The following is a 59761-nucleotide window of genomic DNA, read 5'->3' on the forward strand; positions in this document are numbered from 1 at the left end:
CAGGGTTTTGAGGGTGAAACGTACAGGGGTGAAACATCCAGGAGATGTAAAGTCCAAACACATAGAAGAACTAAACACAGTGTCCATTTATTATTTAATCTTATTCTGACAAACACTTACTGTGACAACAGATAACAGTTTAATACAACAGTAAATTAAATATGACTAAAGTGTAACAACATAAAAGGTAGTTGTACCAAATAAAGGATATCATTACACAAATACAACATAAAGGCAGCTAGCAACCGTTGAATATTTTTTAAAAATTTATTTTAAAGTTTTCACATATTACTTTGCAAATTACAGCTAACAAAGCAGCAGAGATAAATTAATTTTCAATAAAATTACAATGTCTATTATTTACTTTTAAAAAATCTTTCATTTAAGATATTACATACAGGTTCTGTACACTTGACTAGTGATAGAAAACCATGTTAATTTTAGCAGAAACTCAGTATTTTTGCCTGCATGTTATTGTTTGATCAAGTGTTAATTTCCATATAATATAATATATATCTATCTATCTGCTGTATAACTGGTTTACTTAATACCTAAACAATTAGAAACAAGAACTGTAGGTAGGGAAGCAATGCTGGACTATTATTAGTGCTTGACAGTAAAAAGGCCTCGATAATGTAAAATTTTCTTAGTTAACAAGGGAATAATTTTCCTTTAAAACCATGTTACAGTACGCCTTGAAGAGAGTCCTATTATGCTCTCAAAGAAGAGTATAAAATTTCAACTTGTTTCAAAGCTAAATGTCAATAGAATTTGAAAATATCTGAGGTAATATGCAAAGTTAAATGTAAATTCTAAGTCGAAAAAAGGGGCATAATTCTGTCAAAATGCTTAGTACAGTTACCTGCTCCTGTCTACAGGTAAGGGTCATGCTGGTGAATAAGTGCACAAAGTTTCAAAGCCATATGTGAATGGACTTTGAAAATATTTGAGGTATTACAAAAACTTTATAACGTAAATACTAAGTAAAAAAATTATTCTAAAATGCTTGATACAGTCACCTCCTCCTGTCTACAGGTTGGAATCATGATGGCGAACAATTGTGGAAATTTTCAAAGCCATATGGCAATGGACTTTGAAAATATTTGAGGTATATCGTAAAAACTTCGACATAAGTTGTTACGTATACACCGACGTTTGGGTGACTACAAAAGCTCTACTTATTTTAATCGAACAGTCAAGCTAAAATCAATCAGTGTTGCCAAGCAGCCACAATATATTCCATAATTTTGTTTTAAATTTAACAAATTTTAAGTGCACAACTGGCTATTTGAATGAACCAGAACTTCACGAGTCGGATATGTCGCCTTGTGAACAATGTAGTTAAGGAGAAATGGCCAGAACAAGAAAAATAACAAAGGGCAATAACTCAAAAAATAAGAAGTGCAGAGCAGCATTTTCTTTGCACTATACTTCTTATCAATAAGATATATCATCCTATGAAGTTTCAAGTCCATAGCTCTTATAATTTATGAAAAATTAATAAAGGGCAATAACTCAAAAATAAGAAATGCAGATTATTGGTTCTTGTACAATGCACATTTTTTATTGAGATCTATCATCCTATGAAGTTTCATGTCCATAGCTTTTGTACTTTAGGAGTAACTAGAACTATCGCTGAATGCGATTCATACCCCCACCAATGTCCTTGACAGAAGACAACTTGGAAAGGTGGTTAAGGGAATAACTTAAGTGGCACAAATACATAAAAAGAAATTATCTCTGGTGAAAAAAAGACTAATTGTACAGGTAATAGTAAAAATATCTATTATCAAATCATGTTCGAAACAGTTACAAATAACCTTTCATTTTCCCAATATACTAAACTTTTATAAGTCAATTTTTGACCTTCAAGTGTGGCCTTGACCTTCAGCTGGCACAAGGGTATGATGGGTTCTGCACATCGCCCAATTGGAGAGAACATTTGAGTAAAGTTTGAAGAAAATCCTTCCATTAGTATAGAATTTATAGAGCGGACACAACATATTGTCTAGTATTGATTGTATGTAAATTTAAAGACTTAAAAAGGGGGATAACTTTGTCAAAATGCAATACAGAGTTATGAAACTTGACCTGCATATCGTAATTGTGACACCTCATATATCTTTTAAGTTTCAAGCAAATACCTATGCTAGTTTCCGAAATAATTTCAAGAACATGTTTTAATCTAAGAACATTTTCTAAGTCAATTTTTGACCTTCAAGTCTGACCTTGACCTTTAGCCTGCACAAAGGTGACATGGATTCTGCACATAACCTTGTTTAGGTGAACATTTGAGAAAAGTTTGAAGAAAATTCTTCCATTAGTAAAGGATTTATAGAGCGGACACAACATATTGTCTAATATGATTGTATGTAAATTTGAAGATTAAAAAGGGGCACAACTTTGTTAAAATGCAATACAGAGTTATGAAACTTGACCAGCATATCTTAATTGTGACACTTCATTTATATTTTAAGTTTCAAGCAAATACCTTTTCTAGATTCAGAAATATTCAGATATATGTTAAAATTAAAGAACATTTTCTAAGTTAATTTTTGACCTTCAAGTGTGACCTTGACCTTAAGCCGGCAAAAGAGTGACATAGGTTCTGCACATAACCTTGTTGAGGTGAACATTTGAGCCAAGTTTGAAGAAAATCTTTCAATAAGTGTAGGACTTACAGAGCGGACACGACATACTGTGTAATATTTGATTGTTTGATATTTGACCTTCAATTGTGACCTTGACCTTGAGCTGACACATGGGCAACATGGGTTCTGCACATCCCATTGTTGAAATGAACATTTGAGCCAAGTTTGAAGAAAATCTTTCAATTAGTGTAGGACTTACAGAGCGGACACGACATATTGTGTAATATTTGATTGTTTGATATTTGACCTTCAATTGTGACCTTGACCTTAAAATGACACATGGGCAACATGAGTTCTGCACATTCCCTTGTTGAGGTGAACATTTTAGCCAAGTTTGAAGAAAATCTTTCAATTATTGTAGGATCTACAGAGCGGACACGACATACTGTCTAATATATGATTGTGTTTGATATTTGACCTTCAATTGTGACCTTGACCTTGAGCTGACACATGGGCAACATGGGTTCTGCACATCCCCTTGCTGAGGTGAACATTTGAGCCAAGTTTGAAGAAAATCCTTCAAGTGGTATAGGAGTTATAGAGCGGACACGAAAATGGAGACGGACGGACCGACCGACCGACGCGACAAAGCGAATCCATTATAGCCCCCCCCCACATTTTGTGGTGGGGGTATAATGACCTGGACAAAAGTAAAATATGAAAATTAACAAAGGACCATAACTCAAAAATTATGAAGTTCAAAGTACCAGTCCTTGTGCAATGCACTTTTTCTAAATGAGATCTATCATTCTATGAAGTTTAAGTCCATAGGTTTTATAGTTGAAGAGAAATGGCCCAGACAAAATTTGAAGTATGAAAATTAACAAACGGCAATTACTCAAAAAATAAGAAGTTCACAGTACCAATTCTTTTGCACTGCACTGCACTTCGAGTTATCATATATTATTTTGTTATAAATTTCTAAATTTCCAAATTTTCAGGCATGCAGGAGATTAAGTTCTGAAAGAGTTACAATGATATCAAACATACAGAGTCTTTTTAATATTAATATGTTCTTCCTGTTAAAAATCCTTTTTAACTGAAGGAAATTTTAGTTGCCTAGCTACCATGCAAATTTCTTTGATTTTGATGCTTCTGTTCAGGATTAATGCAAATTTTACCAAGTCATTCTACACTAATATCAACATAAAAAATTCACTCATCTATCATTGTCATAGATAAAATAGTTTTCATATCCTAAAAGTATAAAATATTTAAAACTTGACAGCAAGTACTGAAGCTTATCACTTCACATTTAATGCAGTCATTTTCAATGAGATATAGTCACACAAACAACTAAAACTGTTTATTTATCTTGAAATCAAGACTTTAAAAACTTATAAAGACAGGATTACAGTTGATCAATTCATGAAATGCATATGTTCAATGCAATTCTATACTTAAAGTGACATGACAAATGTTGTATTACACAAAACACAATCACATGAAAAGTTTTAACATTATGGAAGTAAGTTACTGGTAAGCTGACATAGGCAACCATTAATTAATATGATCCACACACTAGTCAATATAGCATTAGTCCTTATAGCAGCAGGCCTCAGGGGTTTTACTATTAAAATGACTTTCAATGGCTTTTTAGATCATCTATAAGCAGTGGGATATTGTGACCATGTCTTGATGTCTGCAGGACAATACTGGCAACCTGTTGCATTGTTTCTCCCCTTTCCAGAGCATGTTGAGACTGACACTTCCATTAAGTCCTAAAATACATATAAATTAGAAGTTTAAAAAAATTGTATAGGATATAAATAGCACTTAAAATGAAACTTAAAACAAAAATGTCGAACGACACATATGCCCCCTTTTCTAGCCCTTGACACACATTTTGTTTGTTTGTTTGTCTCATTTTACGCCTTTTTCAACAGTATTTCAGTCATATAGGCGGGTAGTTCCCTAACCATCATTCCTGGAGAGTTACACCAGTACTAGACAACCTTCCTCCGCGCTAAACTACCAAAGCATCTCCCGGGGATCGAACCCACGCCAGAGAGGTACCTGGATTAGAAGTCATCGACTCTAACCCCTCGACCACGGAGGCGGTAATTGGTAGTTTTGTTACAGAAACTTGCCATAAATGGGTACATGGAAGTGTTCAATTATGGAAAAAAGAAAAATAATGGAGACTTTGTGATAAATAGTTTTCAAATGATAATCAGATATTAGAAAACTACAGACCAAAAATCAATAGAGGCCACCAATCAAAATCAGAAATATGATGACCCTGTGACCTTGACCTTTGACCCAAAAATTACTTTGGTTCATCCACTAATTATGATTAATCAATATGTGAAATATGACAACTTTGTGTTGAATACTTTTCAAGATAATCAGCTAAAACCGTTCTGACATTTAAGACCCCTGTGAGCTTGACCTTTAACATAGTGACCCAAAAATCAATAGGAGCCATCTACTAGCTATGACCAATCAATATGTGAAATATGACTTCTTTGTGCTTAATACTTTTCAAGATAATCAGCGGAAACCATCTTGACATTTGAAGCCTCTGTGACCCTGACCTTTAACATAGTGACCCAAAAATCAATAGGGACCATCTACTAGTTATGGCCAACCATCTACTAGTTATGGCCAATCACTATGTGAAAAATTAAAGAGTTTGTGATAAATAGTTTTCAAGATAATCAGCGGAAACCATGTGGTCTACTGACGGACAGATCAACATTTGCAAAACAATATACCCCCTTTTCTTCGTAGGGGGCATAATTAAGATTATTTTTAACTGAATATTCTTTTCACAACTGAAAAATACCATGGCATAAAAGAATATTTATACAAGAGGGCCATGATGGCCCTAAGGTCGCTCACCTGTATGTAGGCCCTCGGAGCTGGGCCAGTTTGAACCCCAGGGCTTTTATTTGAACAAACTTGGAAGACACCTATAAGAAGATGATTCATGATATACACACTTATAATGAAAAACAATGATCTGCCGTCCCCTACCCCCGGCAGGGCCAATTTTAACAAAGGGCTTTTATTCGAACAAACTTTGTAGACACTCACTAGAAGATGTTTCGTGCTAAATATTATTAGCTCTAGGTCTTTGAGTTCTTTAAAAGAAGATTTTTTTAGTTTTTACTATATACATATGGGGAAAATAAATGACCCCCTGGGGCGGGGCCAATTTTGAATCCAGGGCTTTTATTTTAACAAACTTGGTAGACACCCATTGGAACATGTTTCATGCTAAATATCTCAGCTCTAGCTCTTTGAGTTATTTAAAAGAAGATTTTTTAAGTTTTTACTATATACATATAGGGAAAATCAATGACCCCTGGGACAGGACCAATTTTGACCCCCAGGGCTTTTATTTGAACAAACTTGGTAGACACTCTTTAGATGTTTCATGCTACATATCTTAGCTCTAGCTCTTTTGGTTCTTTAAAAGAAGATTTTTTTAAGTTTTTACTATATGCATATTTGGAAAATCAATGACCCCCTGGGGCAGGGCCAATTTTGACTCCAGGGCATTTGTTTTTGAACAAACTTGGTAGACACTCACTAGAAGATGTTTCATGCCAAATATCTAAGCTCTAGCTCTTTGGGTTTTTGTAAAAGAAGATAATTAAAGTTTCTTCTTTCGGTTGCCATGGCAACCAGAGTTCTGCATGGAATTAAATTCTTTGAACAATTTTTAAAGGTGACCACCAAAGGAACATTCCTGAGAAGTTTGGATGAAATTGGCTTAATGGTTTATGAGGAGATGTCATTTAAAGTAAAAGTTCACAGACGGACGGCCGGACGCTGGACGAAAAGCGATCACAAAAGCTCAACCTGTCATTTTGTGACAGGTGAGCTAAAAATGTATGGCAAAGGAACACATTTTATATCAGAAAATTACAAAAAAATACCTTTATATTTATAATATTCTTAAATATTTTTTACAACATGCTCATGATAAAATATGTCAAAAAATATTATGGCAAACTAACCTGATCCCTCTGCACAAACACAAATCTCATGGAACTTTCTTGGTGTCCTAATACATATTGAACCAACATATTGAGAATAGGGAATTGGGATAGTGCACTTGCTGGGCATAATCCAAAGGGTAGGAGTACTCTACATCAAGAGTGCATGGTGGAGTGCCTGAAATGTACAGTAGTAAATTTATAAATTATGTATTACTGATATACAGCTTTTACAATTTATATAACAGATTTTGCTAAAGTCCCAAAGTTTTGCTGCCAATGTAATTCCTTTAATATACAGTCGAACTTCGTTCGCTCAAAGTCCGAGGGCATGTGCAAATTTGTTCAAGAGATCGGTAGTTCGAGCCAACCGAGGTCGAACTATTATTACATAGAACAAAGGCCTCTAGGTTTTCAAACCTACATCGGTCAAATGATAAATACGTCAATAAAATTGTTTACAGTACATTCATTTGTTGAATTTTCCTAGTTAGAATTATTATCCTATTGAAAACATATTTAACGGTCACTGTGTTAATCTATATTCATGCATATTGTAATTGGTTGGGTTCGATGGGGCAATCATTATCCAAACTGTGAACAATGTTCAAAATATATTTATATGTTTATTATGGGATGAATTTTATTTTAAACAATGCATTAATTAAATATCAACAAAAGAACATCTTACAGCAGCATCTATTTGTAGTCATTTACTAAAATAAACACACGTACAAGTACCATATATAAATAGATTACACTGTTACAATTCACATTGCATGAAGCACGGTTGTAATTAAAGCCATCCAGGTAATCGTCATTCATTTATTGACTTTTGGCATTTCAGGGGTTATTTTCTTTTTATTATTACTAAAGACGGCAAATATACAATTTTATCATAACAAACAAATCGGTATCAACACCTTTTAATTTGTATCAGTTAACCTTAATTGCCCTTGTCACCATCACATGGTGTTAAAAACATGTGTCGCGCCTGTCAATTATTTAGAACCTGTCGACATGCAACTTTTGTTGCCTGTTTGTGTTCGACCAAAAAGGTGTGACTTACACTATATTTCTTCTGAAGGGACCGGAGATCAGGTTCGAGCCATGGGTGTTCGAGCGATCCGAGGTAGAACAATATATATTATATAGGAATTTGCCGGGACTTGGCGATGAGTTCGAGCGGAGGGAGGTATTCGAGCCATCCAAGCTCGAGCGAACGAAGTTGAACTGTATGTCCTTTCTAGAAAGCTTGTCATAGGTCTATGACTTTTTTTATTAAAATATTAGCTAAAATTCAGGCTTATAAAATTCATGAATGTGGTTCTAAGTGTCAACAAACATTTTGATATTTTGACGTGGCATTATATGTTTATACAAACATAGTGCAAATACACAGTGTAACACTATAGATGTGTCAATGAAAAATTATTCTTTTCTGCTTGAACAGTCTGAATGCAGGATATGTGATTTATAGAATATTATGTTAGTGTAGGTTATCATAACCTTTTACCCCATTAGCATATTGCAAAAATTTGCCGTTTTCATTGAAAAGTCCCTGTAACAAGTTCAAACTGCTGTGTCTATGAAAAATGCTTCAAATTTACATAGTTAGGACATCCTTTAAAAAAATGTTTGTTTGCAGTAACGCGACCGACTCACAAAATTTACCCCTACTCAAAAAATTCTTTCATGGTCTGGTTTTTGAATCAGAAAATTATGCCTTGCGCTTTGTTTTCGTTCTTTTAAAGGTTAATAGAAGATACAAAATGTAGGTCTTATTAAATTAGAATTCAGTTATCAATTAATTAATTGTTACCAGATTATCAAACCATATATTGTCCAGCATTTTGAAATTCCATGTTTATTTATTTATTAATGAATGTTCATAAGCAGTAGATGACCCCTATTATTAATTTCGAAAACTATTTATCACAAAGTCTTCATATTTCAAATACTGATTGGTGATACCTATAAGAGAACCCCTACTGATTTTGGGTCACTAGTTAGTTCTCTAATATCTCATTATCTTGAAAACTATTTATCACAAAGTCTTCATTATTTTTCAGTTTTCCATAATTGAACACTTCCATGTACCCATTTATGGCAAGTTTCTATAATAAAAACCTACCAATTATGTTAGTCAAGGGCTAGAAAGGGGGGAATCAACATACCTGCACAATGCACTATAACCTTATCTTCCTATGTTCTACATTTGCCAATAACACGCACACTTTTCTATATCCCAATCTACCAATGTTCCAAATTTGCCAATATCGACTCTTCAACTCCACAAAGCCAAACCTAAAAAGGGGGAAAAGAACAATAATGAAGGCAAACAATGATAAATAAAGGGACTGTCACAGGAACACAACACTACACATGCCTACTACCAGTTTTTGATGCAATTACTTTTCAACCTAAAAAGATAAGCATATACCTTGCTTTAAGGCTTTTGTGTTTCCAGACATGCTTATTTACAATAAACTTTGCTGCCCAAAATTTGTAAAAAATAGAAACTTAAGATTTTACATTTATTGTTTCGAGCAACCATCAACTATATCTTTAACAGACCGTTGGATGTTTTTTATGCACACCAAATTTTCTTTCTTCAACTTTAAATTTTTTTAGAAAAACAAATGCACATAAAAAATTCAGTAACAATTTCTTGCCAAATATTAAGGCAAATGCATAATTTCTTTTTTTTTTAATAAGAAAAAGTATTCATCAACAACAAAAGCACACACTTGCACAAGCACTACAAATGTTGATAGCAGCTCCAACCAAACCCATGATTTCCACAAAGAAAACAAATAACTTACATGAACACTTCGCTATATCTGTGCCTCCCAACGCCTTAGTTGTGCCAATACCAATACTTGAACTCCATAAACACATCTACACTTAACTTTTAAACTTCACAAGCACATAATGCCTAAAAAAGGATAAAACAATCTATTAAATCTTAATCACTCAAACGTCCTTTATATAAAATAACATGTGTCTATTTTCAACCCAACTTTTGTAACATTTTCCTTTAATCAAGGAAAAAGCATTTCCCCACAATAGTATGCATGGCAAATCAAATTGAAATAATTTCTTCTTCCACAAATATGAAGGTAAATACCATTTTCACATGTTTAAATCTGATTTCAGGTTCCCCCCTTTTCTAATCTATTGCCCTATCTTTTCCCCTACAAAAAGTCACAGGCACTCCATGCGCCGATGTCACTGACTATACTGCTACCGACTGAAGATAATTGTTTATTTTTCCAAAAAAAATCTGCTCCCTCTAGCATTAGTTCTTAAATAAATTCTTAACCAAAATGTCAAATGTTTAACAAATAGTTTTGTTCTTTTCATTAAATAGGAACAAAAAAATATACCCAAAAACTAATAAGGACATGCAACTCTAGCATAAAAGGGAAGTAATTTGGGCTTCTCATTAGGAATTTGTCATGACAGTTCATAGTGTGCACAATTCTGTTGCAATGGTTTTCCCCTATACAACTGATACTGGTAAAAAGGCAACGCTCCCAATAGAAAATAGACAAGTAATTCCCAATCCATGACAGATAAATCCCCAGTACAACACTGAAAGATTCCCTCAAAAGAATCATCAAATTTGAAGGTGGACATAAACAGAAATACCATTGTTAAGCGATACTGTATGCAATAAAAACCAAGTATATATAACCACATGAGTGATATTTCCTGAAACATTAATTTTTCCTATTGAACTAAATCAAATAAAATATTATTATGGTTTAAAATATTAACTTTCTGAGTTTTATCAAGGATAACCCACCAATTGCAGCCAAAAATAACCAAAAAAAATGCCGGAAACTGCAAGCAAAATCTCAACAATGAGGTTGCCATTTTTTTCTTAGCTATATCCTGTACTGAACGGTACTATTTCTGCAAATCAGTTGCTAACAAAATATTGCCATTTTCTTGGTTATTTTTATGAAAGTAATATATTTTGCATTGAAAATGACTTGTATGGAGTTGAAGTGTGTCACAGATACACTATTACACCTATAGTATGCCGCATTAAATTTCATACAATAATGGAAGTATAAAAACCATTCACCACCATACATAATAAGATGTTACACCACAAAGTTTTTTTTGCATGATGATAAAGTTTTTCAGGGGAAAAAAGATATATTATAGAATTATTAACCTCATAATTTTCCCCAAATCGACATTTTTCACATATCTTTCCCCTCCCTACCAGCACCCAGCATCTTCCCCTTTCCGTAAAAAAAACCCCTGAATTGTAAAAGAAATAAATTTGTACTGTGCATCAAAACAAGTTTGTTGACATTGATTTCCCATGTGCATAATTAGATCAAATGTGTATTAACTGTGAAGAAAGCAATGCATTCCTTGCATATATTTATAGCAAACAGGGTTACATTTGTCGTAAATTCAGAATTATTTCCTTATAGAATGCCAATTTCCTTAGCCCACTTCATCTGCTCTTTGCAGAACGTACTGTTCAAACTGCATTGGCCGCCAAGGAACAAACAGTGTAAACAACAATTACATTTATTTCCATAAAGATTCAATTTAAAGATAACTATTCAACATCTATTGTCTCAACTTGAACATCTCTTCTTAACAAAGATAATTTCAAGGAACAGTGCAAAAAACAAGTACCATTATTGTCATAAAAATTCTAGACCAATATTCAACATTTATTGTCGCAACATCTCTTCCTAACAAAGATTATTTCAAACAACACGTACGTGTTCACTGCCAACTTTTTCAATTTCTGTTGGCCATGCGATTATACCTTTGAATACTTCTATAGTAATACACTCCTAAATTTTTTTCATAACAATGTTAACAATCCATACCGAAATAGGTTTCTAATAGAAGGCCGAGTTGACTGGTCCGAGTCAGTATAAGTCCAAGTTGATCCTTTGCGGCAAAAAAAAAACCACAAAGGCCATGAAAATCACAGGCGAATAAACCTTGAATATTTATAATGACCATGTCAACATTTAGGCACCTTACCATGTCCGCCACACATGCCAGTACTTAGAGTAGAGAAAATTACTAAATCGACAAAAAACCACCGTTCCAACAAAAATTAGGCCTGAGAGAAAGTGCTACCATGGATTTATATGAATTTTGGTGGTTTCGTCAAACTACTGTTTCGGCGGACTAACATTATGAAAAGGTGCGAAAGAGGTTTCGTCAATCTTATTTTATAATTAAAGGCATAGTAGGCATGGTTCATGTATATAAAGTGGTTTTATCATCAATATGTTTGTTGTAATCAAATTATGACACAAAATTTCATTAATGAATAGAATACATTGAAGAAGTATGTCTATTTATTATACCTATTTTGATAATGATTTGTTCGTTATTGGATTAATTCAGTAAGTTTTGAGAAAAAAAATATTTAAAAAAAAACAACATTAAAGCTTCATTTGACGCCTGGTTGATGTAATGACTACTTCCCAACTACTGAGATTATGCACCCACAATCCAATAACTTCAACGACAGGATTTATGAGGACAGTTTTTAGGTTTTATATTGAGTGATGAATAAAGAATGAAAGAAGATTGTTGTTGTTTATGCCTGTATCAATTGTTTATATAGACTCTATATAAACAATTGATACAGGCATAGCTTAAGGTCTTCAGCGTACCAGTTTATATACTATGACATGCCGCATCAGATGAAAAAACAAAAATGTTAAAGAGCTGCTTATAAAGTTTTGGAAGCCAGAACTAATACAGGCATAGTATTAAAGAGAATCTACTATGTTTTTTTTTACACTCTATATAAACAATTGATACAGGCATAGTATGAAAGAGAATCTACTATGGTTTTTTTTACATAATAAACAACAACAATCTTTTTATCAAGTGACAGTAACCAATTATTTTCCTTTCTGTTTATGTCATATAACAAAGAGTCCAAGTTCAAAAGAAATATCTTTATATTTTCCCTGGTATTGTGATTTCCTATGCCATAAGCCTGATAGGCATTTTCACCAGCCACATGACCGTCAAACATTCCAGAAGAAAAGAAAAAATTACAAAATCGACTAAAAACCAACGTTCAAACAACCATATGACCGATAGAAGGCGATACCACGGATTTATATTGGCAATTATTGCCCGTGGCGCTACGTAGGCTAAATGCACAAACTATTTACTACTTTTAATCACTTTATGAAAAATATACAACCTTCACAGCAGACAACAATATAAAACATAAGCAAATAGAACAAAGACAGATATATACAAACAATAACAAACCAACCATTTCTTCCCGCCAAAAAGTCATTTGTTCTCCAAGCCAGCTTGTAATTAGGTCACCTAGACATTCTAAATCATAGCTAACACGAACTGACAATGGGAAATCAAGCAGATCATTAAATAAACACTAATCTACAATATAAATAAAGCATAAAAAATCAATACTTACAGTTTAAACTTGCTAGTACATTTAAATTATCGCTCTGAAATAAACCCTCTCTCTTCCTTAATGGCTGCCTGTTTGTTGATGTTTTTTCATTGGCTTACATTGTCACGTGATCAAATCAACATAGGTGTGGACTAAGTTATTTCCATTGCAGTTCTGACTTTAATTGTTTTAATCACAATTTAATCCCCGAAAAAATATGTTGAAACAATTCCAGAATTAACACAAATCTTAAAATTACCGAAAACATTAAATGTTATATAAATTGTAAATAAAGGTTTTACATTTCACCCCTAAATAAAACATAATGGACTCAACCAAAAACAAGCGTCTCTCTCTTTATTTAATGATGTATTTACATGACCATGATCAACACATAAATCCCAGACCAATTGTAAGACGAAACTATTGTAAAAATAATACTATGACCACAGCAGATTTCGTACAGAAAAGTTGAGCAGCCGACAGTGCTTGCACTAGAAAGACTGTATAAACTTGAGCAGCCGACAGCGTTGGTACTGGAAAGACTGTGCAAATTTAAGCAGACGACAGTGCTGACACTAGAAAGACTGTAAATAGTTGAGCAGCCGACAGTGCTTGCACTTGAAAGATGTACAACATTGAGCAGCCGACAGTGCGGGCACTGGAAAGACTGTACAAACGTGAGCAGCTGACAGTGCTTGCGCTGGAAGGACTGTAAAAACTTGTACACCCGAAAGTGCTCGCACTTGAAAGACTGTACAGACTTTAGCGCCGACAGTGCTTTGCCTCGGAACCTTAAAAATGCAGCATTTGGACACACAAACAAATTCTTCTGCTGACACTAAGAGCTGTTACAACGATTTAAACATTGGATGTGACGGTGAATTAAAGATTGGATGTGACGGTGATTTAAACATTGGTCTGCAGCCGAAATGATGGAAGGCATATTTATAATGGCCCAGCGAGAGAGCCAATCAAAATTCTCAATCTCAAATCTCAAAATTTCCGAGTTTTCTCATAAAGGCCGTACATTTTTCACAATTGTTTTATGTTCATAATGTCGTGGTGAACTTCATTTAAGCCTTACATTTGAAGTGAGAACGTGCCTAATATTTAAAAGTTAAATAATAGTAACGATTAATGCACATTATGTCGTTCAATATGAAAAGGCTAATACACGGCAATGTTGGGCCAGAATGTGATGATCGGCTCGCAAAATAAATAATAACATTCAAGTGTTTTTATTCACTAAGGGCCGTGTACCTAAATGGACATGGCACTAGCCCAATCTAATATTATATTGCAACTGTGTACGATTTCGAAAGTTTCAGTATTGTTCTTAACATTCTATAATGACCTCTTTGTTCAACTTCTTTTACATTTGACAGGACTTTAACTTGATGAAATAATGCATTTTTACCTTGTTTATGCAAAGTGCAACATTTAAAATGAATCCTTGCACCTGTTTACGTCTTTAAATCAAATGTCTTTGGAAATATTTATTCAAAAAGATCAGGTGGATAAAACTAACACATCGAAGATGGCGTATTTTCTTCGACTAAAAAAAGCTTGACTGCATTGAGCTAAAAATCTTGAAGTCTTAGAAAAAATGAAGATCCCTCGAAAATACCGTCATTTAAAATAAACTGCTATTCATAAAGCGAAAGTTCAATGAAGAATGTAACGTCTAACGTGTACAACGTCTTGAAAAATAATAAAGGAAACTCAATTATAAAATAAAAAGATAAATAAATGAAATCTAAGAACACAGTAAAAACAACAGAATGATGTCATGCATGTAACATTTATAGAGCACGTAATATAAACTAGATTGCGCATCATATAAGTCAACAGTCAGTTAGCGAGTCCTTCAATAAAAAGTGAATCTTTACCCTCCCCCGAAAAAAGAGAGGCTGATTGCATAATGTAATCTCAGTCATAAACGAAAATTACTGAAAATACTTTATATTTAGACTCAAGTCGCATAGAGTATACATTTTACAGCAGTTTCGCGTAGCAGATATTTCGGTGTTAACAAGGTGGTTGTGTCAGCATTACGTTTCAATAAAAGTAGTGCAGTTAAAATGGCTAAAAAACTAACACATTGGGCGGATTTACTTACAACTATACTTCATTTTGCCTTTGTTTTAGCTGTTGGACCCTGGGTAAGATAAATTAACCAATATTATGCAAAATAGCCACGATACTATCTTTTGGAAAAATGTCTTAAATAAATTGGCGCGCTAAGATGTTTATCTCTTATTCTCCTGAGAATTACGAAAACGAGGAAAAATTACTGGCGCGTGGAAACAACCTGTAAAGAGCTACATCTTAAAATATCCAGTTTTTGATTTCGAATAAATCAATTTTTTGCAAAACAATAATACGTTTACCAAGAAAACAAAGCCGACCGAGTGTAAGAATGTATTCAGAGTATTAGTTTCGTGATTTAACAATGTAAAAAGAATTTTTAATAATTTGCGTTTTCATTATTTTAAGTCCTTAAATAAACTTTGTATTGATAAGTCAATATTATGAAATATCGTATACAATAAAACCTCTCTATTAACACCACAAACGGGACTGCACCAAAGTGGTCTTAATTGCGAGGTGGTTTCATTTGTGGTTATCATTATATGTTATTATCAGATTGTACATATACACATATTAAATAATAACTAGAATGGAACACGACTTCTAACGCTCTTCTTCCTTGCAGTTGTTTTCAGTATATGTTTTCAGTATATACTTTTACATAGCTATTCTGAAAAAATACGTTTGCCTCGAGTGCATTACATTGTAGTGAAATCTATGATAAAATTTTGCATTTGATAATGCAGTAAATATAGTAAAATGCTAGTTAGAATCTGATTATTTATATCAACGGTAAACATTGATTTTACATAGCGACAATTTGATCTGTGTGTATAGAAGTTCTTTTCCTAAATTTTTAATAAACGTTATGACCAATCCTTTTGATTGTACTGCATGGCCGTCAAAACATTTGTCCTGTCGGTATTCATTTTATTCTGTTTAGGACAATTTTGTAAGCTTGATCCATTCTATGTACTGTTAAGATAATTACGTTCAATGTTAACCGAGTGATATATGTGCAGAACATTGTATTTAAAGCGAATACTGTAGACATCTAATCAGGATATTTATTCTAAAATAGAGAATAATAGAATCCCTAAAGAAAGTCCAACACAACAAAATTGAAAATGTTGCAGCTAAAGTCACAGTTTGTCTTTCTTATTATCATTCCGAATGAAAATAAAAATAACATATTATATAAGCGTAAAAGTATAATATTAATTATAATACAAAACATTTTGGGGCACTATGTTATGTCGGGTAACATTCGCATTAACGAATCAGCCTGATAGTGAATCGTTCAGTGTATATTCCTTCATCAGCTATCGTAGTCCAAGTTTCTTTACCGTTTACATCTATAACGCAAAACTACACTTATTATTTCATCAGTTTTATAACGATGACAATGAATAATCATAGTTTAACAAGTCAACGGAATTTCATTTCTACTTTTTTCAAATTGTAGTATTTTTTCTTCCAAAGATACCAATTAATTAAAGTACCGTCTAAATTACCAGGCTGGTTATGATACTGTCCATTGAGATTGGCATGGAAGCAACCATTATACCACCACGCACCATGCCAACGTTCCGCACAATTTGACGACCATTTATCATGGTCTCTGTCATACGTTGTGAACATCATTCCATTATGATAGTCAAGAGAATCTTCTGCAGTTCCATTGTATCCGCTCACTTCCAGTTTGTAATTGTTTTCTTCAGGATATATCTTAAACTGACTGTACTTAGCATATGCACTGTTTCCCTCAAAATCTTCAATCTCTATCCGAAGTTCGTGTACGCCATTTGATGTCAGTAGACTCAAATATTCATTGCCGAGCCAGAACTCACCATTTAGATCACCAAAGCCGTTTTTATATTCAGCCCAGGTACGATAAAAATCTGTTTTACCATTCAGTCTTCTTTGAAATACTATCCAGCCACCACCAGTTGTTGTTTGGTCACAGTAAATTTCGAAACCTTGTCGTAATTTGTTTACTCCATTGACTGCTGCAAACGAACGACAGGAGGTAGGATATAATAAATCTTCCATATGCGAATATAAATTAGTTATGAGAGTTTCAAGGTTTTCAATTTGTTTCGTGTTCTGCTGAACCTGTTTAGCGATACTTTGTAACACTTTACGGTCATTTTCAGACGTTATTAAATTGTCTTCAGAAACATATTTGACCGTCTCAAAGTTGGTTAATAATTGATCAGTATTATTGACAGCGATTTTGCAATAACTTTCAACGTCTTTGTTAAGGGATATCAAATTCTTTTCAATCTTTGGAATTTCCCGTCGGAACCTTACAGCCTCAGACTTTTCCTCTGTGAAAGCAGTCCTGAGTCTCGTGAAATCCTCTTTCAATGTATCCACTGTTTCAAAATCAATCTTACTAGCTTTTGTGGTTGCTAAAGTTACGGGCTGTTTTTTCCTGATTGTCGCATTTAACACTTTATCGATGCCATCTAGTCGAATTGTTATTTCAGCAATATCTTCGTCTCTAAACTCACCTTCGGTATTAAGTCTATTTTCTAAATGCTTGACCATTGACTTTAGACGATCAAATTCCTTTGTTGAACTCGTCAAATGAATTACATGTACGATGAAAAGAAGAACTTTTACTATTCCAAACAGCTGCATATTCATGTGTAACTATGAAAATGAAGTAAAGTTTATCCTATTTGTTATCAAACGTTCTTAAAGCTAGCATGAACGATTTTCCTCCATCAATTCAATTTCAAAACAACATAAAATTCACCAATCCTTAATATTTTAGAACAAATAATTATCCCGTTCGTACACTATTCTATCAAAACATGACGTTAAGTTTTCTCTCTTAAGAATGTCTATTGCTGATGTATTTTTCTTAGAACAAATCAACACCTGAATATTCTCATTCAAAAGTACTTGAATATAAAGATAAAACTACAAATTTGAGAAGGAGCCAATTCTATTTTTTGTATCTTACATCAAGTGTTTTAAGGAGAAGTACTTTATATGCGTAGTTTATACTATTATACATGTATCATGATATTAGACTTGTTATATGATTCCATGTGTACATAGAATTAGATATTATAAAAATTTTAATTGACATTTGTAAAGCTTAACTATAACTTGTGTATCACATGACCTCTTTTGTTTACAATGAGATATAATAATTGCGTAATTCTTTTTGTGAATATGTTGAACATAAAATATAGATATACCTTTGTATACCTTTTATACAAAAAATGTAACAAAATTGAAAATGACATGCATATATCTTTGACAAAAAAATGACACTGCTTTTGTTATAGGAAATACTCATTGATAGAACTTTTTTTTATTATGAATGCAGAATATTTACAGAATTGTCTTCAAAAGGGGGAAAGGAAAACAAAATGGAAAAGAAACAAAATGAGGCGTCATTATATCTGTTATATCTGACTCGTAAAACAATATTTTAAAAAAGGGAAAAACTGATTCAATATTATGCTAAATAATAATTATTGCCATCTTCAACAACATCAAATTGGCATTTGTTTAATATCTGCTCTCGGGATATGATTGCACATTTTCTTGCATATCAGACAGGAGATTTTATTGTGTACAGCGGTGCCAGAAAATCTCATAATACACCACTCTGTAAGACAAGTCGCGTGCTTTAACCTTTTACTACATGAGCACATGTATTTATTTTTATATTATCTTCAAAGAAATAGTAAATAAAATAATTAAAATTCATTAAATAAACACACCTTACTTTCGTAACTAACCTTCAAAACTGACTTATAAAACAACAAATGCAAAAAACAAGAAAATTGTATTACGTCGCATGACAACATGGTTTTGATTTGGGAAAAAAAGAAACATTTTATATTTTCAAGCTTTAGGGATTCTTTATTTCTCTCTATCTTGGCAGTCATTTTTGAAGAATTTCTTTAAAATATATCAGGGTCAAAGATTACATTATTCAATTTCATTTCAAAGAGCCTCTTTTAAGTTTATTTGGAATTCCTGTTTCCTTTTTCTGGAAAAAAACATTATATTTACCTTTCGAAGACGGCGGCTTAAATGTGCCTAATATAAAATTAAAATGGTTTTCACTCCTTTTAAAACATATACAAGATACAGTTCATTGTAGATCTTCTCCTTGGTTTTATTTTGTAAAATACTGGATTTGGTTACAATTAAGAAAATTTAACGAATCTTTACATGAAAATTATTTTCCGCATAGTGAATTTTGCCCTCCTCTTTATAACATGTGTTTAAAAGCTCTTTTACTTCTTACTGAAAAGATACATTTTCACTTATTTATTGAATGATCCTTCTTTAAACCCCTTAATACTATAACTATATATTTACTAAACACTAAGAGAAAATAAAATCAAATTCAGTGAAAAAGTTTTTAGATTTTTTGATTTACCTAAATTTAATAACGATATTATACACATGTTTAGTCATTTCATCAATTTCTAGATATATAATTTGGTTAAATCGTATCACAATAAGAAAGTTTCCGAAAGGACTGTCATTGAAAAATTCCTGTCTAATTTAAGATATAGAATATACTCAGATGAAAAACGTTTAAATTCTCTACACTTTTGGTTTCGTGTTTTTAAACGAAAATGATATTTCTTTTAATAGAACGTGTTTCATTGACTTCTATCTGAGAATACTTAATTTGAAATTATAATTTTGCTGCTGTTTGTTGTTTTCTTTCTCTTTCCAGGATAATGGTAGTTATCGTCGTGATGTGCCTTTAACCTCATCTATTGAACCCCATCTTCTGGAAAGGGAGAAAAACTATACAATGCATATAAGTTACTTCCCTTTTTGTTTTTTCGTTCTCTTTCTTAGTATAATACAAGGAATCTTCGCTACGCATTCGTCGTGATTGATGGAAGAGATATTCAAATGTCGGCGTAACGTTTTCCTTGTCTTTTTGAATTGTGTGAGACGAATAAGCCGAGTTTGTATTTTATTGCGGTTTGTCTTTAAGTATTTTCTTTTATTTCGTTTGCTAGAAATTGTGTGGGACAGTTCGGCTCAGTTTGCACATTTATGCTTGGTCTTTCTCATACGGGTTTTCCCGAAACATCCATTTTCTTCATGTGTCATTACTTTTATTTTTAAATGTAACTTAGTTTTCCGTTAAATCACATACCTGGCTTTGTATAAACGACTTTTCCTACTTGTATGTATGTGAAAGAAAAAAATAGACTAAACTTGATAAGCCGACAATGCTGACACTGGAAAGACTGCACATATTTGCAAGCCTAATCCTTCACCTTTTGAATTTGTGAAATGAGCCGCGTCATGACAAAACCAACATAATGTGTTTGCGACCAGCATGGATCCAGACCAGCCTGCGCATCCGCGCAGTCTGATCAGGACCCCTGCTGTTCGCTATCAGTTTCTCTATGTGTTATAGGGTTGGTAAGCGAACAGCATGGATCCTGATCAGACTGCGCGGATGCGCAGGCTGGTCTGGATCCATGCTGGTCGCAAACCCATTATGTTGGTTTTGTCATGACGCGGCTCAAATTGACTTTTAAAGCTTCAAGCCTTTTTATGATGCATGTGGTAGACTCAGGTACGGACATCGTATTTCCAAACTTAAGCTTAAAATGTTTCGGTTCTATTCTAAACAATTCAAAGTTTAAACAAAATCTCTTATACAATTTTAAACCTGCTGTATGTCTTTGTAAGACTTTTTACATTTGTAACATTTTCTTAAGTTGAAAAATATATTAATGCTATAGATGCACATAAGAAATACTTTTCAACCATACACAGTGAACTTTATAAAAAAATTATAGGAGCCGCGCGTCACGACAAAACCAACATAATGGGTTTGCGACCAGCATGGATCCAGACCAGCCTGCGCATCCGCACAGTCTGATCAGGATCCATGCTGTTCGCTTACATACCCTATAACAAGTAGAGAAACTGATAGCGAATAGCATGGATCCTGATCAGACTGCGCGGATGCGCAGGCTGGTCTGGATCCATGCTGGTCGCAAACCCATTATGTTGGTTTTGTCGTGACGCGGCTCATATATATCGGACTAGTAGTAAACAAAAATTATTTCGTTAGTAGTGCTTTATTCAACGTCCGGCTTGATTTAGCTTTTAAATTTATTCTCGCCATATGTCATCAAGATTTTTTATAGTTATTAAACATTGTTTCTTTTTATAAAAAGGTATCATAAAGGAAAAATTATCATCTTTTTAAAACTTTAGCAATTATTTGATTGGATTATTATGAAATACAGCACAAATGATGATCATTTCCAAGTACGCATGAATGAGTACTTTAAAATAGATATTTAAAAGGAAAACAGTTGATTTGCTTTGTTAAATGTATAAGTCAAGATAAAAATGATTCATAATAAATTTCATCTAATACTATTTGTGTGGTTTTGAGTTAAGGCTCTTTATAATTAAAAAGCCGCAAAATTACCCAGAGCCAAATATTTATCTGCATTGTAAGTATATATTTTTGTATTTACTGAGGAGGGCATGAGGAATTCTAAGTGTAAATACATTATGGTATGTTGGTATTATAGTATTGACTGTTTGTACATATCTTAGTATATAATAATACAGCAAAAGCGCCTCCATCTGTGAGATGTGACTTTAGTACTACACAATTTGAACTAAACAATTAAGAAATCTCAATTATAAATAAGCCGCGTCACGACAAAACCAACATAATGGGTTTGCGACCAGCATGGATCCAGACCAGCCTGCGCATCCGCGCAGTCTGATCAGGATCCATGCTGTTCGCTTACCAACCATATTACAAGTAGAGTAACTGATAGCGAACAGCATGGATTCTGATCAGACTGCGCGGATGCGCAGGCTGGTCTGGATCCATGCTGGTCGCAAATCCATTATGTTGGTTTTGTCGTGACGCGGCTCAAATTATATATGTATGTAAACCAATGTCTTTCAAAACAACTTTGCGTTACATTTTTTATTTCTTAGGGGAATTGATTCCTTGGGAATGTTTCGTCAGATCTTTCATGTATATCCTGCAGAAACATCGCCACATAAATGAAAGTTTATCAATGAAATTGATTTTTTGGTAAAGACTGTACAAACATGAGCAGTCGACAGTGCTTGTGGTTAAACACTAGGCCACCGCATCCCTTAAATAAATGAAATCTTAGAACACAGTAAAAAAACAACAGATGTCATGTATGTAACATTTATCGAGCACGTAAATGTTATCTAGATTGCGTATCCAATAAAAGGCCAACAGTCAGTTAGCGAGTGAATCTTTTAAATCCCGCCCAACCAAAACACGGAAGGCTGATTGCATAATGTAATTTCAGTCATTAAAGTAAATAACTAAATATACTTTATATGTATACTCAAATCGTATAGAGTATACATTGTACAGCAGATATTTCGGTGTTAACCACGTGGTCGTGTCAGCATAAAGTAGTGCAGTTAAAATGGCTAAAGGATTTACACATTGGGCGGATATACTTATAACTATTCTTTATATTTATTTATTCTTCTTGTAAGTTAAATTAATGAATAATGTCAAAATATAGCCCCGATAATATCTTTTGGAAAAATGTCTGAAATTATTGGGCGCACTAAGATTTTTATCACTTATTCTCCTGAGAATTACGAAAACGAGGAAAAACGAGATGATCCAGCCTTTGATTTGGCTTGAAGCCAATATTTTTTTCTCCCAACGTATACCAAGAACACAGAACCGGCCGCGTGAAATAATGTACTTGTTCAGAGTTAGCTTCGTGAATTAACAATGTAAAAAGAATTTTTGATAATTTGCAATTTCTTTGTTCTTATCATTGAATAAACTTTGTGGTGATAAGTCGATATTATGAAAGATCGTATACAATAAAACCTCTCTATTAAGACCACAAACGGGACTGGACCAAAGTGGTCTTAATTGCGAGGTGGTCTCATTTGTGGATGTTATTATATATTATTATCATACTGTACATAAACACATGTCAAATAATAATTAAAAAGGAAAACGACATCTCACGCCATTATTCTTTGAAGTTGTTTTTCAATATGTTTAGATACTTTTAAATAACTAATCTGAAAAAATCCTTTGCACCGAATGCATTGCGTTCCAGTGTAATCAATGATATTTTGCATTTGATAATGCGGTAAATATAATAAAATTCTAGTCAGATAGAATCTGGTTATTGATATCAACGGTAAACATTGATTTTACATTGCGACATTTTGATCTGTATGTATAGAAGTTCTTTTCTTTAATATTTAATAAACGTTATGACCCATAAATTGTGATTGTACTAAATGACCGCCAAACAGTTTTCCTTTATCGGATATTTCGGCATTTATTCAATTCTGTTTTGGACAATTCTTTGAGTTTGATCCATTCCATGTACTGTCAATGTAACTGCGTTCAATGTTAACCGAGTGATATATGTACAGAACATTTTACAAATTTAAAGAGAATGCTGTAGACATTTTATAAGAATATCTATTCAAAAGTCACAGTTTGTTTTCCTTATTATTATTTTGAATGAAAATAAAAATAACATATAATATTAATCATAGTACAGGGCAATATCTTATGTCGGGTAACATTCGCATCAACGAAACTAAGGAATAAATCATCCTGATAGTGATTCGTATGGGATAGTTCAGTGTTTATTCCTTCATCAGCTATCGTTGTCCAAGTTTCTGTAAAGTTTACATAACGCAAAACAGCAATTATTATTTTATCAGTTTTATAAAGGATGATAATCAAGACCCTAGGTTAACAACTTAACGGAATTTCATTTCGACTTTTTTCAAACTGTATCGATTATTCTTCCAATGATACCAGTTAATTCCAGTACTGTCTGATATACCAGGCTGGTTATATTGTCCATTGAGATTGGAATAGTGGCAATCCTTATACCACCACGCACCATGAAACCTTTCCGCACAATTTGACGACCATTTATCCTGATGTCTATCATATGTTGAGAACATCATTCCATTCTGATAGGCAAACGAATCTCCTGCAGTTCCACTGTATCCATTCACCTCCAGTTTGTAATTGCCTTCTTCCGGATATAAACTTACTATACTTAGCATATGCACTGTTTTCCTCAAAATCTTCAATCTCTATTCGAAGTTCGTGGTTTCCATCTGTTGTCAGTAAACTAAAATGTTCATTGCCAAGCCAGAACTCACCAATTAGATCACCAAAGCCGCTTTTATATTCAGCCCAGGTACGATAAAAATCTGTTTTACCATTCAGTCTTCTTTGAAATACTATCCAGCCGCCGCCGTCTGTTGTTTGGTCACAGTAAACTTCAAAACCTTGTCGTAATTTGTTTACTCCGTTGACTGCTCCAAACGAACGACAAGAGGTAAGATATAATAAATCTCCCATATGCAAATATAAATTAGTAATTAGATTTTCAATATTTTCAATTTGTTTGTTGTTTTGCTGAACCTGTTCAGCTATACTTTGTAACATTTTACGTTCATTTTCAGACGTTTTTGAATTGTCTACAGACACATGTTTGACCGTCTCAAAGTTAATTAATATTTGATCAGTATTATTTACAGCGACTTTGCAATAACTTTCAACATCTTCGTTGAGGGATTTCAAATTCTTTTCAATCTTTGGAATTTCCCGTCGGAACCTTACAGCCTCAGACTTTTCCTCGGTGAACGCAACCCTGAGTCTCGTGAAATCCTCTTCCAATGTATCCGCTGTTTCAAAATCAATCTTACTAGCTTTTGTGGTTACTAAAGGAACGGGCTGTCTTTTCCCGATGGTCGCATTTAACACTTTATCGATGCCATCCAGTCGAATTGTTATTTCAGCAATATCTTCGTCTCTGAACTCACCTTCGGTATTAAGTCTATTTTCTAAATGTTTGACCATTGACTTTAGACGATTCAATTCCTTTGTTGAACTCGTCAAATGAATTACATGGACACTGAAAAGAAGAACTTTTACAATTCCAAAAAACTGCATTATCATGTGTTACTATGAAAAAGAAATAAAAATATCCTATTTGTTATCAAACGTTTTTAAAGCTAGCATGAACGTTTTTCCTCCGTCAATTCAATTTCGAAACAACATAAACTTCACCAATCCTTAATCTTTTAGAACAAATAATTATCCCGTTCGTACTCTATTCTATCAAAATATGACGTTAAGTTTTTTCTCTTAAGAATGTCTATTGCTGATGGGGTTTTCAGAACAAATCAACACCTGAATACTCTCATTCAAAAGTACTTGAATATAAGGATAAAACTACAAATTTGAGGAGCCAATTCTATATTTTGTATCTTACATTAAGTGTTTTAAGGAAAAGTACTTTATATGCGTAGTACCAGTATACATGTATCATAATATTAGACTTGTTATAAGATTCCTTGTGTACATGAAAAATTAGATATTAATAAAATTTTAATTGCCATTTGTAAAGCTTAACTATAACTTGTCTATCACATGACCCCTTTTGTTTACAATGAGATATAATAATTGCGTAGTTCTTTATGTGAATGTGTTGAACATAAAATAAAATTCACCATTGTATACCTTTTATTCAAACAATTATAACAAAATTGAAAATGACATGCACATATTTTTGACGAAAAATTGATACTACTTTTGTTATAGGAAATACTCATTGATAGAACATATTTAATAATGAATGCAGAATTTTTACAGAATTGTCTTCAAAAGGGGAATAGAAAAGAAGATGAGCCGTAATTATAGCTCTTATATCTAACTTTTTACTATGTGTTATTTGGGAAAACAATATTTAAAAAAGGAAAAACTGATTCAATATTATGCTAAACAATAATTATTTGTATCTTCAACAACATCAAATTGGCATTTGTTCAATATCTGCTCTCGGGATATTAATGCAAATATTTCTTGCATATCAGACATAAGATTTAATTGCGTACAGCAGTGCCATAAAATACACCACTCAGTAGGACTAGTCGCGTGCTTCATGAGCACATGTATTCATTCTTTTTATTATCTTCAAAGAAATATAACAAGAAATAGTAAATAAAATAATTAAAATTCATTTAAACAACAAATCTTTCTTTCGTAACTAACCTTCAAACTGAACAAAGATGTGTGCTATAGAAGGGGAGAAGATGATATCGATAATAGATAAGATAATCATTTTCAAAGATATAAACACTGGATGTGCAAAAAATACAGGTTTCCCTTTTCTTTAATAAGACGTTTTGGGATATGCGGTCCATTTTATTTTTCTTTTTTCAAGTTGGTCAAGGATTTTCGAATGAAGTCGGAGATTTGTTCTGTAGAACACCGAAAGCAAAACAAATTAATGAGAAGTGTCTTAAAGTTGTTAAAGCTTATGTAATGAAAATAACATGAAAAATGTATTACGCCGCATGTCAACATGGTTTTGAATTGGGAAAAATCATTTTATGTTTTCAAGCTTCAGGGATTCTTTATTTCTCTCTATCTTGGTAGTTATTTTTGAATAATTTTTTTAATGAGGTGAACTTGTTTCAAACATATCACAGTCAAAAATTACATTATTCAATTTAAATTCAAAGAGCCTCTTTTAAGTTTATTTGGAATTCCTCTTTTGAACCTATTTCTTAAAAAACATTGTATGTACCTTTCTAAGACGGCGGCTTAAATGTGCTTATAAAAAATTAAAACGATTTTAACTCCTCTTAAAGCATATACAAGATACAGATCATTGTAGATCTTCTCCTTGGTTTCATTTTGTTAAATACTGGATTGGGTTACAATTAAGAAAATTTAACGAATCTTTACATGAAAATAATTTTCCGCATAGTGAATTTTGCCCTCCTTTTTATCACATGTTTTTAAAAGCTCTTTTACTTCTTTCTGAAAAGATACAGTTTCTCACTTATGTATTGAATGTTCCTTCTTTAAACCCCTTAACACTATAACAGTATATTTACCAAACACTTTAAGTGAAAATAAAATCAAATTCAATGAAAAAGTTTTAAATTTTTTTGATTTACCGAAAGGATTTTCTCGATATTATACATATGTTTAGTCATTTTATCAATTTCTACATATATAACTTGGCACTATAAGAAAGTTTCCGAAAGAACTGTCATTGAAAAATTCCTGTCTAATTTAAGATATAGAATATACTCAGATGAAAAACGTTTTAATTCTCTCACTTTTTAAATATTTGGTTTCGTGTGTTTAAACGAAAATGAAATGTCTTTTAATAGAATGTGTTTCATTGACTTCTATCTGAGAAAACTTAACTTGAAATTATAATTTTGCTGCTGTTTGTTGTTTTCTTTCTCTTTCCAGGATGGTTGCCATTCTCGTCGTGATGTGCCTTTTACCCAATTGTCATGGAAAGGAAGATAAACTAAACATTGATGTCTGTTTTTTTGGGGAGGCTATGCCGACCCAATGTTAATAACCGTACGTCAAATCTTACTGCCACGGTAATCAGGTCAAAAAATAGTACCTTGATTTTTTCTAAGCTGACTCATCACTCATCACAGACATTTACAATATGAAAATATTTTCATTCTTTAATGTCATATCTGCAATTTGTAAAGATAATAATTCTCTGAAAAATTCTTGATTTTTGTTTAAATCACTACTCCGTGACGTCATACTGCCGCGGTAATCAGGTTTAGGCATACGTACGTCTGTAATAAATAGTTCTGGTATGAAAACCCTTCAAAATAATAACTTTATCAATATTTTTTTTAACAAAAAGCATAAATGAAAATTTATAAGTAAATGCTTTAATTTAGTGGCAAATATTCTTTATTATTTTTGATAACAATTTTCCAATTACTACGCAGCGACTAACTGTTTATGACGGGTCATTAACTAGAACGTTGCAACACCGTATTCTCAATATCATGCATGTTCTTTTGTTGTTATAAACCATTAATAGTCCTTAATATTTTTTAAAGACAAATAATTGTAAACTGTCGCTTACATCAGAGACATGGATCATGCTTGCGTGATAACTAAGGAAAACTAAACTTATTAGTACACCCCAGGAGGCTGTACGCGGAAAACGCTCATAAACCGCTATATCATATAGCTGTTAGTAAATATTTTGCATACATTTAACTAAAAATTCACTGATGGTGATGAACATATAGTTTGAAAACATTATATTCTTGAACTATTATCGCCGAAAAAAAAACTATTTAACTACAAAACCCCTAAGGACCCTCCGACAAAATTCCAGCACAATATTACATTTTACATTAGCAAAATAAAAAAGCAATACTTATATTTTCATCTTACATAATTCATTAATCAAACTTTTAACATTAAAGTATCTTTGGCAATTGACAGATCCCTACTCTGATCTTTTATTTGTACAGGAATAAATTTAAATATGTGCTCTTTTGTTTAGGAATATTTTGTAGTGAAAGTCTTATATATTCACTAATCTCATAATTAGAATTAGACAGGTCAGGGATTTATACAACCAGTTGTTTAGTTAACTATGCTCATTTTAATCCCAATAGAAACATTCAAATATTTGGGGTAAAAAACATGACCAAAGTACCTAGTAGTCGTTTATCCGGTGGTGATCCCATTAAACTGATTATAGATTCGAATTGATTAGAAAACACAAATAGAAACATGTGTTTCCGTACAACAAAAATCGGAAGTAAAGTGAACAATTAATTGACAGAAATATGTGGTCAAATATGTTTTAACAAGGAAATAATTATTTCAGAGAAAGACGCAAAGATCAGTATGACCCCGTATTGTGTAATTAGAAAGTTTATTCAATTCTAGGGCATACATCATAATTTGATAGTCCATGTGTAATAAAATTGAAATTTTCAATACAGATTATGAGATACATCAAAAATATTAAAGAATAAGAAGCTTAAATTAAAAAAAAAACAAAAAAAAAACAAAACAAAAAAACAAAAAACCCGCATACATATACAAATTACTTACAGTCGAGCATCGGGAAGTCATTAACATATCTTACGAAACTTTAATTTGAAAACGATATTTGCGCGCGCTGAAGTGATTAATGTTTATTTGAAAAATAAAAAAAAAAGAACTTTTATGTTTGTGTTCTAAAAATAATCGGCGGCATAAGAGGAATTTCTTATTCATTTTACAACACTTGAAAAATTACTACAGAAAATGTGTTGTTGTTTTTTTTTGTTTTGTTTTCAACAAAAGTGTGTGTGTTTTAAGTTTATTTATACTCGGCGCCGGAATAACCATATGTCCGAGATTATAGCGTCTGGGACGTCTTTTTCAAGCAGATTCTTCCTGGAAGCCCATTCTTCGTTCTTTGGTGGTAAAGGAGACGACAATACCGTCAAGGCATCAACTTTCTGACTGACGACAACAAAAACGGCATCTATTAGCGCCAAACCTCCAGAGTAAGTCACGACAGGTCAACCAATCACCTCTGGTACTTATGATGACTTGACTATGACCTTCCGTGTGCCTTCTCCGCTACGTGCACGCCTCTGGAGGGATTTGGAGAAGTTTCAACAAAAACTTCCAAAACACGCCATTTATAACACCATTCATAGCACTGACGGCTTCGATGTTCTCATCTATTTGCGAGAAATGGTCGACAGGGAAAACCCTACGTAATAACCGCACACCCTGTTAACAACAGATTTTCCGCAGTATATATTTCAAGCTAGTGAGGTTTAAAAATACACGTATGAACTACCATAAGTTGGTTGAGTGTTGGCGGTAAAAAAAGAAGATATAACTTCCTGATCAATTTTCACTTAGGTTGATTCAGTTTTGAATAAGCTTTGCAGATATGTATTTTTTCAAGAAATGTTTAGCTTTAATATTATCCGACGCCGTCAGTAATGAAATGGGAATAATTTTCTGAAACGTGATTTTATTCGAGATTTGCTCCTGGAGAAGACAACCTTCTGTCCGTAGAGCATGAATATTAATACTCATCACAAGACAGTATCTTATTGATATCAATTATGGTACATCTAAACGTGTATAATTTTTATGTTCAATAAAAATGTTGCATCACTTGCAGTTGTTTAAAATGACATAAAGTATTTATGATCAACAGTCCTAGAATATTTTGATAAGGAACCGTCAGTTGTAAAATGTTATTGTTATCTGATAATGAACAGTCGTCATACTTGCTGGTATGTCATTTATTATTGACAGTTTAGGTTTTTCAAAATTTGCATGATTAGCAGTCCGAATGTAGACCTCAATGAAATGTTCTGGAATATTAACAAAATGAATAGTCAACCACATTAACCATATATATGAATGGTTGAACACAACAGTAAGGATAAATAGCGCAATGTGCATATCTTTTTATTTTGGTAGCATATTTTAAGCAAAAAGAAAAGAAACTATAAGTCTGAAACATTCTCTCATAGCCTCCCCATCAGTACATTCAGTGCTTTGATTATACACATCAGTTACTTCCCATTTTGTTTTTTCTTTCTATTTCTTAGTATTACAAGGGATCTTCGCTACGCATTTCGCCATGATTGATGGAAGAGATATTCAAACGTCGGCGTAACGTTTTTCTTGTCGTTTTGAATTGTGTGAGCCGAATAGGCCGATATTGTATACTATTGCTGGTTTGTCTCATGTCTTTCATATTACTTTCTTACTTTCTGTATTTTCTGTTATTTCGTTTGCGAGGAATTGTATGGGACAGATCGGTCCAGTTTGTACGCTCTTGCTTGGTCGGTCTCATACGTTTCTTCCCGTAACATTCCATTTTCTTCATCTGTCATTACTTTTATTTTCCAGTGTAACTTAGATAAATCACATACCTTTTTCGTTTAAACAAATTTATAGATGCGCATATTTCCAGGATGGTAATATATTTTATTTCATATACATCATTTACTATGTAACCTAGTCTAGGGATTATATTTTCATTCATTTATCTTTATATAATTGAGCCGCGTCGTGACAAAACCAACATAGTGGGTTTGCGACCAGCATGGATCCAGACCAGCCTGCGCCTCCGCGCAGTCTGATTAGGATCTATGCTGTTCGCTATCAGTTTCCCTACTTGTAATAGGGTTTGTAAGTGAACAGCATGGATCCTGATCAGACTGCGCGGAAGCGCAAGCTGGTCTGGATCCATGCTGGTCGCAAACCCATTCATAACGCGGCTCATATCCTTCTCATATCACTCACTTTCATTGTATATGTAACCCAGTCTTGGGATCATTACCTCACACCAATCATTAACTTTCATTATTATTATTATATTTATACATGTTTCATCATCTAAAGTATTTTTGTATATTTTCAGGTATGTGCGTTTTCATTCAGATAGCGGCTTTGTTAATAGCGGCTTTGTTAGCACATTTATTTTGCTAACCTTTTCTATTTTAAGATAAAGTTAATTCTTATTCAAAATAGCATACTGAATATGCCACGTTTAAAATTGTCAGACGTTCTGCGGTGGTTCTCCGGGTCGGCTGTTTTTCTTAGGTTGCGGGACAGTCGCAGGGGGTGTCATTCGCCGAGGCCCGTCTGAGTCTCACACCTTATTAGTGGCGTATGTTTTGAGCCCATTTGTGCCACGCCGAGAGTGTGGCTGAACTTCCCTCTTGGCGTTCTTTATCTTACGTTCATTGCATTGAGTAGAATTTCTATTATTATTTTTTTCCTTTTCATATATCAATTATCTTCTAAAACAGTATCAACATTTATCTTTCTCCACTTTAAATGATACGTGATTAAAATTCATCATGCAACTGCTATGGTAACTGCCCGATAACATTTGCCCGATAATTATTTTTGATATCAGGGTAGTAGCCTGATATCAAAATTAAACCCCGCCCATTTCAACGGACTTTTTTCAATAGCTTATATTCTAATTTTATCAATATTTGAATTGTACAATTGCAAGTTTCGAATCAAGATTTTGATTTCGTTTTCAATTACGAACAAATTAAAAAGCGAACAGCGAAGTCATTATTACATCATTATTTATATCGCAAATGACAACATCGATTCCCATGTCATATTATTAACGTAACAAACGGGCTAGACGATTTTCTCTGAGAATTTGTACATTCATTTAAATATTTTGTTTCGCCAGATAATTATTAAGTGAACAAATCGTTTCGTTAAGAAAATAAGACGCATGTTTGTGTATGTCGTAGGGTTCCTCTTACCTAAGAAAGATATAATGGCACGGAAACAAATAAAACAATTACTAAGGTGGAAAGAAAACTCGACACTTCGCAACTACTCGGCCCTTTCTGTCAGTCTTCGGATAAGGACCTCGAACACAAAAGTATGAATACACAGAACGGATACGGTATTTTGGTCTAACCTACGCTAAGAAACTAAACATGTAAACAAATAGTAATTTAACGCTGGGAGTTGTTTACAAGTTTATTTCCAATATATATAGTAAACGTTCACCTAAAATAAGTGATATCATAGGTACAAAAGCAAGCAATTCATTATTTATGCCGGCTCGCCACGGCGAGCCGGTATTACGGTAGGATTTTACTGAGAAACAACCTAAAACTCCGAAGCCATCCAAAAATTTAATCGACGCTTGGCTTCCAGCTTTCTACAAAATTTATCTATCAGGGCTAGGATCCAAAATTATTTAGCCAATCAAATTTAATCTTACATAGCGTCAAAATACCTTCAATTTTCACGCCATTTTTAAAAATCAGCAAGTATTGTTTTGAGCGCAAAGATATAATGATGATTAAAATGTTTGTCTTAATGAATTCTTTTCAATAAATCATATTTACACTGACTTCTGATTTAGCGATTTCACCTGTTTTCTCTGTAGTAAGTTTTCGTTTGGTTAATTAACATAAGTGTACATCTGGTTCTGTGCATTTTTTATTTTTCCCTTTTTCCGGTCATTTTATCCTTTCCGGTATTTAGTGTATGTATTTACTGGCCGGGATCCGGGACGCCCGGGATCCGGGATCGTATAAGATATGGAGGAAAAACCTAATGAACTATATTTGTGTTGATTGTTGTCGTAATGAAAGGCCATTAAACGTTAATTTTTTTTTATTGTATATAATGAACGTTAAATTAATTTAACTTAGAATATAGATATATTTAGAGCTATTTATTTACAAACTTAAAATGCGGAAATCACAATACTTATAATTATATGCCTAATTAATTGGAAAAATCAAAGACTATTTTCTTGAATTGGTCAAATCCCGGGATCCCTATATGTTTTAAAACGATCCCAGCTTTTCTGAAAACTATATACTTGAACTGGCCAATCCGTGAGATCTATTTACATTTTAATACGATCCCGGCTTTTCTGAAAACTATATACTTGAACTGGTCAATTCCCGGGATCCCTATATGTTTTAATAGGATCCCGGCTTATCTGAAAACATCTTCTTAGACTGGTCAATTTCCGGGATCCCTATATTTTTTTAATAGGATCCCGGCTTTTCTGGCTGAATTGATTGACAACTTGTGTTTACTTTAGGACTTGTGCCTCTCATTCCAATACTAAATAACATACATGTATTACAACTTAATTTTGTATAAAGAGACATCTTTATGAAATCTACCTATCTAACATTTTGTGGTCAAGGTCAACAGGCCATATAGTAAATGTGCATAGACATAGGTTCTTCATTCTATCTGTTTACATGCACCTTCATATATACTCATACTCATCTTGGTTAAACTGAGAGAACTTTATGTGTCACTTTCAGTCAATGAGTTTAAGATTTTGAATTTACTTGCCCGAATTCCAGTTTTGAATTTATTCTACTAAATAATTAACAAAATTTTCTTAAATTTACACTGGCCTGAACTTATATACACTGGCCATCGGGCACAGGGCCAGTGTTGACTTCACTTTTATTTTGATGTTCGCTGAAGTCTATTCAGCTAACAGAACTGTCATTTTTACATTTAAACACACCCCTTGAAAAAAATTACGAAGCGAGTCGCTACTAGCTTTTTTAAAAGCTAACCTTGTATATTTATTATTATGGTTGTAGAAACCGAAAGTACAAAAAAACCGACCTGTTGACATTTAGTCGGATTTGTTTAAAATTGAACATCAGTGGGCATATTTAAATTACAAATTGTTGTCAGACAAATTTTCAAGCAAAAGAGTACCGGAACAGGCATTAGATGTCAAATATATACATTCGTTTTACATTATCTCTGTTTCTGTTTACATCAAAGTCAAGTCAAAGTCAAATAATTTATTGGCAAAAACATATACATGTTCATCATCAAGTAACATTTTGGCGGTACCAAGTACAGAAAAGTAAGATACCTACATGATAAATTATACATATACATAATCATTTATCAGCGTACATTATTTCAAACAGATGTATTAAGTAGATTCATTTCTCAGTTGAATTGCTGAATAAATAAATTTTGCTAAGTTAACAATTACATTTTTGTTCGTACATTTCATTATTGATATGAATTTATTTAAATTAGGCCATGAGCAATAATATCTAGGTAAACATGTTTTCCTTAAGTCGTTATAATATGGACATACTAATAAGAAGTGATATTCAGTTTCAATTTGTTTCATATTGCATTTTGTACAGAGGCGTTGGTTTCTTTCATCATCTGAAACCACATGGTAGAACTACTTTCAATCCGTATTGTTTCCGAGGTTAATATTATAGATAATAGCCGAGGCAGTTCCGAATGTGTGCGTAAATGTTAGGAGGCCTGTCCAGAAGAAATTAGTTGTTATGAATTATACATTATGACAGTAAATGTTACATGTTGCATGAATGAAATGGATGAATGAAAATTTGAAAAATATGGGAAAATGAATGGGACAAACATATAGGACACGTACATATATGCTATAACAAAATGACAAACGTACAAGGAATATATAACGACACAATATATAAGACATACATACAAACAATAAATTATACATGTCGGTATATTACCCTCGTGACATGTAGCTTGTGTTTGTTTGCCGATTTGACTTTGATTGAAAATGAATTTACATATTCATCATGTATATGGTGAACTTTTGAATTTGACATGTCAAGGAAAACAGTAAAGTTTAGTGATTCATAGGAGTATATTTGGATTGATGATTAAAGGTAAGAATCTTATTTTATTTCAATTTGTTGTATCTATTATCAAAGGTAATAATCTCGAGTCGAAAAAGAAAATGGCTGCCTTTTACAAATTCTAAGTTTCAGGGGCTGAGGAATTTTGTTTTCAAGAATTATTTCTTTGAACAAATAAATGCCCTTTTATACAAAATTCGCTGATTGAATGTAGATTATTTTGTAATTTGGACAGTTTTATGTGTTGCATGATGAATAGAAAAACATTCTACTGTCTTTGATATCAATTTTATCAGGCTCTGCTGATATGGACAGAAGAGGATCGTCAAGCCTCGCCCCTTTCTAGTCCATATCAGCCTCGCCTGATAAAATTGATATCAAAAAGACAGTAGCATGTTATTCTCTATTTATTGTACAATTTGTTTAATATAGAAACACACAAAATTTTATCTTTCATTATATTTGTTATTCGGTTCCTCTCAATTGTATTTATAAAAATACACAAGTCTCATTGATTAAATTGAAAATATATTTTGTTTAATTGAAAAAAGTTTTTATTATACAGTTAATCTAAACAATATTAATATAATACAGTGTTATAGAACTTTATAGAAAGCAAAGTGATTATATTTCTTTTTTTTTGTTTCGTGTTTATTTTGTTTCGTGTTTAAGATCTCCATGCACGTATGATTGTTTTGCAAGAATTCGCGTTGCTTATGAGTGTGAACATCAAACATGCATGAGAGTGATATGTGTTTCAGTGTTGTATGTTTTTGTGGTTAATGTATCTCATCTATGTTTGGTATCCACGATGACCCGCATTGCGTGAGATTGTGGATATCAATCATACATGGGAATGACGTGTGTTGTTGGAATTGATGGTTGTTGTTAAAACTTAAATTTATACATAAAGTATTTGTTTAGTTTTTTTTTTTTTAAAAACCCGGGTCCTTCTGCTTAACAGTATGATTATTTTTGTACATAACCTATATAAATTTTAAAAAATCAGTTTATATGCTGGGTTAAATGTATTATTCAAAAAAGAAATGATTCCACGTGAATTTCATGTTATACTCAAACTATATATCAATGATTAAATCGACCAATTTGAATGTGCAAATTTGAGAAAATAGTTTATTTAACCATTGATTCAATTGATTGTTGAATTCCTACATCACCGATACTAAAATAAATACTAAAAAGAACATATTGTTTAGATCAAATGCGTAAGAGCCATTTTTCAATAATTTTGCAGCCATCTCGATGTCGCAAAACGTACCTAGGTTTAACATGTATGATCAAAATTTTTGTATACTTCACATGTCTAGCTTTAAATTGATATAACATTTATCCGTGGAACTTTTTGTCACACAAAATGTCCTCAGGAACTTTTCTCCAACAGTTAGACACTGTTTCTCTTAGTTACTTTGTTTGTAGAATTTTTAATTTGTTCTTAAATTAGAAGTTATAATAGCGCAATTAGTATTTCATGACTCCTAATCCCCTAATTAGAACTCTGTAACTTTTAAAAGTCGTAATTTATAGGAGCTGAAGAAACTTAATTGGGAGAAATAAAATTTCAATTTGAACTTTGTAATTCTTAATATTAGAAAAATACATTATCTACATATAATTTCTCTACTCCTAATAAGGACATACAAAGTCCAGATTAATTTTTTTTTCTCCTTTATTCTAGGCTTTTTCAAGAACATCCTAAGTAATTATAAGAAAGATATAATTAGACGGACTTGACCTAATAAGGAGTGAACAATTATTATTAGAAAGTGCATTTATAACAGGGAAGTATTTTTTTCATTTCTCTTATTTTAGAGCATCAGATTGTAATTAAAATTTACACAACCCTGGCTCTTATAACTCTAAATCACGCTTCCATGCTAACATGATTCTGAAAACGTCATTACTGTTTTAGAGACTTTTGACCATGTGACCACATACACGCATCGAGGACATGTTTGGTGGGAGGAAAATGACCGTGCGACCATAAACATTCATCATAGAATTCCCCTTCTCATACGGGTACCAAAAAGAACAAAGAACTTTCCACCCCTTTTTCCAAGGATTCCATTTTCTTATTTCAATTGATAAAGAGGCTACTTTTCATAAACATGTTTTGAATTGGTATATATACAAATTTTGTAACGCAAAACAAGTCTGTAATCAGTTTTCGTCTTTTACGTTTGCTATGAAATTTTAAAAAGGTTATTATATTATTTTTAGGAAAATTTTGAGTTGCAATTTTTTCTACTTTTCATTTTTTATAGAATTGAATTATGTTATTTCTTCAAAACATCAACGTTTCAAAAACGTTTAATACGCATGGAATGTGGGAGATAAATTTTAAACTGCGTTTGCAAGTAACCTGTGGCGTTTTTGCTAAATTTATCTTCTTTAATTTCATAAATAATCTAATATACTCGACCTGAGCTACTTGAGAGTGATAGGCTGCAAGAACAAATAGATTAAGCTTGAGCAGCCGACAGTACTGGTACTGTAAAGACTGTGCATACTGGAGCAGCCGACAGTGCTGACACTAGAAAGACTGTACATACTGGAGCAGCCGACAGTACTGACACTAGAAAGACTGTACATACTAGAGCAGCCGACAGTGCTGACACTAGAAAGACTGTACATACTGGAGCAGCCGACAGTGATGACACTAGAAAGACTGTACATAATGGAGCAGCCGACAGTGCTGACACTAGAAAGACTGTACAGAGTTGAGCAGCCGACAATGCTGACATGGGAAATACTTTACAGACTTGAGCAGCCGACAGTGCTGACAACAGAAAGATTGTACATACTGGAGCAGCCGACAATGCTGACACTGGAAATACTGTACAGACTGGAGCAGCCGACAGTGCTGACACTAGAAAGACTGTACATACTTGAGAAGCCGACAGTGCTGACACTGGAAAGACTGTACAGACTTGAGCAGCCGACAGTGCTGACATATGAAATACTGTACAGACTTGAGCCTCCGACAATGCTGACACTGGAAATACTGTACAGACTTGTACAGCTGACAGTGCTGACACTAGAAAGACTGTACATAATTGAGCAGCCGACAGTGCTAACCCTAGACAGACTGTACAAACTAGTGCAGCCGAAAGCGCTGACACTAGAAAGACTTTACATAATTGAGCAGCTGACAGTGCTGACACTAGAAAGACTGTAGATAATTGAGCAGCCGACAGTGCTGACACTAGAAAAACTGTACAGACTAGAACAGCCGACAGTGCTGACACTAGAAAGACTGTACATACTTGAGCAGCCGACAGTGCTGACACTGGAAAGACTGTACAGACTTGAGCAGCCGACAGTGCTGACATATGAACTATTGTACAGACTTGAGCCTCCGACAATGCTGACACTGGAAATATTGTACAGACTTAAGCAGCCGATAGTGCTGACACTGGAAATACTGTACAGATTTGTGCAGCTGACAGTGCTGACACAAGAAAGACTGTACATAATTGAGCAGCCGACAGTGCTAACCCTAGACAGACTGTACAGACTAGTGCAGCCGACAGCGCTGACACTAGAAAGACTGTACATAATTGAGCAGCTGACAGTGCTGACACTAGAAAGACTGTACATAATTGAGCAGCCGACAGTGCTGACCCTAGAAAGACTGTACAGACTAGTGCAGTCGACAGTGCTGACACTAGAAAGACTGTACATAATTGAGCAGCCGACAGTGCTGACCCTAGAAAGACTGTACAGACTTGTGCAGCCGACAGTGCTGACATTAGAAAGACTGTACAGACTTGAGCAGCCGACAGTGCTGACACTTAAAAGACTTTACATAATTGAGCAGCCGACAGTTCTGACACTAGAAAGGCTGTACAGACTAGAGCAGCCGACAGTGCTGACCCAAGAAAGACTGTACATAATTGAGCAGCCAACAGTGCTGACACTAGAAAGACTGTACAGACTAGAACCGTCGACAGTGCTGACACTAGAAAAGACTGTACATAATTAAGCAGCCGACAGTGCTGACACTAGAAAGACTGAACAGACTAGAGCAGCCGACAGTGCTGACACTAGAAAGACTGTATAGACTGGAGCAGCCGACAGTGCTGACACTGGAAAGACTGTACATACTGGAGCAGCCGACAGTGCTGAACCTAGAAAGACTGTACAGACTAGAGCAGCCGACAGTGCTGACATATGAAATACTGTACAGACTTGAGCCTCCGACAATGCTGACAATGGAAATATTGTACAGACTTAAGCAGCCGATAGTGCTGACACTGGAAATACTGTACAGACTTGTGCAGCTGACAGTGCTGACACTAGAAAGACTGTACATAATTGAGCAGCCGACAGTGCTAACCCTAGAAAGACTGTACAGACTAGTGCAGCCGACAGCGCTGACACTAGAAAGACTGTACATAATTGAGCAGCTGACAGTGCTGACACTAGAAAGACTGTAGATAATTGAGCAGCCGACAGTGCTGACACTAGAAAAACTGTACAGACTAAAACAGCCGACAGTGCTGATACTGGAAAGTTTGTACAGACTAGTGCAGTCCACAGCGCTGACACTGGAAAGACTGTACATACTTGAGCAGCCGACAGTGCTGACACTGGAAAGACAACATAGACTTGTGCAGCCGACAGTGCTGACACTGGAAAGACTGTACAGACTTGTGCAGCCGACAGTGCTGACACTGGAAAGACTGAACAAACTTGAGCAGTCGACAGTGCTGACACTGGAAAGACTGTACAGACTTGTGCAGCTGACAGTGCTGACACTCGAAATACTGTACAAACTTGAGCAGTCGACAGTGCTGACACTGGAAATACTGTACCGACTTTTGCAGCCGTTAGCGTTGACACTAGAAAGACTGTACAGACTTGTGCAGCCGAGAGTATGGAAATACTGTACAGACTTAGCAGCCGACAGTGCTGACACTGGAAATACTGTACAGATTTGAGAAGCTGACAGTGCTTGCGCTGGAAAGACTGTACATACTTGAGCAGCCGACAGTGCTGACACTGGAAATACTGTACAGACTTGTGCAGCCAACAGTGCTGACATTGGAAAAACTGTACTGACTTATGCAGCCGACAGTGCTGACACTGGAAATACTGTACTGATTTGTGCAGCCGACAGTGCTGACACTGAAAGACTGTACAAACTTGAGCAGCCGACAGTGCTTGTGGTTAACCACTAGGAACCACTAGGCCACCGCTTCCCTTAAATTAATGAAATCTAAGAACACAGTAAAAAACAGATGTCATGTAATTTAACATAAAATTTTACCGAGCACGTAAACGTTATCTAGATCGCGCATCCAATAATAGGCCAACAGTCAGTTAGCGAGTGAATCTTTACCACCCCCCCCCCCCCCGCCACCAAAAAAGAGTGAATGATAGCATAATGTAATCTCAGTCATTAAAGTAAGTAAATAACTAAATATACTTTATATTTAGACTCAAATCGCATAGAGTATACATTTTACAACAGTTTCGTACAGCAGATATTTCGGTGTTAACCAGGTGGTCGTGTCAGCATAACGTTTGAACAATAGAATGTAGTGCAGTTAAAATGGCTAAAGGACTAACAATTTGGACAGATATACTTATAACTACAGTGAGTTGGCCAATAACGGGTCACTAGCGAAACTTTTAGTGTTCATGAACGAACGATTTTTAGATTCATATATAAATGTATGATGATAAGAAGTATTTTTATTCCCCTTTTACTGTATACTTCTTGTGAATTCATATTTTGAATGCATCGTGGTGTATTTACCGTTTCCAAACCCTTTGTAAACATGCCAATAGCGGGTCAAATCGGCCATTAGCGGGTCACGTGATATACGAACGGGGGTTTTCTCAAAACATTAATTATCTGTCAAATTCTTCCCTTAACCAGGAAAATATTACACAACTATGTGTTACCGCTGAGTATTAAAGTGAAAAGGGTACCAATAAGTAAAAAATCCAAGTGACAGCTGCATGATTGTGGTAAAAACAATAATGATTACAATTATGCTGATCTAGATATCTGCTCAATGAATTGTAAATTGTGTAGATAACATATTTATTTCATTTTCAGGGTTACAGGGGACAAAGCAGCTCATCGAAGCAATTTTGTGCACATTCTATGTAAAATTCCATTAAATTAACTGTAACACAAGTCTCTTAATTGTTGTGAATCAAAAGCTTAAAATGCAGTCTCAAGAAATTTGCATGTTCTTCTATGTGGTCATTATGAGGATACACTTTCTAAGAATAACAAACAAAATTGTCAACTGATTTTCTCTTATTGAGTACACTCTGTGATATAAACAAACAAAATTATAACAAAATACATGTAATGATGTAAAACAATATTGACTACATCATTTAACAATACTGACTTGGTTCAACGTCAAACCTAAAAAAAACACATGTGAATAATGTTAAACAATATTGACTAGATCATTAAACAATACTGACTTGGTTCAAAGTCAAACCTAAAGAAAAACCCATGTAATTATGTAAAACAAAATTGACTCGATCATTAAACAATACTTACTTGGTTCAACGTCAAACCTAAAAAAAACATTTAATTATGTAAAACAATATTGACTTAATATCATTAAACAATATTGACTTGGTTCAATGTCAAACCTAAAAAAATACATGTAATGATGTAAAACAATATTGACTAGATCATTAAACAATACTTGCTTGGTTAAAAAAATTATGAATTTTCAGTCACTTACAGGCACATTATGTGTATGAAAGATTAATAATTCTGTCGAGAGTGCAAAAATGAGTTTAAATATGTTGTAATATGGATTTATATCATATGAGATGCTTATCATCTGATAAAAATACCTTTGAATATAAAATCATTGTGATAAAGCAAGTAAATTAATACAAAATACTAATTAACTTTTACTGTACTAACCTAAGCAAAAAGGAAACTAAAACTGGTTCAGAAATATGACCAATAAGTAACTTTTGGAATGTGCAAAATGGACATTAAAAATAACTAAGCTTTGAAAAAATAAAGTGATAGCCTTAAAATAACAAGACTTTGAAAAAAATAATGATAGCATTGTTAGGCTTAATTGGCTTTTACAGAGTTGAAAATTTACATATGTTTATTCCTTGTTCAGTGTCATAGCAGGGCCTTCTGGGATTTTATCTAACATTACAGAAAGTTTTTGAAAATTACTCTCAATATCTGGGTGAAATATAATATAGTTGCATGGCAACACAACCCCACCACCTTCAGAACTTGGAGCCGGCCATGGTGGGAAATTCTGAGTGGGCTCACCGGTAACTTCAGCTTCGATATGTCCTTTGTCCATTATTGTACGAAAAAACCAGCTATCCCTCGTGGAACATGGCCAATTGGAAGTCCTGCTACATCTCGCAACCGTAGCTGGCGTTTTTGGTCAGTGACACTATCATGTAACAATGTTTGGAATGACTCAAGTGGCGGCAACCACACCAAGCAGGCATCAGTATCATGGATATTTGTATATTCAGGCTCTACAGTTAGACGTGTTGGGGTGTAGTTGATGGTGGTCTTATTTGGAAAGCGTGATACCCTTTGATAACTGACTTTTAAAGGACCATGGATTGTTCTGAAGTTTCCTGAAAAATAAAAATTATTTCATTAATAAAGGAAAATTATATTTAACAATAGCTTTATTTATATAAAAAAGTAATCTTAATGAGTATAAGTTAAGAAAAAAGAATAAATACTAGCACAGCATTAAAGCATTTATTTATTTTTTATGGGCTAGCCATGTTTAAAACTATTATTCTTTAATTCATACTTTGTGTAATAAAATTTTAATTTACATTTATTGACAATCTGGGCAAAAGAAGTCTGCGTCTTTATCAACAGGTCTTGAAACACATTCTGCATGCAACCACCCATCACAGCCATCACACTGCAACCACAGTTTATCAAATCCATATGACATATCTTCTTCCCGAGTAGCCATACACCACTTACAAAAGTCTGTTCTCAGTTCTGCTTTATTAACTTTATTTGTTTTACTCTTTTTCCCTGGTGCCTTTCCTTTGCTTACATTAATCTTAGACTTTCCTATCTTTAAGGCATTCTCACATAGATTTGTTTTACTCTTTTTTTTCATGATCATAATGCCAGTTTTGCTTTGTGTTCCTTTTCTGCAAATTTCACCACTGTTTGAATTTGCTTCAGGGACATTGCACGAATGCTCTCTGGTGAAGAAAGATTATCTGGCAAGCTGTTAAGTAATGTTTTTCTAACAGGCTTCAAACTTTCTGGTGCCTTAGGATAAACTAAAGCCTCTCTTAGTGCTGGTGAGATCTGAACTGAATATGTCTGTTCATCAGTTGATTGCATACTATTATCAGCATCTCGGGGATCATTGTATGACTGAAATGCCACATCTGCTAATAAATCCAATCCACTTTTTTTAATCATTCTATCAGATGACACAGCAGTACTAACTGGATTTGCTTTCTGATATAACTTTTTATAAATGTCAAAACAAGGGGGACTGACCTTCAATGTCATAGCCTTTAGACAACCGTGATTGATATCTTTCACGAACAGGAGTAGATAACGTTTCTTGAAATACTTCAAGTGCTCCCTTTGCCTTGACTTGTTCAGGATATTCCTCTACTTCAACTTCTTTGACTGTACTAGACTTTTTCGACTTATCATTGCAGAATGTCAGCCCGGGTTTCAGACATTCACTTGAAATTACTGAGCTATCCACTAGATAAATTCCTGAAGCTTTGAAGGCATTGATAACAGTCAGAGGTTTGTAAAAGTTCAAAAGGCCTCTGTTAACTTCTGGCAAAATATCTCTTTCCCAATGCATCTTCCAGGGTTTTCACGTGCAAATTTTCTAGCAACCAAGTGCCATTTTGTTTTCAAAGGACCAAATACACTTTTATCCAAGGGTTGCATCAAATGTGTCGCATTGGGGACAATGCGATACAGCTCAATGTCCTTTTCCTTTGCTTTCACAAACACTTCTTGGCTAATGTGACTTCCAACACTGTCTAATAGTAACACAACAGGTCGCTCAACACCAGCAAACTTATCGAAGTGTTCAATGAACTTTGAAAATGTTGTGCCGTCCATCCAGCCTTTCTTCGTATAGGCAATATAACTTCCTTCTGGAGCTCCATTTAATGGGTCATATGCTCTAGGCTTGGGCTCAGGAAAAACAAAAAATGGTGACATCATTTGTCCTGAAGCATTGCCACAGTACATCACAGTTAGACGTTTGCTTTCCAGCACTTATTTGAGGCACAGGAATATCCTTACGGGATGGACCTATAACTTTGCTCTTGTTTGCACCCATGTTGAAGCCAGTTTCATCCGCATTCCAAATACAACCTGGTTTTTTTCCAGACAACCTTTACTGATCAGGAAATCCTTATTCATCAAGTGTCTCTTTTGAAAGTTTTTGAACGCTTCAGATCAAAAGGTGTTTCTGAGCGTAAACCAATTATGTGTGCATTCCGGTTTCTAAATCCTTGATACCAGCTGTAACCAGGTCTTCCCATCAAGAAATGGGGTTTTTACGCTTCTCTTTTTCTAACAATGCCTTGAACAAAGTCTAAAAAACTCACAACATTCTGAGGCCAAAGCCTCTCTGGGCCATCTCACTTAACCACTCAGCCATAGATGTTTCTTCCTGTTCAGTGAAAACAGTAGCAGGACCTTTCATAGTGTTGATGTCTGTTTCCCCACTGTATCTCCTTTGCAAAAACCCGTACGACAGTCCATACTCACATGCAGCTTTTCTTAGTGACATACTCTTGTTACTTACACTGTATAGGGCTCGTCTCACTCTCTGCACTTTCCCAGGACTCATTCGCTTCCCTCTGTATTTTTTATCACTGAGGAGGCTGCATTCTGGGCTGGACTACATTGAACACTTTTTCTCTTTCCCTTAGGCATTAGAATCTGCAACAATAAAACAAGTAAACAAATGAGCTTGTCATGTAATGATGTGAGTAATGACAAAGAACAATAACCAAAAGTCCGGGAAGGGGGGGGGGGGTGATTACAAAAATATTCATGCTAGAGTAATAAATCTATCACATATGATGTGTGTGATAATAAGTAACAAACATTTGAAGATAAAAGTAGATACCACAAGAAATGAAGAAGTAATAATAATGATAATAAAATTTTTTTTTTATTAAATTTTAAACAAAATTCTAAGTTCAATTAGGAAATAATTCTGTAAAAAAATGAGTGCTAAAGTAATAAATTTTGTCACACATCCTGTGGGTGATGATAAAAAACATGTATTGGAAGTTTAAAATGGATAACTTAAAAATAAAGAAGTTACTGTACAGTTAAAAATAATATTTTAGAATCTAGTCAAGAACTATTTCAATGTTGCAGCAGTTTATACTACATAAAACACCATATTTTAGCATGGACTGCATAATTCACTTGCAATAATAACATAAATAAATTAAATTTTATATTTATTTGTATACAAACCAAAATTTGCTTTAAAAAATATTTTCTAAAACCTGTTGAATAACTTTGAGGCGGTCCCTTCCTGGAAAATTACATGACCCGCTATTGGGCAACGTGATGCAATTTAATTGACCAGCGCTATCACTATAATTCCTCATGCATTTTTTAAACGGCTGCTGCTGCAGATAGTTAACATATTGGACATCAAATACCTACCAGCTTTGATCTAATATCTTTTGGGGTTTTTCGGCAATAAAGCAGCGACTGCGAATTTGTGTTGTTACTGACGCAATATTTCGCGACAAACGGAAACGCTTGGTAAAGCATCTGAATGAATCTGATTAGAATTATCCGGATGTTTACATTTTTTTTCGCTGTCGAGTAGCTAACATCCAAATGCACATGACTGTTAGGTTATAACACTTTTAAGTTCAAAACATTAAATAAAATAATTTATTAAATTACTGACTGACCCGTTATTGGCTATGATCCGCTATTGGCTAACTCACTGTATATTTATTTGTCTTTGTTCTGTGTAAGTTAAATCAATGAATAATGTCAAAATATAGCCCCGATATTATCTTTTTGAAAAATGTTTTTTATCACTTATATTCTATAAGATTTACGTAAAAGAGAAAAGAATTTTGCGCGTGGAATTTTCCACTGAAAAGAACCAGTAGAGAGCTACATCTTAAAATATCCAGCCTTTAATTTGAAATAAAGCCAATATTTTTTCTCAAAACTATAATACGTACACCAAAAACACAGATCCGGCCGTGTGAAAAAAGGAACTTGTTCATAGCTTCGTGATTTAACATTGTTAAAAGATTTTTTTATAATTTGCAATTTCTTTGTTCTTATCATTGATGATAAGTCGTTATTATGAAAGGTCGTATATAATAAAACCTCTCTATTAAGACCACAAACGGGATTGGATCAAAGTGGGCATTTTTGAATTTGATAAGGCGGTAAATATAATAAAATGCTTGTCAGATATAATTTGGTTATTGATATCAACGGTAAACATTGCCTTTTCATAGCGACATATTGATCTGTACGTATAGAATTTTTTTTCTTTAATATTTAATAAACTCTATGTCCAATTACTTTTGATTGTACTACGTGACCGCTAAACATTTTTCCTAAGTATTCATTTTATTCTGTTTTGGACAATTTTGTGAGTTTGATCCATTCCATGTTCTGTCAATGTAATTACGGTCAATGTTAACCGAGTGATATATGTACAGAACTTCGTAAACATTTTACATTTTGTTCAGTGTCTATTCCTTCATCAGCTATCGTCGTCCAAGTTTCTGTAAAGTTTAAATAACGCAAAACAACAATTATTATTTTATCAGTTTTATAAAGGATGATAATCAATATCCTAGTTAAACAAGTTAACGGAATTTCATTTCTACTTTTTTCAAACTGTAACGAGTATTCTTCCAATGAAACCAGATAATTCCAGTAGTATCTGATTTGCCAGACTGGTAATAATACTGTCCATTGAGATTGGAAAAGTAGCAACCCTTATACCACCATGCACCATGATGCTTTTCCGCACAATTGGTCGAGCGTGTATCATGATCTCTATCATACGTTGAGAACATCATTCCATTATGATATTCTAGAGAATCTCCAGCAGTTCCACTGTATCCACTAACCTCCAGTTTGTAATTGTTTTCTTCCGGATATATCTTGAACTTACTGTACTTAGCATAGGCACTGTTTCCCTCAAAATCTTCAATCTCTATTCGAAGGTCATGTTCTCCATCTGATGTCAGTAGACTCAAATGTTCATTACCAAGCCAGAACTCACCATTTAGATCACCAAAGCCTTTTTTATATTCAGCCCAGTTACGATAAAAATCTGTTTTGCCATTCAGTCTTCTTTGAAATACTATCCAGCCCCCGCCGTCTGTTGTTTGGTCACAGTAAACTTCAAAACCTTGTCGTAATTGTTTTACTCCATTACCTGCTTTGCCCATAGCTGTTAACGAACGACAGGATGTAGGATAGAATAAATACTCCATTTTCGAATATAAATTAGTTATTAGAGTTTCAATGTTTTCAATTTGTTTAGTGTTTTGCTGGTTTTGCTGAACCTGTTCAGCTATACTTTGTAACATTTTACGTTCATTTTCAGACGTTTTTAAATTGTCTTCAGACACATGTTTGACCGTCTCAAAGTTGGTTAATAATTGATCAGTATTATTTACAGCGACTTTGCAATAACTTTCAACATCTTCGTTAAGGGATATCAAATTATTTTCAATCTTTGGAATTTCCCGTCGGAACCTTACAGCCTCAGACTTTTCCTCGGTGAAGGCAGTCCTGAGTCTCGTGAAATCCTCTTTCAATGTATCCACTGTTTCAAAATCAATCTTACTAGCTTTTGTGGTTACTAAAGGAACGGACTGTCTTTTCCCGACGGTAGCATTTAACACTTTATCGATGCCATCCAGTCGATTTGTAATTTCAGCAATATCTTCGTCTCTGAACTCACCTTCGGTATTAAGTCTATTTTCTAAATGTTTGACCATTGACTTTAGACGATCAAATTCCTTTGTTGAACTCGTCAAATGAATAACAAGAACACTGAAAAGAAGAACTTTTACTATTCCAAACAACTGCATGGTCATGTATAACTATGGAAAAGAAGTAAAGATGTCCTTTTTGCTATCAAACGTTCTTAAAACTTGCATGAACGATTTTCCTCCCTCAATTCAATTTCAAAACAACATAAAATTCACCAATGCTTAATCTTTTAGAACAAATAATTATCCCGTTCGTACACTATTCTATCAAAACATTACATTAAGTTTTCTCTCTGAAGAATGTATTTTGCTGATATTTTCTTAGAACAAAACCGACACCTGGATATTCTCATTCAAACGTACTTGAATATAAAGATAAAACTACAAGTTTGAGAAGGAGCCAATTGTATTGTTTGTATCTTACATCATGTGTTTTAAGGTGAAGTACGTTATATGCGTAGTTTATACTATTATATCACGGTATTATATCATCATATTAGACTTATTATATGATTCCATGTGTACATAGAATTAGATATTATAATAATTATAATTGACATTTGTAAAGCTCAACTATAACTTGTGTTTCACATGACCTCTCTTGTTTACAATGTGATATTATAATAATTGCTTAGTTCTTTATGTGAATATGTTGAACATAAAACATAGATATAGCTTTGTATACCTTTTATACAAAAAATGTAACAAAATTGAAAATGACATGCATATATTTTTGACAAAATAATTGACACTGCTTTTTTATATGACATACTTATTCATAGAACAATTTGTCTTTAAAAGGGGGAAAAAGGAAAACAAAGAAGAAAAGAAAAAAATGAGCCGTCATTATATCTGACTCATAACTATGTATTATTTGGGGAAAACTTTTTTTTAAAATGGGAAAATATGCTAGTAAGCAATTGCTATCTTCTACAACATCAAATTGGCATTTGTTCAATATCTGCTCTCGGGATATGAATGCAAATATTTCTTGCATATCAGACAGAAGATTTTCTTGTGTACAGCGGTGCCAGAAAATCTCATAATACACCACTCTGTAAGACTAGTCGCGTGCTTTTACCACATGAGCACATGTATTCATTTTTATATTATCTTCAAAGAAATATAACAAGAAATAGTAAATAAAACAATTAAAATTTATTAAATAAACACATCTTACTTTCGTAGCTAACCTTCAAACTGAAAAAAGATGTGTGCTATGGAAGGGGAGAAGATGATATCGATAATAGATATATAAGACAATCATTTTCATAGATATAAACACTGGATGTGCAAAAAATACAGGTTTCCCTTTTCTTTAATAAGACGTTTTGGGATTTACGGTCCATTTTTCTTTTTTCAAGTTGGTCAAGGATTTTCGAATGAAGTCGGAGATTTGTTCTGTAGAACACCGAAAGCAAAACAAATTAATGAGAAGTGTCTTAAAGTAACTAAAGCTTATAAAACAAAAAATGATGAAAATAACAAGAAAAATGTATAACGCCGCATGACAACATGGTTTTGAATTGGGGAAAAAAGAAACATTTTATATTTTCAAGCTTTAGGGATTCTTTATTTCTCTCTATCTTGGCAGTCATTTTTGAAGAATACAGTTCTTTGTAGATCTTCTCCTTGGTTTTATTTTGTAAAATACTGGATTTGGTTACAATTAAGAAAATTTAACGAATCTTTACATGAAAATTATTTTCCGCATAGTGAATTTTGCCCTCCTTTTTATAACATGTGTTTAAAAGCTCTTTTACTTCTTACTGAAAATATACATTCTCTCACTTATATTTATTGAATGATCCTTCTTTAAACCCCTTAATACTATAACTATATATTTACTAAACATTTGGAGAAAATAAAATCAAATTCAGTGAAAAAGTTTTTAGATTTTTTGATTTACCTAAATTTATTAACGATATTATACACATGTTAAGTCATTTCATCAATTTCTAGATATATAATTTGGTTAACTCGTATCACAATAAGAAAGTTTCCGAAAGGATTGACGTCTAATTTAAGATATAGAATATACTCAGATGAAAAACGTTTAAATTCTCTACACTTTTGGTTTCGTGTTTTTAAACGAAAATGATATTTCTTTTAATAGAACGTGTTTCGTTTCATTGACTTCTATCTGAGAATACTTAATTTGAAATTGTAATTTTGCTGCTGTTTGTTGTTTTTTTTCTCTTTCCAGGATAATGGTAGTTATCGCCGTGATGTGCCTTTAACCCCATCTATTGAACTCCCATCTTCTAGAAAGGGAGAAAAACTATACAATGATGTCTGTTTTTCTATACACATATGTTACTCCCCTTTTGGTTTTTTCTTTCTCTTTCTTAGTATAATACAAGGAATCTTCGCTAGGCATTCGTCGTGATTGATGGAAGAGATATTCAAATGTCGGCGTAACGTTTTCCTTGTCTTTTTAAATTGTGTGAGACGAATAAGCCGAGTTTGTATGCTATTGTCGGTTTGTCTCATATCTTTCATAATTATTACTTTCTTACTTTATGTATTTAAATTTATTTCGTTTGCTTGAGAGTTTGCACACTTATGCTTGGTCTGTCTCATACGGGTTTTCCCGTAACATTCCATTTTCTTCATGTGCCATTACTTTAATTTTTAAATGTAACTAAGTTTTTCGTTAAATCACATACCTGACCTGTCCTACTTGTATGTATGTGAAAGAAATAAATAGACTAAACTTGAGTAGCCGACAGTGCTGACACTGGAAAGAGTGCACATATTTGCAAGCCTAATCGTTAACCTTCTGAGTTTTTGAAATGAGCCGCGTCATGACAAAACCAACATAATGGGTTTGCGACCAGCATGAATCCAGACCAGCCTGCGCATCCGCGCAGTCTGATCAGGATCTCTGCTGTTCGCTATCAGTTTCTCTATGTGATATAGGGTTGGTAAGCGAACAGCATGGATACTGATCAGACTGCGCGGATGCGCAGGCTGGTCTGGATCCATGCTGGTCGCAAACCCATTATGTTGGTTTTGTCGTGACGCGGCTCAAATTATATATGTCTTTCAAAACAACTTTGCTTAACATATTTTATTTCTTAGATTTAAGATTTATGGGAATTGATTCCTTGGGAATGTTTCGTCAGATCTTTCATGTATATCCTGCAGAAACATCGCCACATAAATGAAATTTTATCAATGAAATTGATTTTTTGGTAAACATTTGCATTGTTCACTACATTCTTAGTGACAAAGTTTAACTTTAACATTGTAATATCATTAATCCTCAAAATAATTTACTTATAAACCATCAGGGATTTTTCGTTTGACTCTGCTTAATGTTTGTTGTGATTTTATGCATATATGTACAAAAACCAAATTCATTATCACTCTTTTTCTGTAGTACAGACTGTAAAACGTTTCAGTTAACCAATATGTATCATAGTTATCCATTCAAAGACTTTGTTTGTTTATATTTTACTACTTATTTTGAGTAATGAACAATCTTGGAATAGTTCGTTTAAATCTGGAAAAAGGGTGATCCCTCGGAAGCATTAATCAAAACAAAATAACATGCAGATTGCATACGCGGTTCGATTCAGTCTGTACAAGAGGGATAATAAAAAGTGCAATATCCCTAGCGGCGGCTACATGTTCAACATTTTAAGGACTCTAATCAATGATCCGAATGACCAGGAAAATGTAACCCACTTGAGTTTTAGGGATTTCAATATTAACATACACAAAAAAGAACTGCTGACAGTATAAAACAGACATACAGCCTAGTCTGGCTCTACATTGGTGGCGGCAAAGACTTACCATTTTGGGTTCAAGCAGATTGAGGGGTTACATAAATAGTAGTACCCGCTGAGCTAATAGCAATTATTTTGTATTATTATCTTTCACTTTTTTCGTAATGTTAATTTCTCATAGGCCTCTGGGAGTTATTCTTACTGTTAATGCAAGTGTACCACGTGACCAAGAAATATATACTGTTACAGGGGTAACAATACTTTTTAACAGTATACAATCTGGTCACGTGGTCTATTTTCTAAATAAAATGAAATAAAATGGCCGCCATTTTTCTCGATTCATTGTTATTTTCGAAGTTTACCACAATAGGGCATCACTAGAGTTACTATGACCACCCAAAAAGGTTAGTTGCTTACACCCTTTAGTGTTTTTCGTGTATAAAATATCTTTTTGTTGAACAGTCCAAAAGTAAACATCCGTTTTCACCGGAAGTTATTGCAATGTGAATTATGTGTCAAACTGGAGCTTTCAGACGTAACAATTTTAATCAGTGAAACATTACAGATATGCTGGACAGACATAGGATATCATAGTTATTTTGAAAACACATAGGTCAAAAACCATGCAAAGAATATTCTGGATACAGAAGGATCAGATTTCACTGATCATAACCGTATAACTGAGTTAGTGTTTTGTTTTCTAAATAAAACACAGCTTATTGTATGTTAATGATTTGTAGATATCATTGCTTGCTTAAAAAATGAAAGAAAAAGAAATCTTCTCTAGTAGGCCTACATTACACTTAAAAACAGTTTAGTAATTATTACTCTTGGTTTATTTTTGTTACAGTTAGATTTAGTTGACAATCTCAGATCATCACAGTATTTTTGTTCTGGGTAATAAAATAAATAACACATGGGTTTGTGAGAAACAGTAGAAATATCATTCCTCGTAAAAATACTGTTACCCTCGGCTACTTACCCTCGGTAGCCGAGGGTAACAGTATTTTTACGAGGGATGATATTTTAACTGTTACCCACAAACCCATGTGTTATTTATATACTGTTTATTTCGGACATACTCGTGAATGTAAAGTCATTATCTTTATTATACAAAATGATTTTTTTAATTGGAAACAAAACATCACTTTTCAGACCATTTACAAAATCAGCTGTTATTTTAATGTAGATTATTTCTCAAGTATCCATTATCCTGAACAAATATTTCAATGTTCGAATAAGTTTTGGTTTCCCCCTTTTACACATATTCATAGTGGATCATTTAGGTAATATGGCTCTTTATCACATACCAGTGCCGATTTTGCAACTACGTACAATGGTATTGAACGACCGTGCATATATTTTGACGTGACGTCATTTGCGTTATACAGACACAGTGTAAAGACGTGCTAAATGTAAGGTTTTTATCACTGCGCTAAACAAAAGAACTTACAACTTAGAGTTATCATTGCGCTGAAATGTTATATTATTTTTCGCAGTTCAAGAAACATACTTTAAAAAAACAAGATACACAATACATATTAAGGACATTAACGGAATCATAAAACAATACATAGGCCAAAAAAGAGTTCGACAAAGCTTCGTTCACAACGCCATGAGTGATATACTCGGGTGATATGAGTTTAATCTCTCGAAATAAAAACCCAGACTTTTACTTATTAACATAAACTTGTACAACGACTTGACATAGTACATCTCAAATAACAACACTAAATATTGACAAAATAACCACCATATGCATGTCTATTGCGTGACTAATTCAGTAAGGGCTATTTTGCCTATTTTGACATCTGTTTGGTAATTAATGTGGATTGTACATGTAAGTGTCGTATACCATAAGTAAATTTCTTCCTTTATACACTTCACAATATTTTACTTTAAAAGACAGCTTCCTAATTGTTATGAAAATAAGAACAGATCTTGAGGCATGTCGCATATATTGTGTTTCATAATATAATTTCAAGGAAATTTTGTTTTTCCTTTAATTTTTTATCAAGCAGGACGGGATTTCCACAACTTCAAGCGTCTGACACAAACATCCACTACACTTAACAACAATTGTCTCTCAATTTTCTACTCTTGTTTTGAGTGTCATTTATAAGAAACAATGATAATCATGTGATGTGATATTTCCTTGTTTTATTTTCATTTATGTCTTTATTTCAATTTATTACAAATAATACTGAACTTAGGAAAAATGAGTACTTTTGAAAAATACTGAAATCTTTCTTGCATGCTTTGAGATGTACATATCGCGGCTCGGGTAATATCCCCCCCCCCCCCAAAAAAAAAAACAAAAACAAAAACAAAAAAAAACAACAACGTTTACATGGCGCCATATTACCTGTCATAAATATTCATAACTAATAATATACACGGCTGCTGTCAATTTATGAAGAAATCTCACTTTAGTCTAAAAAATGAAGTTTGCTATATTATTGATTCGTTATAAATATTCCTAACAGGTTATATGACCGTATAAAATATAAAAACGACTGTTTGCAAAATATAGTTACAAACAACAGTTTATATAGGGCCATATAACCTGTCAAATTCTTTATAACTAATGATATAAACGGATGCTGTCAATTTATGAAGAAATCGCACTTAGTCTGCTATATTATTAATCCGTTTTATTACATGCTTTTCGGTGGTTTATAGAAATATATCAGTGATATAAAACTGGTAATTTCACTGTTTGAAACAGTGAAATTACCACTTTGATAATTTCACTGTTTTGAATTTAAGCCCCTTACCTTGTTTCAGTGAAATACAAGCGTGCACAGTACTGGGTACCAACTTAATGACGTGACGTCGTAAATGACGTCACGTTGTATTATTATTTGGCGCGCTTTTCATTCAGTATTAGGTTTAATGTCTTTTTAAAACGTTTCTTTGCATATAATAAAAAGAAAATTTGTTTAGTTTAGTGTAAGATCGAAATATATTTCACCTTGTGAACACCAAAAGTTCATATTTCACTCGTGGCTGCGCCACTCGTGAAATATACCTTTTGGTGCTCACTCGGTGAAATATATTCCGATCTTACACTGAACTAAACAAATATCCTCTATATAATGTTCCTGACAGGTTAAATGACCGTATATAAACGGTTGTTTGCAATATATTGGACACGGCCTTGTCCATTTTCGTCCTTCTTTATTCTATAGTAAATCTGTCACATTTAAAGCTTCATTATGGACTTCTATTAAACTTAGCAGAATTCTTTATTTCATAACTTTTAACATCAACACTAGACAAGTTAGTCGAAGCCCGAAATGTCCTATGTTAGCCATCTAGATTTCACAATATTTCTTAATTTGTTAAGTCACTGCCAAATTATCAAAGTTTCAAATGTCATGTATGCTGGCGTGTAGTACTTCTCGAATCCTTATACCAAGAAATGAGATCCTGCAGAATACACAAAAAAACAACTTTTAAAATCATCAGAAATGACACTAAATGACACTGTTACAATAAATACACTTAAAATGTAACCAGTCACAACAAAAATGACTTGAAATAGGGCACTTCAAAAATTTCAAAGAATTATTTTCTAGCCTACAACGGCCTGGGTCTAATTCCGTACCGGGGTGAGACCATAACCCTTGCCTAGCGGCTCGGGTTATAATTCCAAACAACCGTTTGTATACGGTCATTTAACGTGTCAAAATCGTTACAACTAATAATAAAAACAGTTATTGTTTATATAACTGGACTTCTATTTCAATTTATAATACAACACATTTTCTTTATTTGAAACAAAAACAAATAACTTCATGAATCAACAACAGCCGTGTATATAGTTTATGTAAAACATCACGTTTATCCAACGAAAACAAAACGACGTTACAAACGTGTAGTTTTTATTATAAGATTTATCTAATGCTTGTTTTCTGCTCAGTTAAACATTTTTTCTCACATTTGCTATTTCAGTGAGCATCCATCTCTTCCTACGATATCTTTTTATTTGAGGTCACTTTATACAAACGTCTGTGAATCACATCGTATTACCGGTGCCAGTTACAGCACAACATTTTCTGACTTCTAAAAGTAGGTTATAAACTGTTTGGTATATATTAACACTACGTAAATAAACTTCATTGACCAGGGATACTAGCAGGTAATGCTGGACCAGTTTCCCCATTAAAAAAAAGATTGAACAAGTTGAAATTTACAGTCTCAAAAAAAAATTCCATGAAATGGTTGTTTTAGTTCAAAGTGATAGAGGATTGTGTGTTATAGACACAAACAATCATCAATGAGGGCCACACTTTCCACATTTTTACCTATTGTGTGCAGTCTTATCAATAATGTTTCAGGCGTCGAACAGAAAATGCTGCCGTTGTAGACAGAGCTGCCGATGATGGCAGGAAGGTGTTGAAAGTAACTAACGTTCTCAAAGAATCTCAGGTAACAGGTAAAAGTGATACCCATCAGTGTGAAAAGATTATTACAACATGGTCACACGTTGTTTATCAATAATATTTACACAACACTTTCATGTACCATATAACATGGCTAATTTGTAATTTATGGTGACAGTAATCTAAAAAGGCTAATGAAGTTCTGCAAAATACAAATACTAATATAAAAAAATAATATAAAACGTGTGTATCCGGAAATGTTAAAATTCTTGGTAAGGGTGTAATACAAACATATTGAATGGATGTAAACCTTTGTTCTGGTTGCTTATATTCTGTTGCTCACACAACTTTTTAACATTTGGGATGAAGTGATATTACACCAACATCTTCGCCTAGAGATATATTCAATCGAATTCAATGTATTGACGGACTTAAAGAAAAACAAGTGAAGTATGTTTATGTGACTGACAAAAGAAAGAAACATTTGCCTGTTGAATTTGAGAAAAGGGAAAAATATAAGGCAGGTCCAGTGAACTTTTCGATCTACCAGCAAATTCTATGATATCCGCTCACATTACAAAGTCTAAACTTGACATCAAACTCGCGATACCACTAGTATTCTGTGTGAACCCTGTTGTAAAATAGTGCACATTTTCACTCGATGAATATTTTCTCAGTAAGAAGTACTTCCTGGATGAATGTTTCTCAGTAAGAAGTTCTTATACATGTATATATATGCACGATAAATCGACACGAAGCAGGCGGGACTGGAAACACATGTATCTTGATTGCCGGTCCAGTAAACAGACCACTACACCACAGCGACCGTTGCGTTTTCTTCGTGCTAATTGGCTTTATATGTTTAAAGGGTTTAAATCTCTAACTTATGGAATATTTTTATAAAATTTATCAACAGTAAAATTATATTGGTTCCATCATTATATGGCGAAAAAGTTGTAACAAAGAGTGTGTCTGTTATTTAACACAAATGAATAGTGAACATAAACAGAATAAAATGTTCCGGAACAAGAGTTTTATCCATTTAGTAATGATTTTAAGCATGTGACACTCGCTTTAAGGCAATTAATTATCATATTTATTTCATACAAGCATTTTGGCAGTATTTATTTTTTTGTATCAGATATATAGCTTTATACACTTTAAGTTATTTTTAACTTAATTGTTACGGTATAACTTTTATTACCATAGCGGCAAGCTACTCGATGAATATTTCTCAGTAAGAAATACCAACTTGATGAATATAACTCACTGAGTAGTTCTCAGTCAATGTATATAACTCAGTATTAAGTACTCACAAAATTAATACATCTCACTGAGAAGTACGGAATCGATGAATGCTATTCAGTAAGAAGAATATTCCAAAAAATATTACTAATTCAGAAGGACTTAAATGAATATTTCTCAGTCAAAATACTTATTTGTCGAATGTTTTCACTGAGAAGTTCTTGAGAAAAGCTCAATTCATAAATATAACATAAAGACTGGGTTTGATTGAGTCTAAACATGAGGGATAATGAAAAATTTCAGCATCCCTCACGCCCTCTACTACCGGCTTGAGCGGTACTCAGTTTCCAACACTTGAAAGTACGGGGCAACATTTTATGGGACACAGTACTTGACACCTGCTGTTGTGATGTTTATATTTGTGGAAAAAAGCTATCTCTCGGAAGCATTAAAACAGCAAAATTACACGAAAACTGCCAACCTGGTTTGATTGAGACTGTACATGAGAGATAGTGACGAAGTGCAATATCCCTCACGCCGCTCCCTATCACCGGCTTGAACGGTACTCAATTTTTCTTCTCAATTAAGAGTATTTATTCAAAAATACCCCAAGTACTTACTTGATAAATAGTACTGACCAAGAAGTACTCATTCGATATATATCACTAGGTAAAAATATTTGGAAAAAAGCGGAAGTATTTAAAACAGCAAAATTGCACATTCGGTTGATTGAGTCTGTACATGAAGAATAATGAAAAGTGGAACATCCCTGATGCTACCTGGCACCGTCTTGAGCGCTTCTCAATTCTCACCACTAAAAAGTGCTGGACTAAATGATCCCGACGGTCCAGAAAAATATTACAACACTGATGTTAAGTACAGGACATATACATACTTATCACACACCCGTGCTGATTTTGAGACTACGTAAATATAGTATTGCACGGCCGTGCATATATTTTGACGTGACGTCATTAGCGTTATACAAACATAGTGTAAAGACGCGCTAAATGTTACCGATATACTATAGGCGCGTCAATGAAATATGACTCTTATTTCACTTTAACCTTTTCCCTGATATAAGCGTGTTTCGACGGCTTTTTGCCCCCCCCCCCCCTTTTTTGAGGCTCAAACAGTGAAAAAATGCCCTATTTAGGCCCCAAACACTGTTTTTCGTTTGAGAAATGTTGTTCAAAAAAGTGACCACTTTTTCGGCGCCGTCCCCCATCCAAATATTACATCAGGGGGTTGCCAGAAGGGGGATGTGCACCCTTCTGTTTGGGGGGTTTGAAGGGGGGCGGAGTCCCCCTCATCTCCAAGAAAATTTTGGACATGTAACAGGCTAAAAATGGCCTCAGGTCGATCTTAGGGTAGCTAATAACAGACGCTGAAAAGCCTTTTACTCTATCTCAATTCATTGAGAAGTTGCAGCACTTTGAAATCAGGTTTGATGGAAAAAACAATGCAAAATAGTGATTTTGGCAATTTTGAGACGTCCCCCCGTTGCCATGGTAACAGGAAATTTGCCAAGTTTCATTAGTATTGAAGCATTTTTCATACTTTCATAGCAGTTTGAACTTGTTACAGGAGGCTTTTCAGTGAAAATGGCCATTTTTCGCAATATGCTCATGGGGTAAAAGGTTAAACGGTCTTTATTTTTAGAATGTGATAAATAGAATATTAAATTCGTGTAAGTTCATTACTGAATTTATTGCACTCGTTGAATAATATTATGCTCGCCAGAGGCTCGCATAATATAATTTTATTTTTAAAAAATCAATATTGAACTTACACTAATTCAATATCCTCTATTTATGCGATGAATGAAGTACTTGCTCAATATATTGATGCTATGAAACATAGCATAGTTTACACAAATGCAATAATCTCGAGCTTAATTAGAAAATATACTTTATATTGCATTACTTATTGACCTACCCTTGTATGTAAGTTAAGTATTATTTTATTACTTTTAAATGTGTTGTTCGCATTGCCTCAATTATGTTATGTTATGTTAGTACATTTCATTCCAACTGTAGAAATATCTTTTATATACAATATGTCAAAATATTTTTTGCTATCTATACAAGCATAAACAGTCCACCATCTTCCCGTCATATAAATAAAATGTATTGATTTTTTAAGTACTTTTTACGAAAAGGAAAGTGAATAAATGTGACTCATGTAAGTGATACTTGATTGTAATTGTCTATTACCGGTATGG

At 33.6% G+C, this 59761-nt stretch overlaps 2 protein-coding genes, 1 long non-coding RNA gene and 1 pseudogene across 4 annotated transcripts; all 4 read right to left on the reverse strand.

The window, feature by feature from the left end:
- Positions 1–270: 270 nt before the first annotated feature.
- On the reverse strand, positions 271–13391 carry LOC132757357 (uncharacterized). 2 transcript variants are annotated; one of them, XR_009629439.1, is made up of 5 exons: positions 13056–13391; positions 9424–9536; positions 8776–8905; positions 6620–6776; positions 271–4372 (listed from the first exon to the last, which is right to left on the reverse strand). It is a non-coding gene; the product is annotated as an uncharacterized LOC132757357 (long non-coding RNA). The 2 variants fall into 2 exon arrangements; XR_009629440.1 differs by lacking the exon at positions 13056–13391 and adding an exon at positions 10410–10428.
- Positions 13392–16229: 2838 nt separating this feature from the next.
- Positions 16230–17985, reverse strand: LOC132757374 (fibrinogen C domain-containing protein 1-like). Its single transcript, XM_060748640.1, has one exon. It carries the CDS (start codon positions 17778–17780, stop codon positions 16557–16559), a length of 1224 nt encoding a protein of 407 aa, XP_060604623.1. The 5' UTR covers positions 17781–17985; the 3' UTR covers positions 16230–16556.
- Positions 17986–22623: 4638 nt separating this feature from the next.
- Positions 22624–25271, reverse strand: LOC132757358 (ficolin-1-like; annotated as a pseudogene).
- Positions 25272–46437: 21166 nt separating this feature from the next.
- Positions 46438–48571, reverse strand: LOC132757359 (fibrinogen C domain-containing protein 1-like). Its single transcript, XM_060748615.1, has one exon. The coding sequence runs from the start codon at positions 48273–48275 to the stop codon at positions 47031–47033; it is 1245 nt and encodes a 414-aa protein (XP_060604598.1). The 5' UTR covers positions 48276–48571; the 3' UTR covers positions 46438–47030.
- Positions 48572–59761: the final 11190 nt, after the last annotated feature.

The sequence above is a fragment of the Ruditapes philippinarum genome, unplaced genomic scaffold (assembly GCF_026571515.1).
Source record: "Ruditapes philippinarum isolate M1 unplaced genomic scaffold, ASM2657151v2 ctg617_1_1_1_1, whole genome shotgun sequence".
NCBI lineage: Eukaryota > Metazoa > Mollusca > Bivalvia > Venerida > Veneridae > Ruditapes > Ruditapes philippinarum.

Bases quoted from the DNA above. Each gene is read 5' to 3' on its own strand.
- LOC132757374 (XM_060748640.1), bottom strand. From the start codon at position 17,780: ATGAATATGCAGCTGTTTGGAATAGTAAAAGTTCTTCTTTTCATCGTA.
- LOC132757359 (XM_060748615.1), bottom strand. From the start codon at position 48,275: ATGACCATGCAGTTGTTTGGAATAGTAAAAGTTCTTCTTTTCAGTGTT.